Genomic DNA, 72,089 nt, shown 5'->3' on the forward strand with positions numbered 1-72,089 from the left:
TCGATTTCAAGCTTTTTTGCCTGTTCAATAGAGCAACTTGTTCTTTTAGGCCACTTTGGCCCCTATTAACCAGAACACGAGAACTACTCCAGTAAGCAAGTATTCCTACATGGCAGGTTAGGATGTTAAGAAATTCTAAGAACCCGTATCTTCTTAGCAGTTTAAAATCCCAAAACTGATTCACCATCTTAAGATACTTACTGGCGACATAATTATGCTACTTTAAATAAGCCAGTATCTTTATTTTTCACTGGAACACTTGCATTGGTAAAATATCAACATTCTTCTTTTTTTTCCTTTTTTTTTTTTTTTTTTACCAATTTTCATTGCAATTGAGAACAACAATTTCTTTCTTATGTTAAGAATAACACTATTCTCCCGCATGAAACATGTGACTATTTCGTACAGTATAATTTACACTTACAACCCAAACTTCTTTGGCCTCAAATAGGTAGAAGAGCCCTGCCGCAGACCTGGCATTGAGACTTGTTGCTGCTCCTTTTGCCTCTTTTCCCGCTCCTTCTCCTTGCTATCTCTCTCCGCTTCTGCTTGCACCTTCCTCAAATTCTCCATTTCCTCCTCCATGGCTGTTTTTTCTTCCTTCTGCCTCTTTTTATGCTCTAACATCGATGTATCTGACTCCTTAACAGAAAAGAACATTGGTCCCAGCTCAGCCAGCCACTGGGGTTCAACTGCTGTAGCACATTGCATATACTCCTTGCTTGTCAAAATCAACTCATGGTAGACCACATAATCTGGAGTGCAACCCATACCATAGAGAGCACTGCTCGGATGTAAATGGCAAGGCATCCCATTCCTGCAATTTACATACTCCCCCACACCCTTTAATCTTGCTGAGTTATGGAAATATGCAGAACAGATGGCTTTCCTCACGATGTCTGAATCAGGCCAACAAGTTGTCAAAGGGATTTTTAGTGTCTTGAGAATATCCAGCAACTGGGACCTCACTTCTCTAGCCTTCCGTAACCCTTTAACATGCAAAAAGTTGTCGTTACACCAGTCTCCACGATACTGGTGTTGTTTCCATTGATTGTAAACATTATAAAGCGTTAAGTGGTCAGACTCCGGCACGAAGAATCTTTCACATGCAGCATCACTCTCCTCTGCCCTATCTTTAGGCCGGAAGAATACCGACGGTACCGAAAGCATTGAAACAATTGTCAATACCTCATCTAAGCATCCTAGCTGTTCACCCATCAACAGCATCTTGGCAAGTGGGGGGTCCAACGGAAACTCCACCATTTTCCAGCCAAGACCAGTTAAGCTCCCGACATTGTTAAGAGCACCTAAGACCCACAACTGGTACATAGAATTAAGAATATTATCCTGTGGAGGTGGGTCCATGAAATCAAAATCCAGCAAGTTCTCAACATTAAGAGATTTGAGCAACAAAACCACATTGCCAAGGTTGGTCCTTTGGATCTCAGGCACAGGACTAGGCAACATTTCGTTTAGGTATGCGCTCTCAGTATATAGCCGATAACATGTCCCAGGCCCAGTTCTACCAGCACGTCCAGCACGTTGGTCAGCAGCAGCACGGCTGACAGGGAATACTTGGAGAGCATCCATACCCATCCTAGGGTTGTATACTTTCATCTTACCATAGCCTGTGTCAATGACATAAAAAATTCCATCTACAGTTAAAGATGTCTCAGCGATGTTAGTTGCCACAATGCATTTCCGGGCCCCATCTTCAGCTTTCTGGAATATCTTTGCTTGCAAGTCAGCAGGCAGCTGTGAATATATGGGGAGTATCATGAGTTTAGGAACAGCTTTCTTTGCAGAGGACATGAGCTGTTCCACACGCTCTGCAAGGGCATGACAGGCTGCCTCAATCTCATCTTGGCCAGTCATGAAAATGAGAATGTCACCTGGAGGGCTTGTGATGTGGATGGTCATGGCCTGCTTCACTGCACCTTCAACATAATCTTCACATGGAGTTTTACTGTACAGGGTATTAACAGGAAATGTCCTACCAGGGATGTGGAAAATTGGTACACTGCAACAAATATAGAAGTTGGTAATGTTGAACAAGTTGACAGAGAATACAATGGCATAGATGAGTTTTCATGTTATTGAAAAGGTTACCTTCCAAAGAAATTTGAAAATTTTTGTGCGTTCAAAGTTGCAGATGTCACTATAAGCTTAAAATCACGACGTTGAGCAACCACTTTTTTCAATATCCCAAACAGCACATCTGTGCTTAGTGACCTCTCGTGGGCTTCATCCATCACAATGACACTGCAACAGTTATAACCTTGACATTAGATAATTATGTTAGGATTGTAAATGAACAGATACATGTAAAGATGGACAATAAAGAAACAACTTCCCGTACCGATATTTTTCAAGATCAGAATCTTTGAGTGTTTCACGCAAGAGTACTCCATCCGTCATGTACTGTAAAATTGGAATAACACATTTAGCTCTATTCACATAAAACTTATGCCCTTTTAAAAGATATTGAATGAAAAAAAGAAAAAGAAGAAGAATAAGAAGAAGTAGAAGCAGAAGAGTTATTTCTAGTTTCAACAACCATCTGGAATAATAAGAGGTTGATTATTTTAAAAGGTCATCAACAATAAACGGCCCAAATGAGAAGTGTCTAAGGAAATTCAACAAGTTCCCTCTCAGAGACAAACAAAGGATCTCACCTTAATTATGGTGTTTGGCCCAGTCACATCCTCAAAACGAATGGCATAACCAACTTTGTCACCAAGTTCAGTCTCCATCTCTTCGCTAACTCTTTTTGCAACACTCATAGCAGCAACACGCCTTGGTTGGGTGCATCCCACTATACCATTTGTGGTGTAGCCATCTTCATGCAGATACTATCAACAAAATCCACATCAGATTCTGGTTGACAAGGTGCGTGCATGCGTGTGTGTGTGTGTGTGTGTAAATCTTATAAAGCTAACCTGTGTCAGTTGAGTTGTCTTTCCCGAACCAGTCTCTCCAACGACAATCACCACCTGATTTTCACGTATTACCTATCCAAAAAACATATAAACAGAATTAGGACACATGACAAGGTTTAATAAGTTTTTCAAGGGCATAGCCAAATGTAAACCAACGAAAATTCAAGGACTGAAAGACTCTTCATAAATTGAATTTTGAGCAAAGGATGGCACAAAATTAATTAAGAAAGAAACACTTTTTTTTTCTTTTTTGATTGTTGATTTATACAAACCCAGTGAGTTTTGAATATAGAACCACATCATCCATCCATTCCTGTGGGAGGAGGAGGTGTAATAAGACGTGCAGACTGCAGCATCGACATCAGACCAGCACTACAGACATATGACTTGACATCAAGCACGTCAATCTGAAATTCCTTTATGTCATATATTTCACCTCCCAATTTGTGCTAATTGACCATTTAAGCCTTAGGGAATAAGATTATATACCAATCATTTTGCAATCACCAAATCTTAGTTTTTATTTTATTTTATTATAATTCAGTAGTTACAATGGAGGAAGGGATTTGAACCCAGGACGTCTCATTGAAAACATCGGAAGGTCTCAAATGAGCTACAAGGCTCTTGGCACCAAATCCTAGATTTTGAAAAACAGAAGCCCATTCTTCAATTTCAAAAACAGATGTTGCTATACAACTTCAATTATGAGAAAGCAAGCAGATATCGGTCATTAAAAGTAAACAAACACGTATCAAAGGACTAACAGCAAACCTGCAATAAATCATCTCGCACTGAATATATTGGCAGATACTGTCGCTGCTGTGCTAAGGTTTTTGACTTTGCAAAATCACTTACTGCTTCCCCCTTCTTCAAATGCTGTGCAAACTTTGCATCTTCCTTAAAATCAACTTCACCATCTTCACCCACATCAGCAGTATCAGCATCAACCTAGCATTAAGATAAATACATAAGTTTTACATGTGCCTACTGTTTAGGCAACAACACCCCCCCCCCCCACCCCGCCAAAAAAAAAAAGACAGAAAGGAAGGGAGAGTTTAAATCACACAAATGGTAAAAGTCATATCTTCATTTAAAAGTACAATACCTGCTCTGCTGTTTTTTCAACACCAAGAATATCACCAAGTTTTGAGCCTGCAAGCTCCCAAAAACGTTGGCGTGACTTATTCATACTTTGTTTCTCATGGATTTCTCTAACCAGAGTAGATCCTTTGCGTGAAATTATAGCCATATCTGATGTTGGGTCTTTTATTGGCATTATTGGTTCTGCTTGTTTAGTAAAAACAACTCTCCCATCTAGGAAAGGAGGTTTTGTATCTGTAATAAGAAAAAAATAGGGAAATATAAGCTGAAGGAGGCAGACATCATATGTGCACGCACAGCAGGTGACATGTAACCCATCGATTAGTTAAGATTATAAAGTTTCATTACCATGTACAAGAAGAATAACTCTGCGTTCTTCCTCATCATCAAACTCGGTCTGCACCTCAGTCCCTCTAACAGCTCCAGATCTCAATAGTTGGCGGTCTTCCCACTGAGCATTATCAGCAGTGCGCTGAGACAACTTTTTGGTCTGAGCAAGTGTCATCTTTGTTCCATCTCTTCGCACCTGAATTGGAGATTCCAATTCTTAAAAGGAGTGACAGGAATGTGGATTGCCAGCATAATCTAACTAACTAAACAGTCTGCACTACCATCTTAAAACAGCTCACAAAATTTTTAAGGTACTCAACAAGACATGCATATTTCAGAAAGATAAAACTATAAAAGAGACAAATGCATGCACCTATTAATGTAATAATGGTCTCTACTTGTGCGCCAATGAGAAATGTTACAAACATATTTCCAAATAGTCATTTGACAGTTTAACATACTAGTCTTTTGGCCAATTCCGCTTCTTTCTTCTGGAAAGAAGAATCATCTCCAAAAAAAAATGATGAGCTGTCTGCATCAAACATTGTATTACCTTCTTCTCTGTCATACCTATAAAATAAAATTTGTATTAGTCAAAATAAATTGACAACTAAGTGGCACTAGTAAGATTTATAAAAAGAAATCCAAGAGGGAGTCTTCCACAACTAAAGTCTAATTCCTTCTTTTTTTGGGATAAGAACTATAGTCTGATTTCTAATGGAGATTTCTTTTTTTGCTGTGACAAATCATAAGAGGAGCCATTTTAAAGGATTGTGAATTTAATATTAAAATCATCAAATTAGAAGAATTAGAAGCAGTTTAAAGAAACCAAATTAAATTCTACCATCTATTACTGCTTGGTTGAAGATTCCAGAAATCGAACAGATGAAGTGAAAATTTAGAACAAAAGTCAGCCAAATGATGTTCACAGATTCATGTTGTTTAGCTAATATTCTTCTACGGGGATTAACAACTTCATGTGGTAATCCTTGGGCAGGAAATACATCGAAGTCAAATCTTATCAAAGAAGAATAACTAGCGCATTAATTGAATTACCATGCACGGTCAGAATTGTATTCCATCTCTAGGCGCATACTTTCAGTAATCTCATACTTGTGTTCTTCAGAAAAATCAGTTTTATCTGAGTCTCCACCCTGCACACATGACGTAATTAATGATAAATCTATTAGATCAACTAAATAGCATGTAATTAACCAAGAAAGGATCCACAATCATCACCATTATTCAATGTGAAAAAAGATGAAACCTATTTTCTAGAAACAGGGTTTACAATGTAGGACCCCCTTCCTCAAAATAAAAAGAGAAGGGGGAAAAAGATACTTAACCACAAGTATAATACCTCAAATGCTTCTGAATTTTCCCTAGAAAAAGAAAGTTGATGGGACTTCCCACCATGTCTAGAGTTTGAAGATCTATTGGAGGATCCAGCAGCACGAATTGGAACTGGAGAGGGAGAGACATGGTCCCAGGGAGAAGCAGCAGAAGCTGTATTTATTACAAATTTCGAGTCATTGTTATGCGCCCAAATCAACATAAACAGCAACAGATAGCCAGTTCCATTGGAAATAAAATAAAATAAAATTTGACATCCAAAGGGAAGATTCCACGTCTAAGTAAAATACCAGTAGAAGAAGGTGTATGGCCACCCAACCATGGGGAAACTAGTCGTGCATCGGGTGAAGCCCCAACAAACATTGGGGATGGTGAAGGTTGATGACGCCTATTGGTATGAGAGTGACTATCCCGGCGTGGTGTATCTTCCCATTCCCATCTCCCATCATCCCAGTCAGATCTGCCTGCAAAGATTTGCACAGTTTAGAAGTCATATGAGTAATATTCTTACTTTAAAAGATATGCAGAAGAATTTCATCAATGAACTAACACTAACTAACAACATTCTTTAGTTAATTTTTCTTTTTATCTGTAAAAGTGTATATCCAGAACTTTTTAGGTCAACAACAAAAGCCTTAGTCCCAAATTTTTGGGGGTCAGCAATGGAGATAATCAGGATTAGTCATTAGTTTCTGGAATTTCCGGGACCTCTCCTCCTCCTACATAGTACCATTGCTAGGAAGCATTAGTTGTTAAATTTCTCTCTATTTTGGATCTTTGGGTAATGACTAAGCCCTAGTACAGGGGTATATAAAAGGTGCACAAAATGAAATTTAAAAAACAAGAAGAAGAACAAGAACAAATCCTTAGTCCCAAATTTTTTTATTAAAAAAAACACCTAAGGTTTAAAATTACAAAGACATAAAATAAAATAAAAGGGACAAAGTTTTGATACAAGCTAGTTTGTAGCCAATGGCTACAACTCCCATTAAAAAAATTAACATGGTTGCATATTTTGAAAATCTAACAGTTGGATTGCATTTTTTTAAGTTTTTAACATGCATCAAATTTCATGCTAATTGGATGTTATTTATTGTTCGATCCATAAACTCATTTTTATGCATAATTTTATACTACAAAAACTTGAAATTTAAACATTTGATTGATGACATAGGTCACATAGCTACTAATCTTTGATCTTTTGAAAATTTTGCAAGCATTGAAGATATAAGAAGAAAATGTAATCTAATAGTGATTTTGTCAAAATTTACATCCAATATTGGGTGGAGTTGTAGCCAAAATTTGCCCATAAAAAATCAGTTTACATTCCTCCAAAAAACAATACACCAAACTGCACCACATCCCTTTTCCAGTTTTCTATACTTGGAAGAATGTAAATTTTAAGAAACAAATTTAGACAGAAGTATTACATACCAGGTGTCCTCCTTGAACCTTCATATCTACTTCGCTTTCTTCCATATTCCCCATCATAGTCTTGATCATATCGACCACGTGCTTCTCTTCTATAATAATTGTCTTTACTATCATCACTGTGTCTATGTCTCACCCTTCTGCTTTCACTTCTAGTGTCATCCTTCACATCTCTTCTTTCACTACTTCGGTCATCCCTATCATACCTAGGACTCCTAGACCAAACACTATGGTAACTTCTTGAGGGTGTATCTGGAACCTTGAATTGGACAAGTCAGTAGAATATCAGTAATATTTCACATCATCAAATGTACTAGGAGCACATATAATAAAACCAAAGCGAACAACTAGGTGAACGTGTTCAATGGTTATAGCATCAAGATGTAATCAGATTAACCAAAGTACAAGCATATCCAGTTTCCACTTGAATATCAATAACTACATCTATTATCTTATTAGATAAACCAAGTGAGCCACTAAAGCAAGTACATTGATAATAGCAGTTCATTTTTTAAAGACCCTTACAAAGAAACACTTGAAATAGCCATATTACTCTTACGCAAGATTAAGAACCATCAAAACCCCCAGCTACTCAAGTAAACAATGCTGTTGAAACCAATGTACATGATTTATATATATTATATATATATATATATATATATATATATATATATATATATATTAATAACTTCTTTGAAAGAAGAAGAAAAAATACAGAGGGAAAAAAAATCACACAGGCCGTGTGCTAGAAGCAACAGGGGAAAAAAACTAACTAACAATGAAAGAACAAAAATCAAGCATATCAAATGAAGAAATAAAAGCAAAAACACCTATAGCATTTGCCTGATCAAACAAAGTTAGAAAAAAGAGAAGCTGCAACTCATGAATCGATCTTTCATTCTTGTCAAAGGTACGTGTATTACTTTCCCTCCAAATGACCCACATAAGACAATAAGGGATCATTCTCCAAAGCACCTTAGATCTGAATCTGTTGAACTTGTTTGACCAACATGCCAAAAGTTCCACGACACTACACAGCATGACCCAATGAACCTCAAATAGTGAACGCACCATATTCCAAAGTTTGAAACCAATGTACATGATTGACTACATAGAATTGCAAAGACTTCCAAAAGGCACAAAAAAACAAATACACAAGGGCTTGCAGGATCAAGAGGCAAAGATGATGTTAATTTGAATCATCTAAGAGGTGTATCAATTTTGCTGTGACCCTAAGAAGTTCCAATGGTTCTAAGAATAGAATTTGAGACAAATACTTCCATATTTCAAACAATATGTTTTAAAAGGTTTCTTGAGCTTGCCTAGGTTGCTTTGCTATCACTCCTTTCCAACTTTTAGACAGGCCAATCATTCTTCTTTTTCTTTTTCTTTTTTAACAAGTGCAATCAAAATGATATCCATGTTTTCCCAAAATCAGTCATTAGAATGCTAGGAAAACCAAGTATTCAAGGGTCATGTCCCACATCCAGATGTTGTCCATTAATAATAACAACAGTAAAAACAATAGTAGCAATAGAGCAGCAAAAGGAATAACAAAGATATAAGATTGACTTACATCTGGATGTTCACTAGAGTGACGAGTACGAGATGTATCATTGACTTGTTCTTCTTGAGTCACAATACTTCCTACAATACAACGATTGCAGAATCTTTGGGTTACTAAACATAGAAAATGAAAACTAAAAAGAATATAAAGAGTATACACACTATAGAAAATGAACAAGTGAAATATGTATGCATCAATGAGGATAAATCAAAAGCACATCAAACAAGTTTAAAAGAAAGATGCAATCTTCATACTTATCATGATGCTAGAAACCTTGACATCAATCACTATCATTTTGGGTAAGAAGGAGGGCATTGACATTGAAGAAGAAGAAGAAGAAGAAATCAACATTCATATTCAAAACTCCAAAGGTAATACAAAGATGGCAAAAAAAAAAAAAAATTTATCCCAATATTTTGGTCCGATTTTCAATTTGGTCATCAAGTTTTCACAACTTTCATTTAGTCCTTATATTTTTAACTTGCTATCATTTTGGTCCCTACCATCATTTCACAATGGAAAACACCTAGGGGGCAAACAATAGTTAAGTTTATAATATTAGGCATTTTCCGTAAGTGATATGGCGACAGGGACCAAAACGACAAGAAGTTTAAAAATATAATGACCAAAATGAAAGTTGTGAACACTTGATGACCAAATTGAAAATAGGACCAGAAAGGTGCTTGTGCCTACAAAGATTAAGGAAGGATTTGATACAAAACCTTGATATTACTTTCCAAAATAAACTATCAAATGTAAACCAATCATGTTATTCTCTTTTGAAGTGAACTTCATCATAAATTTGAATATACCGAAGCACATACTAATGGGGTGACACATAGGAGATCTAGAATGCCTCAAGAGAATCCCACTGAACATAAACTACTGCCCAACCTTTAGGAGTCCTTGTTGTTTCTTCTTATCATTTCTACCAGATATCTTATCTTTATTTGAGTAGTCTTATTTATCTAGTTATCTTATCTCTATTTGAATGTTTAAATAGTTGCTAAATAAATCTCCAACTAGGAGATTGTGGTAAGTAAATGTTGATGGCATTAGGCCAGATACGGATGAATTTACTATTGCACTGTAGTTTGTCTTCCACCCAAAGGAAGTTTTTTATCAAATTCCATCTATGTACCTATCAACTTGGTATTAGTGCATGGCCACCAACAAGGACCGTATTATGAAGCACAGGTGCGTTTTCGGATTCGGGTGCAGGTGCGGGACTTGGCAATTTTTGAAAATATAGGGTGCAGGTGCAGCGATTAAAAAATTATTAAAAATGTTTTTATTTATATTTTTAATATATTGCTAAGCATCTTTTTCACATAATATAAACATATACCAAATTTAAGAGCAATAGTAGATAATATCTAAAACATGATGTTCATAAATTAAATACAACCCACTTAATACCCTTTTTCAAGACAAAATTTGATTAAATTAAACTAAATCCTTAATACCCCCCACTTAATAAAGCCACCTTCACGTGGGTTCTACCAAACTATAGACTAAAAAAAAATCTCCAAAATTGTGTCCCTTTATGCCTTATCCACGAACCTCTGGCCCTTCACGTGGGTTTGAAATTCTTTTTTTTTTCCCTTCTTGCCCTCAGTTATTTTTGTTTTGATAAACTTTTTGCCTTTAGTTAGCACACATAGAGACTTTCTTTTCTTCTCCGAGTCTCCGACTTTCTTTTCTTCTCCAACTTTCTTTCTTCTTCTCCTAATAATTCTATCATCTTTCCTCTCCATCTTCGCTGGCTCAAAAGACAGTCAGTCACAAGTTTTTATCCATTTTTTGTTTGTTTTCATTTTCTTGTTCGGTGCCGGTACGGTAGGCAATTTCGGCCGATTCGGCCCAAATCAGCGCGAGTCGGGCTGAGTCTGCGCCACATCGGCACTAGTCATGAAAAAAAAAAGCTGGAGGTGGCACCGGCACGCAGGCAGCTGCGTCCCTCGCGCATCGCCACATCGGGCCGCTTCGGACGCAGGTGCGGCGGGCGTTTTGCCGCATCTGTGCATCCCAGGGACCGTATCAAGAAATTAGAGGCAGAAATGCAAGAGCTGAAAGAAAGTGTGCAGAAGATGACAACTGAGTCTCAACCTCTTGGCTCATCCATGTGTGAAATTAAGGAAATATTTTGATAATCTTAGGACAAATCAGCCTCTCATTCACCCCAGAAACCAAAGGAGCATGGGTCTTCATCGCACAGTGGGGAGATACACTCTCCATTGGACAGATCCAAAGTTGCAAGACAAGATCGTCCTCATCCTACCAAGTTAGATTTTCCTTGGTACTACGGCGATGACCCAACAGTATGGCTCGATCACGCAATGCAATACTTTTCATTTGGAAGGGGAAACAAATCAATGGTGGCAATGGATGAAGACGGTGTATAGTGAGGATAAGATCAAAGTCACCTGAGCAAAATTTAAAAGGAAGCTGCTGGTCCAATTTGGGCCAACTGAGGTGGAGGATTTTGACAAGGCTTTGTCTCAAATATGTCAAAGTGGGACACTTAGGGAATACCAGTAGGAGTTTGAGAGACTTGCTAATCGGGTTTATGGTTGGCCTCAAAAGGCATTGGTGGGAGCATTCATGGGTGGACAGAAAGAAGACATTCCTTCAAAAATTCGGATGTTCAAACCCAAAACACTCACAGAGGCTATTGAGTTGGCTAGAATCAAGGACAAGAGTGTGGACAGACAACGACAATAAAACAAGGCAGACAAGCCACAAATAAATGTGGCAGCCTTGTCAATACAAAGTGCCAATCCAACCAACACACCTGGACCTGCAAGTCAAACAACTAGAACTAGAAGTACCAAAAAAATTACTTGGGGGGAAATGCAAAGGCGGAGGGAGAAGGGCCTATGCATCAGTTGCAATGAGAAGTTCACACCGGGACATCGCTGGGCAACTTCACAAGCCTTTCTCATTAAAGCTTGTCCACATTGAGAATTCTTAGAAGGCGGTGGCTATAACCAAAACAGAAGAAGTTTCAGAGGTATACAACAGCCATAAGGACAAAGCTCCGCTAATATCTCTTCATGCAATTGCAGGTTGCTCAGGACCCCAAACCATATGGGTCAAGGCTAAGATTGGGAGAAGAGAACTGGTCATTCTCATTGACAGTGGTTCAACTCACAATTTTTTGTGCACTGGAAACTTGCCCAATCACTTCACTTGGTTGTCACACCTATTACTGAGTTCAGGGTAATGGTCGCAAACAGAGAAAGCCTAGTCTATCAAGAGATGTAAGAGCAAGTTTCCATTACAATCCAGGGATTTACATTTTCCACTACTCTGTATTCCTTACCACTCAAGGGATCAGATTTGGTGTTGGATATACAATGGATGGAGTTGCTGGGACCAGTGGAGTGTGATTGGAAAAAAAAACGACTATAAAGTTTCTATTGAAAGATATCGCATATGTCATTAAAGAATTTGCTCAACCCAAAAACAGCAATGCCTTTAAATGGGATGAGTAAGGGACAAACTATGAAACAGTTTTTCTTTAACAAAATATTGAACATATTGGAAGCCTTAAATGCAATTAGCTATTTAAAACAATACCAAAAAAATAAAAAGTTACCTGTTGTTTCGCGATAACGCCTACTAGTATGATTGCGCGTACCACTATTTGCATTACTTCCTACTTCATCTAATCCAGAGGACTCAGAATTCTCTTCTTCCTCTATAGACGAAATAACAGAAGTAACTTTTTCTCTTGGGGCCTTGAACCCACCGTCAACCTTAGACTCGGCTCGTTTTGCAATTGCAAGGACATCTAGCCCTGTAACGTTGTAAATTTAAATTAACTATTCACATACTTATAAGTTATAAATGACAACCGCCATTGCAGAGAACATTATTATAGCACAGTTAGAAATTAAGCTCACCCAAAAGAGATTTCCTCTCCGGAGCTCTATACACCAGTCTATCCTTCCCAGGAACAATCAATCCTCCGAAGCTCGCCTTCTCAGGCTCCAATGTATCCATTGTCTTGTTCACATCTATAAATCCAACATCATCTCCGCGTTTCTAATCGCAACAAACAATAGCACCAACAAATTAAAACACAATGCTCAACCCTAAATGGAAACTAACTACAGACTATAAAGCTATAAATTCGGTGAATCTAATACTAACCTCCATTGTTAATCAGCTAAAAATTCTAACAATCAAACACCAAACAAACAAGTTCCACCTGCATATATTGCAAAAGATTAAATCAAACACCGACAGAGTAAAAAGAAAAAGTATCCCCAAAATTCACCAAATGGTATACTTCAAATTCAGACTACGATTAATAATTTCACAAACAACTTATTAGCTTCTGATAATTTGAATCGGAAAATGAAATTTTATGGATATCGAAATTACAGGGAGAGAAGTTTGGCGTACCTGTAAAAGTTTCTTAGGCTTGGTGAGATCGAGGTCCTTCAATTCGAGTGGTTTTTTTTCATTTTCTTTTTTCTTTAAAAAGAGTTGAAGAGGAAGAAGAGAAGTTTGGTGTTTTAGAAACGGCACTCGACCGACCTAGGACACTTGTTGGTGGCGGAGTGACTGCGATATCGTCTGTGAATCAAAGCGATTCGACACGAATCCGGGTATAGTCCGCTTGCCCCGATCTTTGAAATAGTTTTTTTTTTTTTTTTTTAAACTAATAAGTGTGAAATAGTTATTAAATATGTTTACTTTTTGCATATCAGGAAGGGTCGATATGTCCGAGTGGTTAAGGAGACAGACTTGAAATCTGTTGGGCTTCGCCCGCGCAGGTTCGAACCCTGCTGTCGACGTCATTCTAAATTTTTTTTTTCATTTTGATTTTTCCTCTAAAATTTTATATACCTATTGAAAATTTTAGAACTTTTTGTTTTCTTTTTCTTCTTCTATTGAATATGTCTTACTTTTTATCTTTTATAGTATGAGATGTTGCTGAAAATAGTAGTCAATTATTGGTATTTGTGTTTTTAGTATACATTATAGACTATAGTTTACGGGAAAAATCTTCAACTCTTGTTGTTTCTCTCCTTTTTAGGGTCTGTTTGGTTGGATAAGTGAAAAAGTGAGATGATATAAAATTAATGGAAGGATGAAAAAGTAAGAAGACAAAAAAGATTTAGTTTTCCTTCGTGTGTGTTTGGTTGGAGGGGTGGAAAAGTTGAAGAATGGAAAACTCTTATTTGATTAAAAAGAAAAGTGAGAAGACAGAAAATGTAGTTTATATAACTCTTATACCCTTGTTACATAATATGTAAGAAATAATTTATTTGTATGCATTAAATGATATAAAAATTAACACATCATGCATATAAATTTATATTATTTTTTTGTTATTATATATAATATAATCTAATATATATACTATATTATAATATTTTTCTTTTTAGGAACATATACTATATTTTAAAAATGTGGGCAACAAAACACTATTCAATTAGATTTTAATACATTCTTCGCTTGGGCAAAAAAATACTATTCAACTGGATTTTAATATATTCTTTACCTAAGCAATATAACATTATTCAACTAGATTTTAATGCATTCTTCACCTGGGCACCAAAACACACTATTCAACATTTATTTAAATTTTCTTCATCTAGGCAACAAAACACATTGTTCAACAAATATTTATACAATCTTCACCTATTTCAAAATATATTTATCAACAAACAATACATATACATTCTTCCACTAAGTAGTCAAAGCAATCATGTTGAATGTGGGGGGACGAGGATCCAAAAACAGGTAAACAGACAGTCAAGGTTATTTTCGGTGAGCTAAAATTCAAGAAATGATCTAGGGCGGTGATCTCACGATTTGAAAGGAGATTGGGTAACTTACTTTGTGAAGATTCAGAGGCCATACTTCAGACCTCAGAGGGACGAACACTAGTCGTATAAAGCGCATAGAGCTAAACCGCCAAAAAGGAAAGGAAACCAACTTGGCACAGAATGCGAGAAGGATGAAGAAATAAGGGTATAGAAGACATCCCCTCTGCATTAAATACAAGACAACCACTTATGTGACCACATTAATGAGGAAGTGACCACGAACAGTGGTGGCACAGCTAAGAGTTTAGTGTAAAGCTTGCTAGTATGCTCCAGATGGGACAAGAATTCTAGGAGTCTGATCCCAACCCTCCAAGTGTAAAATCTAGATGCATTTAAGCTGAATATGTAAAGCAAGAGAGAACATATGGAGAGGGGGACAGAAGATAGAGTGTAAAAAAGAAAGGAGAGTTCATCTATTTTGTAACATCTTCCTCGGAACAGACTCGAGGATCAACACTTGTATTTTTTCTAATCAACTTTCAAACTGAACATCAAAGAGATAAATACTATTTCTCTCTTAATTCCATGACATAAGCCTCCTTAATCTTTGTATTGGATATTCTAAAATAAACTTGACTTCCCATCTCTAAATAAATTAATTATAGCAAATAGCAAACTCATCATTTAAGACATAAAGTTGTTGTCTCGCTTTTTGCTCGCCACATTGAACATCAAATGATATTAATTATATTCATCTATAGCATAGTGCAAATCAAAATATTACATTATCTTCTACTGTTTTAACCAAAATATAATGTCATCAAACATTGCTAATTTTGTAATATTCTACATTCAGTCCATCAAAAGTCAGCAAAATGTTAAGTTGCATTTGTTTAGCATTATGCTACTTAGCTACTACCACACATCACTTTACACACCACTTCATCTATTAGCCTTGTACCCAAAGTCAATTGACAATTATCCATCCTCTAAGGTACTTTAGCATACATCACCTTTAATAATATTTGTCGGCGTAACTCACTAATTGGAACACCAAAAAATGCTCTCATTTGGATGGATCATTAATTAGGAATAGCATAGCATCAAGTTGCATGCCCAATGATATTCTTGCATTCACTAATTCAGAAAATACTTCCTCCTCAAATTAACAATGTGGACGTCCTCTCTCCATGATCGCAAGTCCCTCCTTAGCAATCTCATTTACTTGCCTTATACTTATTGCCATATTATCAATTCCAAATTGAAAAATATTCATTTGCTTTTCAAGCATTTCAACTATTTGAAGTGATTTCTTCGCCTTTTTGGATGATGTCTCACATGAGTAGGAATGAGAGACCATTAGAAAATATGATTCAACATTTGGCATGCTAAAATCATGAAAGCCATCAACATTTTCTTCCAAATTTATGCTATCATCTCTTCCTGTTATCATCGATGAGCTTTCTCCTTTGCACTTATACAACCTTCACCTTTTGCATATCCTTGGAAAACAAATCAAACAGCTTCTCATAATGTTGAATTTGAGTTTTTTTTTTTGTCCATTTTTTAGCATTTGGTTTTTCCTATAGGAATACAATACACACTTATTAGTAGTATTATTATTACAACAAAGTACCAATAAAATGTACTAACTTGTACTAAAAAAATCATTTCATGATATCAAAATAAATATAACTAAATTCTATTAAAGGTTCTCACACTTTAGCTTTAGCCTCAAAAATTCCAATAACTAAATTCCATGTAAATCCACTCAAGTTCTTTAAAAAGTGATGACATGATGGAAAGTACCTTTCAAAGTTTTGATGTGATTCTTCATATTACTTTTCTCAACTGCATAACAGAATGTTATATAACACTTTTTACTCATATTCAAGTAAGCATGAGAACTCCATATTTGATTGTGCCTATTTCTATTGTTTTGTTCCTCCAACATGACATTAAGTAAAAATTCATCAATGTCATCAGTCCATCTCATGTTATTCGCTTTAAGCTAACTATCAGTTGTTATCTTAAATATCTTAAACATCTTTAAAGACTGCATGTTAAACATATTATTCTTTTACAATATTATTACAAAGATTACATGCAACTACTACAAACAAACCAATAAAACAAAATGAGACATAGCATAATATTACTACAAATAAACTAGTAATTGAATATTCTTCTAAAAAATCTAATTATTGAATAAAACACTAATAAAGTTACGATGATAGTTGTACAAAAGTAACAAAGTTAAATGTTTCGCAACAGTGCATACAAGACAACTATTGCATAGAAAAAGATACACAAAAGCAAGTCAAATCCCATAACACAATGACTAAAATTATTGATCAAGCAATATATAATCATTCCACATTCTAGTTGCTATACTAGTTCGTAATTTTGCTCCTTTCTGGCATCTGCATCACTATCATTTGTACTATTTCTAGCTTCATTCTGTATGTCACCATTCGAGATCTCTTAATCAACTTCTATAATCAACCTTTCATCCGGATCCACTCCCATAAAATAGTTGGCAATATATAATAAGCCAAGATAATCTCAGTAACCGGATCAACTGAAGAAAAAAAAGTTCTGTCATTTCAAGTATAATAGGAAATCGTTTCTTTAACACACCAGATGTCCTTCAATGACATTGCGCAAAGACGACTGTCAAAGATTAAATATTTCCTCAATATTTTCTAGGTCACATACTGAATACTCTTTTAAATGATAATTACACTCTTATATAGCGTGATAGTCCACTTCTCAGCATAAACCCGCATCTACTCGATAATATTTGCCTATTAAGAAAATAAGTTATATAATTCACTACACACACACACACACACACACACACACACTCATATATATGTATATATAAAAGTTAGGGGTGGCAAAATCCGACACAACCCGTGAACCCGACACGGCTAACCTGTTTATAAATAGGTCATGGGTTGAGGCTAAACGGATTCGGGTCAAATTCGAGTTGACACGGCTGACCCGTTTATTAAACGGGTCGTGTTCGTGTTCAACCTATTGAACCTGTTTGACCTGATTAGCTTATTAAGGTTTTTTTACAATTTTACCCTTAAAACCTAGGTATATAAGCTTAGCTATGGTTTATTCTCCTGCTCAAAACCAAACCTCACGCATCTCTGGACCTTGGGTCTCTTTGTTAGAATGTGTGCCCTTAAATCCTATTGTATGATGCTATGTATGACATTATATTGTGGTTAATAAAGTTGTTTTATTATTACCTAAAATAATGGTAACATGAATATTATAATATTATCATATAGTACATGAGATGCATAGTATGTGATTTAGTCACAGAAGATATAAATCACAAGTTTTTTGTAAACTCAGAATTTTAGTTAGTAGTCAGTGATAAAATTAGGCATTTCATTTGCGAAGACTATAATATATCAACCAAGATGATTTGTCTTGATTATGAAAATTGAGATTTCTAGTTGGTATGCTGATATGTTTTAAGAGTTAAAACATATTGAACTGGACCGTTGTGAGATTTATTATTCTCCTAACGACTGTCAAATGAATAATATAATATACTCACAACTTCTATTTACATGAACTCTTAATCCTAAAAGAATAATAAACCTGATCATGAAGTGTAAGTTGCTTTGATATATCAAGAGTAAAGTCTAAAGTCACGATCAAAACCTCGTATGTTGAGCAACCACATTTAGTGTTGTTGGAACATATATTCTCAAGATGAAATTCATAATCTCTTAACGGAGATACAAAATATTCCTTTGAGATAAGTTTAATGGTTTTGGTTATTCGGAGTGTTACGCCTAACCACTTTAGTAATGAGTTACTAAAGTATATATTTATGGAATTGGATTTCATAAACATATGATGAATAACTTAAAGGATTAAGTCGGGTACTCAAGGAATTTGATGTAGTAATCTTCAAAGTGGCAGTCTATATTCATGACTTTGTATTACTACAAATATTTTATGAAGGGGTTGCATGTACAATAAAGTCTTGGGATATAATTTATAAATAAGGCCTAAAGTGAAACTATATTTATATAGTGGTATTAAATATAGTTAATGGTAACTTTAGATTTGTCAAGAGTTGACAGAAAAGCCCAAGGCCCATTGGAGCTAGTGTCTTATTGGTCCATTTTGCTCCCACTCCAAGCCACATACTTAAACCCAATTGGAAAGGCCCAAAAGACTAGCCCAATTAGATAATCAGTTAAATACAAAGGGAGAAACATACATAATTTTGTAGTAGTGAGACATCATTATGAAATGGTGTATGTGTGAGTATAAGCCACTCTCTCTAATTCTTCCTTGGAAAATTGATTGAGAGACCACACTTCTTGGGTGTTAGTAGAATTGGAGTGAAGATTAAAAGTGTTCCTAAGTGCTTCTAATCTTTGTTTTTTAAATTCACCACACCAAGGTACACTCTCATGTTCTTAAATTCTGAAACTTACATAGTGCATGTTATCAATTACAAATGAAGTAGATCTGTTAATTTTTCGTTACATATTTTTTATATGCGATACAAACATGTATTTCTCCATCACTCTTCATTTTCATCAACAATCAATACTCTGTCTCCTCCAACTCTTCTTCTTCTCCTCAAAACTCTAGCTAATCCTACAGATACAGATTCTACAATCTACACTATAAAATCAAAACCCTAGCCGCCTCATGTCTCTCAACCCTCTACTCTCTCTTCCCCTCAAATCCCTAGCCAACCCCTTTAATATCTCTTCCCCTCAAAACCGTGCCTGCCCTCTCTACTTTCTATTCTCCTTCACAACTTCACCAACTATTTTTCTTCAGCTTTCAACCATCAAATCCCATATCAAGGTATACATGTTATATATTTTTGTTTTGTTTTTCTTACTTATGAAATTTCCAGTAATTGTAGATTTTGTTTATTGTATTAACAGTTAATCATTATCAGTTTGTATTCTTTATGCACAAAGGCTAGGAAAGAGTCTTCAGAAATAAAAGCTTGAAGTTTGGTGCAGTGGACTCTCTGTCCTTGAAAATGTAGCAATTCCTTTCACCCCAAATGCACAAAGGCTGGCAAAGCTAAGGTATAAATTCGCAATTTTCTTTTGTTGCCATGAAAATTTTACATTTATTACTTTATCACTCTTAGATTTAAGATTATTGTAGTAAAGATTAAGTTATTGTAGATTTTTTTTATTGTGTTAACAGTTAATCATTATCAATAATTGTAGATTTTATTTCTAAAGACTCTTTATGAACATGGAGAGAGTGAAGGACTTCAATTAACAATTAATCATTGTCATGTTGATTGTTTAGTACCAATAGTAGACTTGTTTGTATTCTTTTTGTTGATTTTAAAATAACGAAGTCTTGCTCTATGATTTCTTTTCAAGTTTCTTTGTATCTGTCATCTTAAAATGATTGTAGATCCGTTCGTTTATTTTGTTAATCACTATCATGTTGATTTTTTTTTCTTTGGAGATAAAGGATAGAAATTTTATTAGATACTATATGATAAACAAAACATGTAACATCAAAATAGGGGAAAAACAGACCTATTTTGCAAAAAAATAAATACTGCATAAAACAAACACAACAGAAAAATAATACTATGCAGAAAACACTGCAGAAAAATAACATTGTGCAGAAAAACACCAATGTGCAGAAAAACTACACTGCAAAAAAATAAAATTGTGCAGAAAACACCACTGTGTAGAAAATCCATGTGTTTTTTGTGTATTGAATTTCATTGGGAATTAATAGAGTTTAAGTTCATTTTTATTTTCTGGAGGAATATGTGTTATTGGATGAATGGTTTTTGGTTCTATGTTGTGCTAGGAATGTACTAACCATATTTTGATGAAAGTAAAAGCAATTCAGCTTCTTATTTTGTTTGTTGCTTCGTTGTTTTCTTGATAGCCTAATTCTATGCTGAGATGAATGTTATTCTGTTCTTAATTTTTTTCTACTCTGAATGATAAGTTTTTAATGTTTCATTAAATTTTTTGATGTAGAACTTGCACAATCACAGTTGGAAGAGCTCATTGAAGATATAATGAACATGAATATCAATAAGGATGAGTACATGGAAAACACCTCTTCAATGGGACCTTCAATCTCTTCTAATCCAGTTTCTTAATTAGTGATGTCTTTTCCTTTTTGATGTGGCACTTGGATGGTTGGACTTGGATTTTGCCATCATGGAAATATTGATTTGCCATGTAATTATTTTGGTTTGTCTTTTAGTTTTTGATATGGCACTTGGATACCATGTGATAATCTTGGTTTTTTATTATGGAACTTTGACATATTATTAAATTTGATAGTATGAAGGTTGGAACCTTTTGGACTAGTTATTTTATTTTGAAGGAATGAAAGAATTATTTGCTATTGCTATTATTTGAATTTTCATTACTTGATTTATGGTTGAATTATAAATTTAGATATATGGGAGTTGATAGCAAGTTATTCGGGTTAAGTTTAATTAAACATGTTGTTTTTGTTGATCCTAACTTGACCTACTAATTAAACGGGTTAAACGTGTCGTGTCGGGGTTACCTGTTTAATAAATAAGTCGTGTTAGGGTTGAGGAATCCTGACCCGTTTACTCGAGTTGACCCATATAACATAATACTCACACCTCAACCCGACACGAACCCGACACGCAAACACGAATTGCCACCCCTAATAAAAGTATACTTTGTATATATAACTTAACATTACCTCTAGGAATTATAAGTTTTTCTTCCCTACTTAAAGCATTTTTTATCATCCTTGAGTTAGAGGCAATCCCTTCCCATCGAGATAAAACGTATGTAAATCTCATCTCAAAATCACATGCTATCAATTCATTTTAAGTTGTGTATTCTTTCCTCCCTCAATATCTAGGTGCATCTTTTGATGATACTTTTACACGAATATGTGTCCCATCAGTTTCCCTACACAATCCTGAAATTAAAGCAATTTATTAAATCAATCATTTTTTACTCATATTAGAAAAAATTTCCATGTAGTTGCTTGAAAATATGTTTACCTTAAAGTATGAGTAAAATCTTTGACTATTTCATATTTGTGGAGTAACCTCTGCCCCATTAGGTTGTAGAAGAAATTTTGATCTTCCAAGTAAATGAATGCTATCAACACATTATGAAAATAGAGGGTTATAGTCTCACTAGAATGATAAAAGAAAAAGGAAATTGTACGAATTCTCTCATTATGTGATAAAATGTAAAGAAACTCGGCTACTTGCTCTTCAACAAAAGAATCCCTAATGTCTTGAAGATGACCAGTTCCTCGAAGAATTTCACACAACTTAGCTGATGAGGACACAATTTACTGTTTAATTATTGTAATTTATTGTTTTTGGTATTTTTATGTAAAAACGTTATTTTAGGTTTAGGTGATTTAATTCCTTGTTTTTAGGTGCATTTAATGCTTTTTAGGTCAAATTTGATTCCAGATATGGTAAGGTATCAATTAGGAGTTATTTTAGCATATATTTTCTAGTCTGTCAAGTTTTATGGAGCCCTTAAATAGGCCTTATGCTTGTAAACGTTTTTCATAGAATATTATGGAATAAAAATCAGAAAAGGTGAGGCTTTGCTCTCTTTTGGTTCTTCAAGAACTATGAACTTATCAAGGATTCTTCCTTGTGGCGTTCAAACTTTATACCTTTGGTTCGTGATTCTTTATAATCATTGGGTCAAGGTCAACTTATACCTTTGGTTCGCGTTTCAATTATAAACGTTGGGTCAGGGTTTCTATCAAAAATCTAAATTTTAGCTTTCTTGGGCAAGTATTCCAATATTTTTGTTGGGTCTCAAAGCGTGTCGATTGAGGTTCGCATCATTTGGTATCAGAACACAGATTCTAAAATCAGTTTTCTATCCTTTTATCTTTTATTTCCTGTTATCATCCAAAAAAAAAAAAGTGAAAAAAAAGAAAAGAAAAAGAGATGGTAATTATTGAGAACATTGTGGAAGATTCAATTGAGGTTAATTATGAGGATGAGTCCACAACTCACAATCCTCTAGTCTCAATTGATTTGTTGAAGATGACTATTCAATTTGTTGATTTTCTTGGAGTAGAAAATTTTAATTTTATTATCAACCCTTTGTTGATTGATGTTGCAAATAAATTGAAAGTAGATGAGAAGAAATTTTCTGCTACACTTTATGAAGGATTCAAGTTTCATTACAGGATCAAGTCATTAAAGCATTCGAAGTATTTGTTTATTTGGAGTGGAAGATTTCAGATTTCAAAGATGAACTCGAGGACGAGTTTGTTTCAAGTGGAGGGGTCTGATGAGGACACAATTTACTGTTTAATTATTGTAATTTATTGTTTTTAGTATTTTTATGTAAAAACGTTATTTTAGGTTTAGGTGATTTAATTCCTTGTTTTTAGGTGCATTTAATGCTTTTTAGGTCAAATTTGATTCCAGATATGGTAAGGTATCAATTAGGAGTTATTTTAGCATATATTTTCTTGTCTATCAAGTTTTATGGAGCCCTTAAATAGGCCTTATGCTTGTAAACGTTGTTCATAGAATATTATGGAATAAAAATCAGAAAAGGTGAGGCTTTGCTCTCTTTTGGTTCTTCAAGAACTGTGAACTTATCAAGGATTCTTCCTTGTGGCGTTCAAATTTTATACCTTTGGTTCGTGATTCTTTATAATCATTGGGTCAAGGTCAACTTATACATTTGGTTCGCATTTCAATTATAAACGTTGGGTCAGGGTTTCTATCAAAAATCTGAATTTTAGCTTTCTTGGGCAAGTATTCCAATATTTTTGTTGGGTCTCAAAGCGTGTCGATTGAGGTTCGCATCATTTGGTATCAGAGCACAGATGGAATGCAACTTGATTCTGAGTCTTCTATCTGCATTTTCAATGGAAAATAAAAAAGAGCACAGAGTTTTATAAAAGGAAAAATAATATTAAAAAAATATGGGAAAAAAACTCAAGGAAGAGGAAAAAAAAGATATAACATTAGAAACAGAGAGAGTGACGACAAGAAAGGGGAAAAAAGGGGGTCAGAGTCATACCTCAGATTCTCAGCAGTAGAAGGAAAAAAAAAACAAAAACAAAGAAGATTAACAATTGAAAGAGAGAGTGACGATAAGCATGAGGAAAAAAAGAGAAGGTCATACCCGATTCTTGGCTGGAAAAGAAAACAAAGCAAAACAAAAAAACAAAAGAAAACAAAAAGCAAAGAAGATAATAAAAGTGAGAATGACGATAAGGAGGAGAGGGAAAAAAAGAGAGAGACTGTCATACCTGATTCTTGGATGGAAAAGAAGACAAAAGGCAAATAATAGATTAACAAAAGAGAGAATGACGAGGGAAAAAAAAAGGTCAATCATACTTGAATCTTGGCTAGGGAAGGAAAAACAAAAACAAAAACAAAAAAGATTAATACCATTAGAGTGACAAGAAGAAGGGGAAAAAAGAGAAGATAAGTTGAGTCTTTATTACCGTTGAGCTGTGAAGAGGCTGGAGTGAAGAGAAGAAGATTAATGAGAGCTCTGTGGGAAAGTGGGAATTAGCTAGATTTAGGTGAAAGCAAAAAACTGGAGGCACTTTTGTCTTTCATCAACAATAGGCGTTTTCTCTCCATTTTGGAGAGGCAGATTTTTTGTGGGCTTAGGTTGAAAATGGTTAGGCCCCACCCAAAAATTTTCTCTCCTTTCCTCCTTACCAAACAACCCCCACTCCTTTTTTTTCTCTCCTTTATTTTCCATCCACCTTGTTCCACCTCTAACCAAACATACCCTAAAAGATGGCATCAAACCTAACTTTAGGTAGATGTAATTCCAGTCCAACCTTATTGAAAGTGGTAAACAATAAACCACATGCTAACTGAACGAGAATAAAAATGATCATGACAAATCTACCTGGTTGATATGACGATGATGGTCCATACTTGACATGGCCAAGGAGGACGGATCCACAGTGGACGGACGAGTATGATGCAGGGATCATCCTTCCGGGATTATTTCCAAGAAACCTTAAATAAGGATTCACGCTATATAATTAGGGCTGATGTGGCCTTACTTGATCTCCACGTGAACATGCATAAAAAGAATTCTTGCATCGCACGTTTAGCCTTGATTGAAGGATTCCAATGAGGAAGAGAACTCTAGAAGGTATCCAAAAGGAAAGAGTTCTAATCCTAGAAGGAAAGGAGTTCATGATCAAGGAATGGATGCTAACCCTACACCACTATAAATACGCAAAAACCCTCATAAATCAAGGTACGCATTATTAACTCGACTCTAGCACTCTAGGGTTGTAAAAAGACTCTAATTTGACTTTCGGAGGGTTTTTGGCCGGCACCACACCGGTGCTCTCTGTTGGGTCTTCTCTTTTCTTTTTGCAGGTGTTGTTTCGATTCGGGAGTGCTTGCAGCTTACTGGTGATTTTTTCAGCATCATCACTACACATTATTTGGACCTCACTATTATTTGGTCATAGGAAAAAAAATCCCGAAATCATAGTTGTCACTATCTTTTGAAGGTTAATCCTTTACTACATGGTTCCATTTTATGTTATTTTTGTCTCTCTATAAATTTTATGCAACATACAACAACTTAGAATCGAGAATTACTCAAAAAGATTGAGATTTAAATGAGAAAATCATGCTATAAAATTGTGTTTCATATGTGCAAACTGGATGGAAAACTTATGGCATCTCTCTTTATATCCATCCAAATCACATGCCATTTACTCCTACGGAACCTTTGGGATAAGGTAAATCAGTTGATAGGTGGGGACATCGAAAACTTATCAAAAAGTCACTAGGAATGAGAGGAACCCAAATGTGTTGTGATCATGCTAAAACTTATAGCCCCCCTTCCAAAGGCCATCTATGGTTTTGAAAATTATGAAAAAAAAAAAAAAAAAAAACCTATGGCTACGATACCTATGAAGGAAAATCATATAGTATGGTCAAGCATCAATCTCATATAGTTTAGGCACCCTAGTTTTTCATTGAGATGTTGAGTGTTGATGACACTTGTTTATGTGACTATCACAAAATAAAATAAAATGAAAATGTTAGGCCTATCAAAATTCTAATTTCAAAAAAAGCAAAATATATGGACTAAGCTCGTGTACTTTTTCTAAGGGAAAATTTGGGACCCATGGATTGGAGAGTAAAAGAGATTTTTTCTCATCTATCTTGGTTTTAATGGAGAAACTTTGAAAATGGGCTTGGGGTATTTGCAACACCCATCAGTTCATGAATAGTTCATTGTGCATAAAAGCTAAATAAACGTAAAATCTCTTTACTTCTATTGGATATATTTCATTCTCGGCAACCTCAAAATCACCATAGATGGGATACTCATCACCATTTAATGTTATTTTCACAATCCCGCCGATTTAGCCAGTCTTTGGGGTTATGTTTCCCTTAAAGCCGTTAACCATATAGGGTTAAGCCAATTGAACTGCCCCAAACAACATAGGACCAAATCAATTAATCAACCCAACTTCTTATATCAAATAAACCCATCATTATTAAATGATGATTTTCCCTTAAAGGACGATACCATATGGGATTAAGACAACCAAATTACCTCAAACGGCACAAAGCCAGAACAACCTAACTTTTTATGAAATCCATTATTCAAGTCTCTAACTTCGCCAAATACTCATTGATCGAATGAGTCTTTCTCATGTGTGTGTAAGTGTGTTTGGGGGGGGGAGGGAGGGTCTTTGCAGTACCTCTAAATTGCTACAAAAATCCTAAAAAATCTCCAAAAATAAACATCATCACCTATCTCACAAATATCCCCAACTCTTCACGAGGTTCTGCACAAAAGTTTGTGTTCAATACATTCAACAGATACTAGGATACATTTTCTGTGTTTGAAAGCACAAACAAAAAGTTCCTTTCTCCTTCACCACATCATTCCAAGTTTATCAACTATTGTGATTCAAAAGTATATATCGTTGTACTTATTTCAAAATTCAATTTCCTTCTCTTTTGTAGGTTTGCTGGCTCAAGCATCATTCTAAGATGCACACTAGCCTTCTTCACTTTTTGTGTAGATGCGAGTAGCATCCCTCAAACCTATCTTAAGACATGTTTCAAGCAATTGATGAAATCTTAGTATTTCGTGTTTTGGTGAAATGATTATGGAAGCTTGTTTGATAAAGAATGATTTGGAGATGGAAAAATAGTTTTTTTTTCAACCTCTATTTGTGATCCATGCAAAAAGTAGGGTTTCACAAAAACAACCTGATTTCTCTATGCAAGATTCTCTCTCTCTCAAATTCTTTGAAAGCCTTTTTGATTTTTTTTTTTCTTGATTTTATAAAGAAAAATAGTGTAGGAAATTTAAATTTTCCTCTCATTCATCTTTCTCAAAGAGTTTGAACTCGTGTTTATCTTCTATGGTCATTTGGACAAGAGTTTGAATTGAAAAATGAAGCCAAAATTTAAAAATCTTGAGATTTTGAATTAAAATGTCGTTTGACATTTGGGTGTCTAGTACTCTAACTAAAATCCTAGTTTTTCTTAATATTTTAATAATACTTTGATTTTAACTTGATTTTCTAATCAATTTGAGGATTAGTACTAATTCCAAACCCTTTTGAAGCCACTTTTAGAACAGATTACTTCTAGAGGTAATCTGAGTTTTTAAATTTCAAACTCATAATTTTATATCAAAAATTAATTAATTAATTATTCAAAAACCATGATTATCTAGATGATTTACCTCATGCATTTTGTGTGTGTGTGTGTGTGTGTGTGTGTGTGTGTGTTTGTGTGTGTGTGTGTGTGAGAGAGAGAGAGAGAGAGAGAGAAACTAATATTTGAATAGAATAGTGATAGGGTATTGAGATCGATGTTGTCTATAAATAATAAATTAGTTAAACCTACCAAAAGTGGGTTCTTAAACTTAATTTGACTAAAAATACATGGAAGCTAATGTGAATTCTCTTAGGATTTTTTACCAGGGCCCACCTATTTTCTTCCATTTGAAAATAGATGAAAAGGAAAAGGGAAAATGCTCCTAATATATATACACACTCACATTAATGCAACATTAATAACAATTACAATTAATACTTATTTACATTTTATTTAATTAATAAGTCATCATAGTTTATTGGGATTTTTTTAATATCATTAGTATGTAATGAATTGTGTGCATTGTAAGTGCACAATTGCACCTGGCCCCAAGAACAGTTACGGGCTCAGGCCCAACGAGCCTTAAACAATGTAATTTGTAGAGTGTGGGCTTGAAACCCAGGTTAGAAGTGTTTGAGGATTAAATAGCAAGCTAAAGATTATAAACACTTAAAAACAACAAAGAATGCTATAAATCAATCTGCTCGGACGTAAGCCGAGAACTGTTCTTATATAATTTCTCTCTCTCTCTTTTTCTCTTTCTTTTAGGTTCCAAAAAGGGAGATCCCCACTTTCTGTCTTAGATTCCTCCTTAAATACTACTCTCTTCAATACCTTTTACACGTGTTGCTTTACCTCCCCTTTAACCTAGATATTTCTTTTCCCAGTACCTTTGAATAGTAACCAGAAGTTTCTCTTCCACTGTTCAGGTGTCACTTCCCCATCAATGCGGCCAGGGTGGTAGGTGCAGGGTCTTTAATGTGGAGGTAGCAGCCTTTATCTTTGACATTTCTTCAACACCAGTGCTTCTGTGGCATTCTAGGGTTTACCCCTTTTAACCATTGGTCTTAACTGTGTCATCCCCTAATCTTTATTGCGAAACCCCGAGTTCTTTGGTGTCCGTCCGAGGATAAGTTCACCCTCGGCTGGATCCTCGGACCCTCGGCGTATGGGCCGACCCATAGTACCAACAAATTCTAAACCCAGTAGCAGGTCGGCCTTCCTTAACACGGCCCAAAAGGCCCACGTTCTCATCAGGATCTTTTTGCCCCCCACATGCATCTATCCTAATATTAATTTGTGCTTGTGTGTGTACATAAATACATACATATCTATATATGAAGGCTCATAGTCTGTTGGGATTTTTAAAATATCATTAGCACATAATTATCAAAGTTATAAGAGTTTTTGACATCAAATTATCAGTTATTTTCTTTCATCTTTCTTCTTAAGCAAACAAAGAAAATATATATTATTATTTCACTTTTTCATCCTTTCTAACCAAACACACATAAAAGGAAAATATATATATATATATTCTTTCCTTCCACTTATCAATTATCCCTCCATTTTTCATCATTCCTACCAAACATACTCTAAATGTGAAATGTCCAACATTGTGAGGGCAACATGATTAATGAAATACTTCCATGAGAGAAAACTCTTTAATTGATGAAAATAAAAATTACAAGGGTTATTTTCTATTCACTTTACTCTTTAATTGAATGTAGTTTCACAATATGGTTTCTAGGGACAGACAACCACAGGTCCACAGTTACTTGCTACTGAACGGGCTATAGCGCCCCACCCAATCAATTTTAAAGTTCACTAAATTGGGCTCTCCACCACTTTTGAAAGGCCCACTCTTCTTGGAATCTAGTTGTTTTACTTCTACATAATTTCTTCTCCCTTGAGGACTGCCTTTTTTTTTTTTTATTGGCAAGACTATTTGTAAGTCTCTGCTTTGTTCCTGTCCTCTGTTTTGTGTACCAATTACTGTTGTGAGGCTATCTCTTATACTTTGACATTAGTATTTTTTTTTTATAAATAAAATAAAGCCCAAAACTTGACTAGATCGAAGTAAACAGGACAGCACTTTTGACATGGACGAGTTTGAAAATACATTTTACAACATGTAATTGCAATTTTAAAAAAATATATATGAGGAGAATATGAAAAACATTATTATTACAAGTCCATATTCTTGAGGAATATGGATAAATTTTAAATTACAAAATATAGCTACTTAATTGCCACAAAAAAAAAAAAACAAATGTATAACCAAATGGTGGTCCGAACAGCTGATCCACTTGCAAAAAGAATTCCTGGGCCTTGGTCCACAAAACGTTGGCTTTTCAAGTCTCTGTACTGTGGCCTAAACAAAATCCTGATTTCCAAAAATCACCAAGGGACAAAAGAATTGCCCAGAAGAAAATCTCGGTACAAAATGACCAAGATTTTTGCACAAGGTCATGATATCACTTTCTCACGTTCCAATCCTATCAATATTTTCTGAGACAGTTTTCATTCTAGGCCGAATCTCAGGGTCTGCCTCAGTGCAAGCAAGGGCCACATGAAACACTGCCAACACTTCTTTCTTGGCATGTACTTCTTGGAGCAACATAGGGTCTACCATATCTGACAATGGTTTTTCTTCTTCAAATCCCTTCCTAACCCACCTTACTAGGTCCGGAATTTCAATGGAGGTTGAAGTGGTTGGAGAAAGCTCTGGTGATTTCCCAGTTAGCATTTCAAGTAACACAACTCCAAAAGAATAGACATCCCATTTTTGTGTAGGTCTACTGCCAGTTACACGAGCCTCAGGGGCTTTGTAGTTGTTTGTTTTCTCAGTTTGGACTGACTTTAGGTAAGGTAGAGCTCCACCAATGAAGCCACCAGAGGAAGATGGGTTATTGCCTGTAATGCTAATGAGTCTGTTAAGGCCAAAATCAGAAATGTGAGCTTGGAATTCATTGTCAATGAGGATGTTTGATGGTTTAATGTCGCCATGGACAAATTTTCTTGGACTGCATTCGTGGAGGTAGGCCAAGCCTCTGGCTGCTCCCTTGGCAATTTTCAACCTGGTAGACCATGAGAGGTTTGAAGATGACTGACCACTTCTTCCTATAAGAATACATGTACTTTTATTTAGTACTGTTTCGCGTTAACTGTATCAAACTGAAGTTACAGAGCCCAAATGCATTGCAGGTAAATTAAAATTGTCAATAGTCAATAATTTATGTTCTCTTTTTCTTCAGGGTTTGGTAAGGTCTCCGAGCAATGTGGGTCAAGCAAGCGATGCATGAGATGACTTGAGAACACAGAAACAGCAAGAAGAGACCATAAGGTCCCACCTCGTCAACGGAGTGACTGTATATTTTACGTAAATTAAGGATCTTGTTATCAAATAATAAATATTTAATTATAGTAAACTATAATATATAATTTTCGAAAATAAAAATATATAATAATTAATTGTTTTTTAATTAAAAAATTTGTGATTATATGTAATTTTTTTTATTTGTGTACAATTCTATTTTATTTTATTTAAAAATGATAATAATTTTAGGGAGTATTCAATAGGCTTTAACAAAGACCAACCAAAAAAAGCCATTTTTATTTCCGCTACAAAAGTTAATCTTTTTTCTGAAGCCAAAGCAACCTAGTGGAAAAGTCACTTTGAGCAACCGCTCTCAAAAAAATAATCAAAAGCCTGTTTTGGACAATGTTCTCCAACAAGGATAAGGCTCCAGAATCCAGATATTAAAAAGAAAAAGTCAGATTATGAATGAGGTAAAGGATCTGCATGTGGCTACCCCAGCATTGAATTCATTGATTGAACTTATAATAATAGGAACTCATTGATTTTAATTATCCCAACCAACCATACTTCGACTAAGCCCGTCAAAGTACTCAAGCCCACATCAGTACATCAATGCCAGCCCATACCCAGCATATCATCCACGTGGTCCATAGATAGTAAATTTTTGTGCCAGAGTAGTAAGTAGGTATAATTATATTGGGTGTGACTTATGTCCAGTAGAAGTTTTCACTGGACAAGTGTCCACTCTTGGACACGTGTCCTAATCCGGACGTGTCCAATGAAAATTTTCACTCGACAGAAGCCTTACCCAATTATATTCACTTAATCAATAATTATACTTCTGCAGTTCATTGAATGAATGAATGTGCAGATCGTATAATTATGGTCGTAGAGTGTGACCCCATTCTATGTGCAAGAAACTATGATTAAATTGAGTGACCAAATGCAAAACTAGAGAGAAAGGTGCGGAAAAGGAAAGGAAGGGTAAACTGACCCATCATTTGGTGTCCAATATAATCAATGGTATTGGTAGGCCGAGCCCACCATGCGTGTTCGAAAACATCAATGTTTCACTACTTGGACGGCATTATAGCCGAAGTTAATCAATACCCTATTTCAACCTCTCAGTCCTAATCCTAAGCCCTATTCAAAAAATAGTTGTTAAGTTCTGTTTTCATGGGTGTATTGTTTTCAAGCTTTAAAAGAACTGAAAAGGTGAAAATAGAAAACATCCGACGAAATTGAAGTGATCCATCGTGAGTGATGGACACACCCATTTCAACCTCCCAGTCCTAATCCTATGCCCTTATCACAAAATATTTCTTAAATTCTGTTTTCGTGGGTGTTTTCAAGCTTTAAAAGAACTGAAAAGGTGAAAATAGAAAACATCCGACTAAATTAAAGGGATCCATCGTGAGTGATGGACACACCCAATTTCAATTCACAACATATTAAAGTCAATTCAAAAGGTATTAAAGTGATGAGGAATATCATGTATCTAATATTCTTACACCACTTTACAATAAATCCTAAATTACATGATGATATTAGTGGAAAAAAATAATTTTCGTATTAAATTTAAATTAGAACCAATTATAATTTATTATTAAAAATTTGTTAAGAAAATATTATAAAAATATTATAAACGTAATATTTAACGGTGAGAAGTGAACAATAACAATGAACAGAAATTTTAAGACCACATAAAATTCTGCAATTTTGATCACAATTATCCACTCATGATCATGGTAAAGAAAAAATAATGGGTCCATATAAAAGTGACTTGCAATCAATTAAAGTCTATAAAGTAGGATACTTATCACAAAAAGTTATGAAATTTTATGTGAGAATAGAATTATTCAACATTGGATCTATATAAAAATAAGAAATACTTTGTCCACAATATTTTCATTACAAATTTTAGGTGGTATGTGTCCAAATTAAAAATAATAATAACAACTTAGTACTTCTATAAAATAATGGGCAAATACCAAATAGTGTCTGTTATTGTTTTTCCAAAATAGTTCTTAAACTATGTTTTCAAAACTATTTTCAAGTTTTAAAATAAGTGACAGTGAGCAGAAAACATCTGTCCAAATTAAAAATTCATGTTATTGCTTTCAAACACATAACTGTGCTTGGCAGTTCCAAACAAAGCCAATTGTTTCGGTAGTTTCTAAGTACCCTCCAAAATTTTCCTGTCCATACTGCACAGGACATTATACCCATCTAAAAAAGAAATACCCAACATCCCTTTCCCAACACATCCCAAATCCAAAAACTACATTCTACATTCTACAGTCTAATCAAGCAAGCAAGCAAACAAAGTAAAAAACAACCAAACAAACAAACTAACTAACAACAGATCAAAAAAAGAAAAAGTAAAAGAGCAATAGAATTGGAAACCAGTACTCACCACGAAGAGCAGAAATAAGGTTGCCATTGGAAATGAAATCACTAATAAGCAGCTTCTCATCAGGAGCCCAATAATAAGCTCTCAACCTCACCACATTCGGATGCTTCACTCTCCCAATCGCCTGAACTTCCGCCGCAAACTCCTTATACCTCTGCTCTCCGCCCTCGCCCAGCCGCCGCACCGCCACCGGCACCCCATTTCCAAGCACCACCTTGTACACTATCCCCAGCCCACTCTTCCCCAACACATAAGCCGAAGCTCTCAGCAACTCGTCCAGTTCAAACGTAAACCCTTTGTCAATCGCCACCAGCTCCCCTTCCCCTTTCCCTGCTCTCTCAACTCTCTCACCTTCCTCCAATTCCGATTCTTCACTCTTGAACCCATTCACGCACAAGCAAGCACAGAATTGCGCTCTCTTTTGATTCCCACCACCCAGTTTGCTTTTCCCTGTGCAGCTACAGCCATTAGCGTTGTCTTTCTTTTTCCAGTATATGTAAACGACCACTAAGCCAATGATTGCTACAGCGGCAGCATCAGCAACTGAGATTAGTATAATCAAACCGGGACTCAGCCCTTTGTTACTATTACTATTTTCGCCATTAGAAGAAGAATCTGGACTTGGTGTTGAGTCTTGTTGAGATTTACGGCAAGTTTTTTGTAACGGAAATCCGCAGAGGTTTGGGTTGTTGAGAAAAGCGGTTGGTCCTTGGTTTGCAAACGACCCCGTTTGGGGGATTTCGCCGCTTAGGTTATTGTTTCGGAGATCGAAGCTCACTGTTACCGGTAAATTCCCGAGAGATTTCGGGAGTTTTCCCGATAAGTGGTTGTAGGAGAGATTGAGCGTGCCGGAGAGAGTGGAGAGCTGGCCGATATCGTCGGGGATTGTGCCGGAGAGATTGTTGGCGGAGAGGTCGAGTTGGAGGAGGTTTTCCAATTCCGGCCAAATTCCCGCCGGAATCTCGCCGGCGAACTTGTTTCTGGCGAGAATCAGGCGCTGCAACTGCTTGCAGTTTTTGAGGGACTCCGATATCGGTCCGGAGAGGGAATTGTTTGAGAGATCGAGGTTTTGGAGGCGAGGGAGAGTACACATCGAAGGAGGGAGAGAACCGGAGAGATTGTTACTGTAGAGGAAGATACTGTGTAGCGACGTGGCGTTGAAGAGCTGCGAAGGCAACGAGCCGTAGAAGTTGTTGCTGTGGAGGTTGAGTCGCCGGAGATAAGCCAAATTACCGAGCTCCGACGGAATATACCCCCGGAGATTCTTCCCGGCGACGGAGATTCCGACGACGCGCGGGTCCGGAAACCCCGTGATGTTCATGCACGAAATGCCGGTCCAACGACACGGGTTGGCGTCGTTTTCGTTCCAGTCGACGAAAGCCGTAGTAGAGCCGTCTTGATCGACGGCCGACTTTAAAGAGAGCAACGACAAGCCGTCTGGAGTGAGAGAAAGAGCGAGAGTGAACTGTAAGAAGATTGTGAATATAGAGAAGGGATTGTTCATTATTGGTGACGTGGCTGCCCCGGCTTTGAGTGTGAATGGTTTTAATGGGTTTTTGGTGTACTAAACAGAGTGAAGCAATTGTTTACAAAGTGAAGAGAAGAGAAGAGAAGAGAAGGGAAGATGGGATTTTTTTTTAGGGGGTGTGGGGGGAATGGAATGGGTATGGTTGGGAAGGGAGAAGGTATTTATGAGAAAGAGACTTTGGTTTTGGTGGGGCCACAATCCCGCCAAAAAGAGAGAGAAGTAGCTAACGGAAAGGAAAGAAGGGAAGTAGAAGAAAAGCAATTGCAATTGCAAAGGATAGAAAAGATGGTGTGTTATTGTTGGGTTGTATTATTGTCTTGAGTTATGATGGTGATTGGTGATATTATGTGTTTTGTTAAGAGTGGAGAGTTAAGGACATGTATTTGATGTTCATGAAATTTCGCTCATTTTTACTTGTGTTATACTCTTTGCACCTTGGAAGAGAATCTTCCCATTCGTGTTTCTGTTTTGTGATTGGTGCTTTAATTATATATAATTATGAAAGGATTTGAACCAAGTTACTACATGGGCATCATAATTAATACGGCATGTACATGATTTGAAAATAAATATAAAGTTTTGGTCGGCATAAATGGTGGTACTAAACATGGACTGCCACTTTCATTTGCAGATAAATTATTCTTATGGTCAATTTTTTGTTTTTTTGTTTTTTTTTTATACAAGATAGAATTCTACTCTAGCCTAATCTAAATGCATATGTGTGTGAAACTTCCTCCTGGAGACTTAAACCCCGGCTCTTACCCCCCACACCTCACAAACACTTATACTTGTGAAGTGACCATCGCACCAAGGGTGTGCGATGGTTATGATCAATTTTTTATTAAAAAAGTATTTTGTACATAACGATACTATATTATTTATATTAAAATTCAATGAATAAGAGATATGTGTACAAAAATAATTACTCATTAATACACGTTTTTCATTTATTAGTAAGATATTTTTTGCTGACGTGACTCATACTTATTGATACCAAATACTTTCTCCATTGGATTGGCAATTAAGTTCAGTTTGTGGTGTTTTTGAAAATAATAATAATAATTTTTAGGGTAAAATAGTGTTAGCATCTTAGGTTTGAGTTAATGTTAAACAAAGTTAGAATATTTCAAAACTAAGCAATTTGATCCCTAAACCATATGCTCGTGGAAATGAAATTGCCCTATTTAACATATGATTTTTTTTTTTCTTTTCTTTTTTTGGTCGGCCTAGGAAGTTTTTCCAAAGTGTTGGGGCTCGAACTTGGAATCTTTCATCTCCACTTGAGACAGTCATTTTGGAACTAAATGTCCAACGACTCAGCCAACCCCACTGGGTTTAGCATATGATTCATGGATCAAGTTTATTAGTTTTAAAATGTTTTGGATTTACTTGATATTAACCCAAATTTCAAAAATATTAACTATATTTTACCCTCATTTTCAATTTTTTTTAAAGGGAAAAGAAATGGCATTAAACCAAATAAGAAAGTCATACAGAGAAGCCTGCAAAGCAGGGCAGAAACCAAATTACATTATATCAGCTTGCAGAAACGAAGATACAATGGCAGGTGTGACTCCTTTCCAGAGATGTTGTATTCCATATCTTCTAGCATATTGGGCAAGCTCGTGGGCCACAGTGTTGAAGCTTCTGTTAACATGCTTGAAGAGGAAGTTTCAAAGGATTCGCAAACTTAAAGAATTCCCTGTATGAGGTACCCAAAGCTGCTTCCCGTGGCTCTATCATTGATAGATTGAATGGCATTTAAAGAATCTGACTCCACAATGATCTGAGGCAGCTAAAGCTCCTGGGCTAAAAGGACTCGTTGCTCTAAGGCAATGACCTCTGTCAGCTCTGTCGGGAAGCAAGCTTGAAGAGGTTTACAGTGAGCAGCCACAACTTGACCCTTGCAATCTCTAATGACAACTCCAACACAAGAAAAACTGTCAACCTCTGAAGATTCCCCATCAACGTTTATTTTATGGATTCCTGGAATAGGAGGAGGAACCCAACTGGATGGGGGGGGGGTTTCTAATATTTTTGAGGTCCCAGGTGGCAGAGCAAGCAAAGTCCTCAACACTAATTTTTGCCAATTGCCACACCTGAGTAGGAGGGAGTCCACAGTCCTTATGAACAATCTTGTTTCTGTTGAACCATATAGCCCAAGCAATAGCAAAGAAAAGCTCCAAGTCTTGAAGTGTTGCATGGGAGAGGATAAAAATTACAGAATCTAGGAAGGATTTTTTGATACCATGAGTACTCAGTGGGTTCTCAGACCAAAGGCACCAGACCAAGGATGAGAAAGCACAATTGAGGAGAGCATGATCTAAATTTTCTGCTTCACTACAACAAACACGACAAATCATGTTTTGAGAAATCCCTCCGCGGTTTATGATTTCTAGTTTAGGGAGTCCATTGACACAAGCTCTCCAAGCAAAGATTTTGATTTTTGCTGGGAGATTAAGGTGCTAGAGCTTTCTCCAAATCGACTTGCAAGGGTCTCCATTTGAGCATTCTTCCTTCTCATCTTTTTCCAGTAGATTATGGGCTATGTGGTAAGCACTTTTGAAGTGAATACACCGCGGCTGTTTCCCATCCAAATTATTTTGTCTTCTGGGAGGTTGTGGCTTAAAAGTATCTTCAGAATTGTATCAGTTTCAAAGGGAAGGAAGGTAGCCCTTATTGTGTTCACATTCCACAATTTTGTCATTGGGTCAATCAGAGAAGAGACCATTGGGAATTGGGGGGTTGCATTTGGAGGCGAGATGACCTTATATGTAGATGGGGTTGGCAGCCATTTGTCTTCCCATATATGGATTAATTTCCTATTTCCCACTCTCCACCGAGTTCCCAACCTTATTACTTCAAGGCTGCTGTGGATGCTTCTCCAAGAGTATGATGGGAAATTACCAAGTTTTACATTTAGAATATCCCCAGTAGGGAAGTATCTGGATTTGAGAACCCTTGCCAGAAGAGTGTTTGGGTTTTGGAGGATTCGCCATAGTTGCTTCGCAAGCATCGCTTTGTTGAAAGCTTGCAAATTCCTGAAACCCATACCTCCACAAGCTTTTTGCTTACACATTGTTTAACAACTAACCTAACACATTTTAGTTTCTTGCTGCCTTTGGCCCCACCAAAAGCTCTTCATCATACTTTCTATTTCATCGCATAAGTTTTGAGGAAGGAGGAAGCAACCCATGGTGCATGTAAGGATTGCTTGTGCTACCGCTTTAAAGAGGATTTCTTTCCCTCCCATAGATAGGAGCTTGCCCTTCTAGCCTACAAGCTTCTGCCCAATTCTCTCCTTTAGGATAGTAAACACTTGTTTCTTCGATCTACCAATAAAGGATGGGAGGCCCAGGTATCGTGTGTGTCTAGTATCTTGCATTGGGCCTAGGGTGGCAAAGATCTCATCCTTGGCTTTTTGAGTTGTGTTGGGATTGAAGAAAATTGAGGACTTGTCAGTGTTAATTTTCTGGCCCGAGGCTTCCTCATATTTTTGAAGGATATGCTTCAGCTCCCGGCCTTCCCCCACACTGGCTTTGCAGAAAAGAATACTATCATCCACAAAGAGAAGGTGGGTGACTCTTGGACAAACCCTACAAATAGAGATGCCTGTCAAAAGCTGGTTTCGGGCTGCCCTATGGATGAGTACAGAAAGCCCCTCAGTACAAATAAGGGAGAGAGCAAGGGGGAGGGGAACCCCTTGTTGAAATCCTCGTGTAGGTATAATGTTCCCACAAACAACCCCTTTTATGATAACTGAATATGAGACCGAAGAAATACACCTCATTACAAGATTTATTCACTTAGAACTGAACCCCAGTTTCTTCATGTCCCCTAGTATAAAGCACCACTCAACTTTGTCAAACGCCTTACTCATATCAAGCTTGGCAACCATATAACCATCCCTCCCTGCATTTTTATGATTTAGAAAGTGCATTAACTCAAAAGCCACAAGCACGTTATTAGTGATTAACCCATCAAGAGTGAAAGCACTTTGGTTTTCTAAAATGATGTGAGGGAGAAGATCCTTAAATCTATTGGCAATAGTTTTAGATATGAGTTTATATACTACATTACACAGACTTATGGGTCAAGTCAGTCATTTTTTTGGGGTTATTTACTTTGGGAATGAGGACAATGTTGGTTTTGTTAAGGCTTGCCATAAACATATTGCTATTAAGAACATTTAGAACCATATAAGTGATGCTACATCCCACAATGCTCCAATATTTTTGATAAAAAATAGCAGACATACTATCGGGGTCGGGGGCTTTAGTGGAGTGGATCTGTTTGAGAGCAGTAACAACTTCCTCACTGGTGAAATTCCTGTTTAGGTTTTCATTATTGTCTTCAGTCACCCGTGTAGGAATCGCAGCAATTACTTCATCTATCCCGATGGGGAAGTCATTGTGTAAATATTTTCAAGTAGTCAATGCAGCTTGGGCAATGCAATGTTAGGCTTTTACTAACTTCAAAGCTCAAATCATACGGGTTTTATGGAAGTACATAAAGGTGAATGTACAATCACAAGTCTTGTTCATAGTAAGTCCAATTATGACTTTTTCTTATAAATTTTTCGTGCTAAGGTAATGGCACCCAAACAAAGACTTGGGGTTTTTACTTTTTATAACCGTAATTTCCATTAATATATATATATATATATATATATATATATATATATATAAAATATTATCTACCGTAAATAACACTCACGACGTCAGTCCACTTATTGCAAGTAATTCCCGTAATAGCAAGCCTTGCATTGAATGCATACGATCCGAGGGCTCGGTGGCTGGGATGGTCCTACTCCTACTTTGAAGTGATGAAAAACATCAATGCCCTCGTTACCATTCCCATCAAATGCCAACTATTAACATGCATGTGCATATCATCATAAAAATAGAATCGACCTTCAATTTGTTAGGTAAGGGACTTCACATCGAATTACATAATCATTTATTGCCAAATTCAGAGAGTTATTATGCTTATTATTATCTTCCCATCTCAACAAATTCCCAGCAAAAGAGGGAACATAAAGCAAACTTTGACATCTGGGAGATAATTGTAGAGCTTAATTTATAGCACTGGTTAGACATTCAGCGCCAAATTTATGATACAAAACATTCTCTCAAAATAAATGGTAAGGACTGTTAGGTAGAGGAGTCTCTGTTACATAATCAAGTTATACGTATTTTAGAGCAATGTCTTCCCAGTCAAGTTCCATTATGTACAGAGAAAAACCGTACGTTTCGTTATGATTATCAATCTTTGTTATTATAGTGCCTTATATCATCTTGAGTGAACGAGGACAGAAAATTTCCTCTTAGAGCAATCCTTTTCACACAACCAACACCACTTTCTAGGGCGCACAATTTCTTTGACACTTCTATTTCACATTTTAATCCACTCCTAGCTTTTTTGTCCCACCCATATTTTCCAGCAGAGGTAGAGTTTCTTTATTTATGATCATTTTGCAACTGATGATGTAAACTAATTATTTAATTGCTGAGTGGAAAACCTGGTTGATGATTATATCTCCCTCTCAATCATGAAAACATGCTTAGAAGCTAACAAAGCTGGAAGAGAGAGAGGACATGTCCTTTCCACCTTGTACTACTGTTTTTGTTTTGTTTTGTTTTTGGGTAAGTATTTTACCATTATTTTGTTATCCTTTGTGTCTTGGTTATAAGTTGTGAGTGGGATCTATAAATTAATTAATCTGTCTAAATGATATATAGCATGTGATTATGGGAGAGTTGCATGTGCTCATTACCCTCATTTGGCTTATGTTAAAAACGGTATTTGGTGATGTCTCTCATGTCACTATTACATCTCACAAGTATACTTTTTCTTAGTTCATCTTTGTTTTTTTGAAAAAGTTAACAAATATTCTAAAAGTAATGGTTTATGAAATTTTAAAAAAAAAAAATTGTAAAGAGAAAAAAGAAATTATTTTTTTTACAAATTTTTTATATTTTTCATAAAAATAATATCAAAACTTTTTAAAGATCTATTAACAAATGCTGCAATAACACCTGTCAATTGAACATTTAAAAAAAAATTTAGAGGGGACAGTATCAAAAATGAAATACCAGCACGTAATGATCACTAATATTTTCTATTCGGAAGCAATATTCCTGGACAAAAGGATTGAAAAGAGTTTGGAGTAGAAAAGAGTTGTTTGCTTTGTACTAAAGGGATCTAAATGGATGTAGCATGAATTGAACTCTAATCCAAAATCAAACTTCATTTGTTCAACTAGATTATGAAACTATGGGTCCCATATATGTAGATAATATTAGCGATCTCAACAAAAACATTCCATTGGTCTCAACTAAACCTACTGTCATTAGCAGTGTCTCCACTAAAAACACCTCTCCAACCTGGATTAACTTTTCTCTCTCCTTCTCCTCCATCACCTTCTAGGTGTCTTGCTTATCTCTTCTGACAGAGATTTGTAGAGATGTTCAGTATGCCAGAAGGCTGCAGAGCAGAGCTCATGATGAGTGCCTCATTTGTGACCTGTCGTTTAAGCACAAATCTGTTTAGTGGAATAGATAAAAGAGAAATTATATGCCACGACATTTTTACAATACCGTTATTTTTTAAATTGTTTTTAATTGTGACAATACTATTGTTTTTGATTGTGATGGTCCTAATATAATGTTTTATCATTTTATTCGGACCTATAAAGGAACCGACAACATCTCAAAACTCAACTGTTGTGAAAATGTTACAACTCTAGATATATATAATAGAGAAATGCTATATTTACAACACTTTCACAATAAATACTATGTGACAAGTTATTATTGATAGATAAAAAAGTAATTTCAATTGTGAATTTAAATTAAAACTAATAACAATTTGTCACCTAAAATTTATTGTAAAAGTGTTGATGCGGCCTAAAATTTATTATAAAGGTGTTGAAATCTACCAATTCTTTAAATAATATATCTGATTTGAATGCACGTGGACTTTCAAAAGATATAAGCCACCTGGTGGCCCATTCTAAATAGTGTATTAGCATAAACCTTGGGTACAACTACAAGTCTACTATTAAGGACTCTCGTTTTCTTTTCTTTTTTTGAGAGAGAGAGAGAGAGAGAGAGAGAGAGAGAGAGAGAGAGAGAGAGAGAGAGAGAGAGAGAGAGAGAGAGAGAGAGAGAGAGAAGGGGCGGTGGGGGAGAGGTGGGGGTGGTTAGGTGGAATTACAAAAATTAATCCCTGACCTACCCTAAACCATCCGGGGCTCCCTAGTTTAAACAATGTTAGAGCATCTCCAATAGGCTCTCTAAAACCAATTTTAGAGATTAAACACATGAAAAACAACTTCCAACAGCCTCTCTAACTCTAAATTTATTTTTAGAGTTGCTACAGTAGCTCTCTTGAAGATGAGAGCAATGTAACAATTACTGTAACAACTCTAAACATTATTATCCCTTAAAATAATCACCCAATTGAATAAAAAATTATTTTTTCCTCTTTCCTCCATTTCTCTTTCTTCCTCACTCTCTTTCTCTTTTCTATATCTCAACGGCTACAAAACACAGAACACAATCCAAACACAAACAATTTTTCTCATAAACCAAATGAAATCAGAAAAATAAAAGGAAAAGAGGAAAAAAAGAAAAGAGAGAGACCCATATGGTTTTTGTTCTCCACTGGCTCTCTCTCTCTCTCTCAAATGAGATTTTTCATATTTACGAACTTTGGTTTGTGATGGTCCATGGAGTTATAAAATTATGCAAGAGGTATGTGGTGAGAAATTAACTATGTACTGTCACGAGTACAAGAAGTAGAAAAACAAGAACAAAAGTGAAAGAGAGAGGAGAAAGAGAAAGAGAAAGAGAGAGCTACTAGGTGTTCTGGAGTGAAGTAGAAAAGCAAAAACAAAAGTGAAAAAGTTGAAGATAAAGAGGAGAGTGAGTGTAAGTGCACAATTTGTACCCAATCCAATTCCTAGATGGACTCAGACCCAAAGAGTCTTATACAATGAAATTTGTAGAGTATGGGTTTGAAACCTAAGTTAGGGATATTGGAGAGTTAATAAACAGGCTCGAATGCTACGATCTATGCAAATAATAGATAAATATGACAAAAAACTCTCCTCGGACGTAAGCCGAGGACCACTTATATTGTCTTTCTTTCTTTAAGCAAAATATTACAATTTTAGTTTCAAAAAAGGTCCCCCCCTCTTCATACCTCTCTCGTCTTCTTATATCCCTCTTCTTCTTCCACGTGTAATACAGATTTTCCAAATAGATACTTGTCCCATCAACCACCTTCTTGAAGTCTTCAAATAATAGTTGAAAGGCTGAATATTACTGTTCAGAGGTCATTCCTCCATTAATGCAGCCAGGAAGGTAGGTGCAGGGTCTTTAATGCAGTGGTAGCAGTTTTTTTCTCTTTTGATATTTCTCACACGTTCTTCCTTCTAACCACTATGTGGATCACGTCTTTACCCAATAAATCTTCCGAAAATCTGTCTCTAAATCCCTTGGTACATCCCATGACCTTTACTAGGCCCGTCCGAGGAGGTACACTTCCTCGGACGACTCCTTCACCTCTCGTAGTGTGAACTGGTCTGTGGGCCTCAAAGATTCTGCTTTGACGGACTTACACCAACAAACCAGGCCCAAGGCCCAAATACGCATTTTATTTATTTTACCCCCACAGTGGGTATACGTGTGTGAGGAGAAAAAGATAAGAAAAAGAAAAGAAGAAGAAAAAACGTATAGATGAAAAAAATAAAGAGAAAAAGGAAAATAAAATGAAAAATAAGAAATCAAAATTGAGAAATGTTATCACAATATTTTCTCAATAAATTATAAGTGATGGGCCGTTATTAGCTAATATTGATAAGTAAAAAAATAATTTCAGTGGTGGGTTCAAATTAAAATTAGTAACAACTTACCACATTTAATTTTTTTGTGAAATTATTGCAAAAATGTTGTAAACGTGACACTTCTCATTAAAATTAGATGATCTTATATCTTAGCAAGTGCTCAATGATATTTGTTAAAAAAACATTATTGGAAAATTTAAAAATATTTCCATTGAAAGATTAAAAAATATAGATGTTGAGAATTTGAAATATATATCTATTATGAACGGATGAAGGAAGATTAAAAAAAGAATAAAGAAATAATGAAGAAATAATATTTTAATGGAATAGAAAAAAGATAGAATCTTTTGAAAAGTGTATTTAAAAAAGTAAGTAGATAAAAGTTACTGTACATACTCCAAAGAGTACAAAAATTTGGAGAGATGGCTGGAGATGCTCTTATTGCACCTCTTAAGTTTCTAGTTACTAACCCTCTCTCATTCAGCCGAAAGAAGGGTTAGTAACCTCTCAAATCAAAGGAGGTCCCTCAGCACCGGTCCCCCACCATAGTCATTGACCCAATAAGTCAATCCTCACCAATGCGGCAATGCCCCACAAGAGCTATTGCAAGAGTTTTATTATGTATTTCCATGAACACAGAGATAAGTAGATAACTAAAATCAGAGGGAGAGAGAGAGAGAGAGAGAGATTAATATAGTAAAATCAATTAGAGTTTGATTAAAATTTGTGAACATCAGCAACAACAAACTGCCCAACAAAACTATATAGCCATGAATAATGGGGCTCCGATAACCTTAAAGACTAGTCTATCCATAAATTGTTTCAAAGACCAACAGATCATACATGTGCTTGAAGGATTTTCTGGCTAGGAAGCATGTCTAGGAATCTACAGTAGGGTCCAAGTACAGAAGGAACCTTATGCCCCAGCTACTCCAACCATTTCCTGTTCCACTGTACTTGGCATAACCGGATAGTATTTGTAATGAAGTTCTCCAACATCATCACCAGAAAGCTTCTTCCATCCACTGGGCCCCACATAATAAACTGATAAAAAGAACAAGCTTAAATCATATTGTGATCATGGATGTGTGGTGTTCACAGAGAGAGAGAGAGAGAGTACCGCTAGCAACTCCACCACTGGCTCCATCATGGAATGTTGCATGATAAATAGACCTTCTAGCCAACTCTGCAACTTCTTCAATTGACATATCACAGTGAATCAGTGATAGCTGGTGTAAGCAGCAGCACACCATAGAAAACAAATCTATATATATATATATATATATATATATGTATGTATGTATGTATAAGAATACATTTGACTCAAATAAATTTGGCACAAAATGCAAGATAATGGAACAGAAAAAATATAAATTATTTCGTTAAAAAATAATACTAAAGAAAGAAAAGAAGGGCTCAAATTAACATAAAAGGTGTGGAATAAGGAAAAGCAGTATAAGGCAGCATGCTCCTATGCTTATGCAAGTCATACAAGTTTGTTCTACAAATTGAAAAACTTTAAACAATATGAACACGGCTGGCCTGTTTGGCCAAGTTCCTAGATAGTGGCATCCTGTATACACCTCAATTCTCAAGCATCTTGTACATTGTATGCTATATAAATTGATCAAGTGCAGAATTGCAAAAAACAAAGCACCTATATTATTGCCTGCAATTACAACATTCTAGTAGTTGTTTCAATATTTAGTCCACAGTCCAGTCCTCCCATACATCCATAAACCTTGACAAAAAGCAGGGAGGAGTTGGGTGGAAGCAGCATATCGGTGCCCAAAAGCAAAATTCAAGCCCAAAAGTAAAAAAATTTCAGAGTCCTTTGTTTTTATTTTATATTGGTAAGTTACACACATGCCCAGTGGGTCTTGAACCCACAATTTTATCCTACACCTAGCACTTATAAGGGGAGGAGGTGCCAGGTGAGCTAGAGCTCAGTGGCTAGATTTTTCTTTCCTTAATATATGTTTTAATTTTTTGCTCTTGTATCTGATATTTCAAGGAAAATAATACCACCTACTTCCAATCAATTTCACAAAATACTGTCAATAATGCAACATTATTGTTTCCTACAACAAATTTCAAGTACATTACTAGGCAAGATAGAATAATGGGGAAGGCACACACCCATTATCCAGGACACCATAAGCATAGGGTGAACCAGATCCAACCGAAAATCACGTTCCTTTGAGCCTTCCTCCTTCACTGTCCACATAATATAGTCCAGGACCCTATAATCCCATAGAAAATACATATTATAAGAGACTGATTAAGAGAAAATGTGAAAACATGATATAATACATTCATATGTTTTTACCGTTTCATCCCATCCAGCAATCATGGTCCCAACAGACAGAACCATTCCACGGTAAGAGTACAGAATGTTTGCCAACAACTTTGATGCCCCGGTAACTGAAATTCTGCGCTTGTTTGCCGATTCATGCAGTTGGCACTAAATAATGCCAAGAAAGCGTCAATTAGGATGTGACAAAAGAACAAAAACATAAAAATATTGGGTTTCAAAGGTTCCATAAGAATATGGAACTCCCTGTGTCATATTCACACCAGGTCATGCCCAGGAGACCAAACCTTTTTCTCTGGCTAGGCTATGGTCTCTTCATTGGGCCATGGCAATTGGCAAGCCACCACTTAAATAATTAAGATAATTAAGAAACATGCCTATCTCACTTCACATAAACAGTCAAATTAGAGGTGAATCTTTAACCAATCATATTCATTTTCCTTATTGGGAGAGATTATTATTATTTCTACCATTTCCAAGATTCATCATTGAAAAGAAGTAAGGAATAAGTGTCATGATGAAAACACATGTAATTTTTTTTATTTAAAAAAGGAAAAAGGAAAAAGAAAAAAAGGTCAAGATAACCCAGTATGTAGAAACCACCACCATTACACTTTCTAACCAACGATACTCTCAGCCATTGAATGAATATTGAAATCCATTATTGTTTTTTTTGTATAAACAAAGCATTAAACTTCACTATACTAAAAAAGTTCGCTGAACACCTTCAACTTTGCTTGACAACATCAGCGCCACAAAGTAGACAGCAAAGAGTTAAAGATACTAATCTATCATAATAGATATATATATATATATATATATATATATATATATATATATGGACAAAGTTTAGCTACAATGTTAGTTGTAGCTTAAGGCTACAAACTTACCCAATATCTTTTTATTGGAAGTGAATTTTGAGAAATCTACCATTGGATTACATCTTCTTATTATATCGTCCATGCTTGCAAAATTTCTAAAAAATTAAAAATTAATAGTTATGTCATCAATAAATTGTTTAAATTGCAAGTTTTTGTAGTTTAAAATTATGCATAATATATAAACATATAGATTATATAGTAAATAATATCCGATTGACACAAAATTTGGCATGTGTAATAAAAGCATGTAAAACATGCAATTCAATGGTTAGATTTTCAAAATATGTAGTAACGTTTATTTTATTGAGTAAAGTTGTAGCCTTAGGCTACAATAAATTTTGTAGCTAAACTTTGTCCTATATATATTCACTGACTCAAAATTGTTTGTACCCAACATGCCATAGATTACAATCACTGATTCACTGACTCAAAATTATTTGTAGCCAACATGCCTGAAACTATATACTATAAATTTGGGGGGAAAAAAAAACATAAAATATTTAAATACATTTCCTTAATGCACAGATTTCTGTTGCAAAACTGACAATCAGCAGCTCCTCCAGCCATAGTGCCAAGCATGTAAGGATTGATTTCGATGCAGCATGGCTTTCACATCCAAAAACAACACAATCAAACACTACAATTAATGTTACTTGCAACATTATTTGGTCAACTATCTCAAACAGGAACACATACAGGCTATGCTTTTTAAACTAAAAAAGGAAATTGTTAAGACCAAGCAAGTGTGAGCATGTTTGTGTGACCAACCCTTGGGTTTGTCTAGTAGTTCCCAAGGCCTCGTGAGAATAGTCAGGTGCTCAAATTGAGTAAGTCTAGTGCTACAAACTTTTCCACAACTTTTCTGTATGGCAAATTGTGAGTGGTGAAAATAAAATAGTGGGTGCATGATTTCACTACTCACGAGTTGCCACATAACAAAATTGTGGAAAAGTTTGTGGCACTAGATTTATTTGCTCAAATTCTAGACGCCCACATTACAACAATAACAAAACCTTAATCCCAAATTCTAGACACCCAAGATAGGGGAAAAAAAGAAGAGGAAGGATGGTCATCAACAAGTCTAGTTTCTACAATGAAACGCGATAGGTACAAAAATCAGCATCCAAAACCTATTATTTAAAAGATCAAAAAAGAATGAACAGAAATATAACATACAGATATAGCCGCCCATGCTAGCTCGAGAATCAGCAGCAACCATAACACCCTCTTTGAATATGAATGCAAGTGTAGTTGTTCCCTTTGCTGGCTTCACCATTTGTATAGCCTCTTTCTGAAATCCATCAAACTGAAACAACAAAAGGGTTAAACAAACTAAGTTCATATAATATTTCAGCCAATAAAAGATTCTACTTTCTTTTCCCTCATGTGAAAATGAAATTAGACAAAATACTAAACACATTCAAACTCACATCGATAGTACTAGGAGGAAGCTCAAAGGATGGGGTGGCTGAAAACCCATCAAGAAATTCACTGCTCGAGCTCGACCCAAAGTGCGGTGGTTGTGCAGTTGATCCAAGACCACCAAAATCAAGCTTCATGCTTTTATAATAAACTGTAACAAGTAATGGGTTTCAGTCTACAAATCATTACACAAAAATAAACATAAAATCAAAGCTTTAACAAGCTATTTCCACAACCTTCGGGAATTGGGTAAACATGGATTGGGTTTTGTTTAGTATACAAAGTCGTTTATCCAAGCCCATATTGAATGGTATCAGAAATGGGTAAGCATTTGTTTGGGTTGACTTCATTAGCAGTAGGCTAAAAGAAAAGCGTTTTCAAGGGCTTTTGGGCCTTCAACAGCCCCTTTTATTTTTTTGGTGGTTTTGATAATTAAGACAAGGTTGGGTAGTGAGTGTGGTATCTCAAAAAGTTTTATCTCCCAACCAATTTTGGAGGAAAATTCATTTAACTTACTTTGTGTCGATTGTGATTAAAGTGATAAAACCATCCACACATTCTTTTAGTCACATGATTTAATGACTTACTGATGACTTAAATAATATGTGTGAATAGTTTTATAAGATGCTACGTAATGAGTTGAAATAAATTCCTTCAAATTGGCTCAAATGAAAACTCTATTCCTTATGTAATAAGTCACGAGCATGTGGGGTTCACGTTTGCAAATGTAACATATTAGAAGAGTGTTGTAAATACATAGGGGTGGTAATGTATGTCATAATTTGCAAATACGACACAGTTATTTGTGGGTTAGTGTTTAGTATAAATGGATTTATGACAAAGTGAGTCGACATGCTTTAACGTGATTAATATATTGGTCAATTATGTGTTAACCTACTTAACCCACAAATAACCGGAGTCCGAAAATGACCCTGATTCATATGAAAAATGTCATTTTTATCCAATATAAATATAATAAAGTAAGTAAAATAATTTTAATGGTTATATTGGCAAATTCTTCATTGAAACTAATGTTCTCTACCCTTTTACAAAAAACAAAGAAAAAATAAAATCTTTTTTTTTTTACTTTTTTTTTCTTAGATTGTATATTAAATAGGTTGAAATGAGTTGTATTTGCTTAATAAACGAGTTGTGTCGAGGTTAAGGGATTTTGACACAATTATTAAATGGATTACATTAGGGTTGGATTATATGTATTGTAATACTCTTACCATAGGTCCATAACACAACAAACACAAACAAATTGTCAACTATATACACTTGTTGCACAATGCGATTTTAGCCAGCGTGCGTTTTATGAGTATTGAGGGGCTCAATTCATAAATCTCTTGTTATCAAATAAAGACACTTCAATCTTCCGTATATCATGAAAAGGAAAGGGGTTTATAGGAAATGGAAAATGTTACCGTCAGTTGTACAGTCCGTGAAACCCAATATGTCTGCAATGAACCCAAAAAATGTTGCTTTCGACTCCTGTCCTCAGCCGAAAAAAAGGAGTTTTAACTCATCAACTATCATAGATGCTTTTGGAAAGGTGCGGTGGGGTTAAGGAATTGAGCCATATCACAAGAGGAGGACAACAAAAAAATTTACTTCAAGTACGCAACAAATACTTCAAACCATACCGTAGGGAAATAGTAATCTTGATTAGCTCAGATATGAGTAGAAAACATCTATTATCAAAAACAAAGAGTAGAAAACATCTGGCAATCGTAGTTCTTCCAATGAAACTTGCGAAATTTTCCAACTTCTCTAGTTGGGCTCCTTTATTAGGCACAGCCCAACTAGAGCATGATATTAACACTGGGTTTGGAGTCTTTGGACCATTGTTTCTTAATATGGATCTGCCTGACAATTGCCCAAAACTTAGAAAACAAAATAAACGTTTTGTGCAAAAGTGCTGGCTATGGGGTTCGAACCCATGCGCACTTATGTGCAGAAGATCTTAAGTCTTCCCCCTTAACCTCTCGGGCAAACCAGCTTGTACATTGAGTCATATCATTGTTGAGGAACCAATGGCAAATCTCTAAGTGCAAAGATAGGTGTACAATTAAAATTTCTGACCAATTACAAGTTGCCGAATTATTTCATCAAATTCATGTAGCATGTTTAAAGTGGCAAATAATAAGATACAATATCTACTACAAAAATTCAGAAACCAAAGGAAAATTTTCTGAGTGCCACTCAATAAAAATTAGAAAGAATAACTAAAATACAATCACAAGTCAACACACGTTGATATTTTAATTTAAAATTGATAGGTGTTTGAATTAAGTTTAGTTTGTCCATGGTAGTCGTCCATGACCAGATTGCGTTTAGAGCATTTTGTAAAGAACGAAGCCCAACAAAAGCACCACAAACGTGAACAAGGTCCGTCCAACAAAAGCTAATATTCCAAATAAGAATGGTCATCCATGGCACAAGGACATGGATGACCAAACAACACTTAGATAATTTCAAAGGAAACTTTTTATGGATCAATCTTCAATGCAATCAGACCACGATATGTAATTCCAAAACGTGGGGACGATTCCCCGAAATCCGTTCCATATTCTCCATTAACTCCACACATCCTCTATGATGATAGTCGATCAGAACAAGTAGACCCACTCCTAACTCTTTATAAAATGATTAAGTCTCATTCAACCAAGGTAAGTTCTACTATTCTCTAATTCATCATTCTTGTGTTCAAAAGAGAAAATTAACTTAACCATCAAAGGATCATTGGTCAGTTCACACCGATCACCCCTGACAGTCTTTCTCTTTCTCTTCAGGTCATCAAGTCATCACCGTAACTCAAAGCATTCAACCTACTAAATTTTGAGCATCATCAAAGATAACATAAATAGTCTAATTGAATGATGTCATGTGTTATTTAAATTAAGACACTTTGGCTAATCACACAATGTCACAAGTTTCTTGTAGAACAAGACATAAAGTCCATTCATTTAAATTTACACGTGTCACCAATGAGAGTCAACCATGTGTCTTTAAATCTCTTCAAAACTCCTATAAATAGAGGTCATCCTTAGTCAAATGGAAACACATTTAGAAGTCTCGAAACTCTGCCATGATCAAGCTCTAAAGCATCCAAAGATCTTCAAGAACCTCCCTCATAAATCTTCAAAAACAAAGAACATTCATCCAATCATCCTTCCAAGTTTGAGAGTTCTATTGGAATTAAATTTCAAAGCCTCCAGAAACTTCAAAGACTTTAATCCATTGACCCTTCATCAAATTCAAGTTCTAAAGCCCCTAATAACTTCCACCACAAATCTTCAAAAATCAAAATCATTAGAAAAACACACAAAGAACATGAAGAACGAGAAATCTCTATTAAGTGCATAGCCAAAGATTAATTGCAATTCCATCATAAAGATCTCCAAGCCGTCTTCCATCCAAAGTGGAAGACATTTGTGTTTGAATCAATATTGTATTGGCATAATATTTGAATAAAATATTTTTCTAAGAAGATCCAATTAGAAGATTATTCTGTTGTAATATAATTTAAATATAAAGAATATATTACACCCACAAAATCATTGAATAATAAATTACATTTGCTAAATATTTTCGACTGTTTATTTTCTAAACTTAAGATTTTTTTTAGGATTTTTTTTTAATAACTATAAAAACCAAACTATATTATTAGTTAGTCAAGGTTTGAAACAAATTTGGTATCTAACAAATCGAGTCCAATGGACTCGATTTTGGAATGCTAAATCGAGTGAACTAAACTCGATTTCATCGTCGTTCGTAGCTGATGTGGACAAAATGTCCACGTCGGCATAGAACTCGAGTCCACAGGACTCGAGTTCTGTCAAATAAAAATCGAGCCCTATGGACTCGATTTAGTACCACACCCAGAGATCAAAACCCAGAGATCAGCAAAACCAAAAGAAGCAACGACGATTTAGTACCACACCCAGAAATCAAAACCCAGAGATTAGCAAAAACCCAAAGAAGCAATGATGCAAAACCTAGCGCCGAATCCGACCAAACCCAGCAACTTAAGCGCCGATTCTCGCCGCCGCTCCAGTGGAGGAGAAGAACTCGTACCCAGCAAAGCAACGACGATTTAGTACCACACCCAGAAATCAAAACCCAGAGATCAACAAAACCCAAAGAAATGATGCAAAACCTGGCGCCGATTCAGACCAAACCCAGCAACCCAGGCACCGATTCTCACCGCCGCTCCAGTGGAGGAGAAGAACATATACCCAGCAACCCAGGCGCCGATTCCGACTAAACCCAAGCGGCGAAAATTTCAAGCGATGGAAATCGGCATAAGTGGAAAGTAGCGATGGAAACTTCAGGCGAAAACTTCAGGAGAATGGGTTTGATTTATTTTGGATTTGATTAGTTCATAGGTTTTTGGGGCTTGGTTGAAAGAAGTAAAAAAGGGAAAGGAAGAATCGGTTGCTGAAAGAGTTTGAGTGCTGAAACAAAAAGAAATCGAGTCCATAGGACTCAATTTCTATGCCAACGTGGACCAAATGTCCACATCAGCTAACACGTTGTTGAAATCGACTTCAGCGCACTCGATTTAACATTTCAAAATCAAGCCCCAAATACTCGATTTGTTAGATACCAAATTTATTTCAAACATTGGCTAACTAATAATATTGTTTGGTTTTTATACTTATTTTTTAAAAAAATCCTTTTTTTTTATGTTTAAAGTGGGGTTAAGGTCCTTGAAGGATTTGATTCATATCACGAGTCACGACACGAGTGGAGGACCCCAAAAAAAACCTTTATGGAACAAATACTTCAAGCTATACTGTAGGGTAATAATCAGCTTTGCTGATATGAGCAAAAAACATCTGGCAATCGTAGTTGTTGTCTAGTTGGGCTCCTTTATTCGGCAGAACCCAAGGAGCAATGATATGATTTGACACTGGATTTGGACCATTTTGTTAAAATGGAGCTGCCTGAAAAATACCCAAAACTTAGGAAACAATATAAATGTTTTTTGTGCAAAAGTGCTGGCTATGGGGTTCGAACCCATGCGCACTTATGTGCAGAAGATCTTAAGTCTTCCCCCTTAACCTCTCGGGCAAACCAGCTAGTACATCAATGAAACGCAAAAATATCAATCATAATATATACTTAGAAAAATTAAATAATGTCTCGACCCCATCATGGACAGCTGCTTGTAATTGCAATTAGGAACACAGCCCATCAAACTTTTGGAGTCACATCATCGCATGCATTAGTTGAATTAGTTTTCATGCGAAGAACGTGGACATGCACTTGCGACAAATGATCACAGGCAATCTATGACCCCGACCCTCCAACTGTATCTCTGCTTACAGTTCTGAATAATAATACTACTACAATCTCACGTTCATTTTTTGTTGACTAGACATAGACTTTACGCCTACTATCACGTTTGTTCAATGCTACACAATTGACAATACACTACGTTCACAATTGGGGTACAAGTTGATATCTTGTTTTGAATACGTACTTCTTCTTTTTTCCTTTTTTAGATTTACAAATATATTCTATTTTCCAAAAACTAAAAATATAAAAAGTTGTACAAAATGATTGCTAAATATTCAATATGCAAAGAGTAATCACTTACCGGCGTGCATTTATGTATGTCTCTTTTGTTTTCACTGGTTTTTTATTATTATTATTTAAGATGAGAAAAAAAATGGGAGCTTGCGTGTGTAATCATTACCTCATACTCCAATATACAGGTTGGGTAAGCTCAATAATACCACCAACGCACAACCGAGCATAACACTATTCGTCGCCATGTTTTATACCATCAAGCCAATTTAGGCTAAATGTCGAGCATTCGCAGCCCAACAAATTTAGAGGCTTAAGGCGATATATTTAAATGGAGCATTTTTGTCATCACTTAAGTAATATCTAACTAGTATCTAATATCATAATTTTTTTTATAACATGAATCTATTTCTTTTATTTTGTAATATGCTTTTGGAGGGGGGAGGGTGAATGCTAAAGGTATAACAAATTTTACTACAAAAAACTTACAAACGATAGCAATGATGTGATTAGTGATACTTCAAGAAGATAATAAATAAGTATGTAAATGAATGATGTTAGAAATACAATAAATTTTACAACACGAGACTTACAAAAATGTATCACCAATAACGAAAAGTAATTCAAAAATGTATTTAATAAGTTGGTAACGTACACAAATCATATTAATTGTCACATTAATTTGTAAAGGTTTTGAACTAAAACATATAGTATTTTTAGCATTTTTCTATCTAAATTATTTATTGTAATTACTAACACATATATTTGTACCACCGCGCACTCTTAGTGCGATAGTCACTCTACAAGTATAAATGCTTGTGGAGTGTGGGGGTGAAGAAGGGCAGGGGTTCAAGTCTCCAAGAGTGAGTTTCACACATATATACACTTAGATTAGGCTAGAGTTGAAATTTTAACTTGTATAAAAAAAAAAAAAAAAACACATATTTGTAAGACTCATGTATTTAAAGTTATATTATTTCTAGTATTACTCAATTATTTGTAATTTCTTAAAAGTAGAAAATAAAAATGTAAAACTATTTTTTCCTAGATCTCCATACAAATTATTTTCTAAAAAATATATATTAATTTTTGCCTCAAACTTTGAGAGTTTTTATCTAGTAGGGGGCTTTAGATGATGGTCTAAGTAACTTAGGCCTAAGGCCGGCTATGATGCCGAAGCAACCCACAACACAAAGTTGCAAGAGGCGGGGCTAAATTGGTTTTGAGCAAATGGGACTTTTCGAGGTTTTCATGGTTTTTTATTTTTTATTTTATAAATTTTATCAGAGGGTTTCATGGTTTAATTGCTTGCGAGAAGATTAAAAACAAAATTACTATTCCGGACATAAACATTCAAGAAGGCCAATCGACAACTTTTTTTTTCTTTTGAAAATAAAGTGAACATGGTCAACGCGCTCAACACATACAGGAGGGTTTAGGTTGGCCCAACCTAATGATGTTGTACTAGAAATGTGTGTGGCTGTGATGGAAACGTGTTTGTGGTGATTTACGTGTCTTCACACCACTCTAAAAGCTAAATGATATGAGTACTTTATGGTTGAAAAAGCTTGGAATCCAAATTCTAATAGAAATAATAATAATAATGATGATATATAGCTTCATATGCCCATTGAAGAGATTTGAAAAATCCCAGCGGATAAAATTTTCAAATCTTCTCAAATAAACAAGTCCAATGACATGAAATTAATATATAGTGTTTCACTATTCTGTTTCTTAATTCGAGAAAGTTGTGGGGCAAATAAAAACATCGATCAGTAATTTTTGATTAAATACCATAGCATTTACCAATTTTTAATTAAATACCATAGCATTTACCAATTTTGGCTTTTGGGCTGCTTGCAAAAATAGTAATAATAATATTCATCGACACACACATGATATTTATATTATTTATAAGAGAATTTTTTTTTTTTGAATTGGATTTCTACGTGTTTTAGAAATGCTCTTAAACTTTAAGCTTAATAGAGAAAAAACTCAAACACAATTTAGTAAAAATATATCTCCAACTCCACTTAAAATGTCCACAAAATAAAATATTCTCCTACTAATCCATATCCTCAAAATTAAAACTTATTCAAAAAAAATTAAAAAAAATTATAACACTAAAATTATAAAATTATAAGGTTTATAAGTGTTTTATCCACTTATAGATAGGATTTTATAAGTGTTTTATATATGCTATTCATTTACCCACCTCCGAAAGGGGTCCCTCCTTTTCAATTAACCAGAGGTGAAATTTTGAATGGAAGACAAAGATATTTGAATTTTGAAGGCTTTAACCCTGAGAGACATCCATTATGAAAAGGATATAATTGTTCTAAGTTCTACACTTGATCTCTAGTCTCTATTCTTAGAGATAGTCGTTTTTCACTGAATTAGTTAGATTTGACACTTGACACTGTAAGTGATGGATGATCATTATCTTTGTGACAAAATAGTCTTAATGAAATTCTTATAAGTTTGGTCAAAGGTTGAGGAAAGCTATGTTTAATCAACTTCTCCTTTCTTTAATCGAACTACGAATCAGCATGTTAAATGCATGATCCCAAATTCCACTTAGACTCATTGACGTGACTCTTTTGGTTCTAGTACTCAATGGGACCAAGACCACAATTCCAGTTTCCGGAAATATATTTAGTCTTGGATTCTTTGCCGTATAATAAAAGATACGAGATTTAATTAGGGACGGAACAACCCTTGGACTAGGGGCTTGACAATGCCCTTTAAATTTTAAAAATATATATATTATTATATGTGTGTATTAATTTTAGTAATTTTGTTTTATAAAATTACATTTTGTTTCCCTTTAACAATATTATTGATTCTTTTAAGAATAGTGTTATACTCACAAACTTTTTCATAATATTTTTACAAATTATTTTGGTAGCAAATTTTTATTAGTTTGCATATGGGTACAACACTTACATAATTTTTTTACTTGCTAATAATCACGTATCACATCAGTAATTTATAAAATTAAAAAAAAAATTGTAGCTCTTCCTCATTTTAGTGACCATAAAAAAATTTATAGATCTAAAATTTAAAACAAAATATATAAGCCAAAAAAAAAAAAAGCTCAACAACAAAAATTACTAGTAAAACTAAAAATAAAATTAAGCTCAATTAACTAATTTTATCCAAAATAAATAGCCCTTCCCTTTAAAAAATTCTAAACAAAAATAATTTTTTTCTTACCCACAAAAAAAAAATTAGCAGCTAAGTAGCAGAATTGGAGGTTGAAACTGCCGCGCACAGGCAACAATAAAACTGTCCCCCCTAACTCAAAGTTTTGGCTCTATCCCTGGATTTAATCCCTAATTATACTAAAAATTGATTAGTATATTAGTTAATTATAAAGAGTAATAATCATGAAGCGAATATTATATATATATATATATATATATATATTTTTTTTTAAGAAACAAACACACACATACAAGAGAGAGTGAAATTAGTTCTAATACAAAGGCATACCACAATCATAAAACAAACGTTATAGATTGAAATTATATCGTATCTAAATTATTGATATGTTAATATTCTTCCCCAAAGCCCCAATCACATCATATTATTGTAATAAAGTCTTAGTATGATTAGAACCTAAATTGATTCATTCTAAATGAAGTTTTAGTTTTGATTAAAAAATATAAATTTAAATTCAAATTTGTTTTTAATTATTGTCTAATTTTACATTATGTGTTCAATTTTTTTTTTATAATTTTTTGTGACAAGTGATCAATTCATAATATTTAGTGTGAACATCATCTAGATAAGACCATCTTATCATCATCATCTACGTAAGCACAAGTTACAACCTCGTTAGCATACGATCTAATTTAACTTTTTTTTTTGTGCTAAACACGATATAATATAACTTGTTCCAGTGGATAAGTCTGGCTTTGATAGGGGGGGTAAATTTTCAATTTCAACTTAAATCTTGCCCTTAAATCAAGTGTTTTAGACCGTTAGAGCATCCGCAGTGGCCCGAGGTAGATGGTATATGTTGAGGAATTTACAATTCAAAGCAAAAAACAAGCCAACATCAAGTATTGTATATGTCTTGTATCCTAAAAAAAAGGAGAATTGTGTTACAATACCATCACAAATTTGTGATGGTACTGTAGCACAATTGTAAAGAGAAATAATATTTTTTTATTCAATCCTTTTTCCTCCCACTCTCTCTCCCGTCTCAATCTCTGTCTCTCTCTTCGTGCTGGCTTTTATTTATGTTTTAAAATATATTATTTTATTATGTAAATATATAATTTTAATGTGTTATATTGTAAAATAAAAGTTGAGATGTTAGGAGGATTGTAAAATGATATGGTATAATTAATAAAGTAATTTTTTAAAATGGTAAAATAAAATAAGATAGTATTCATAATTGTGAATGCTCTTAGAAGTGAGCTTCTTTAGTATACTAATGGGATTTTTTTACTATAGCATGCCTCAAGCAGTCGGTAAGGGACAATTTCAATCACATTAAATGCAATTGATGGTGGATGAGTCGTAATAAACCCCAATATGTAATAGGTTTGTCAGTGTCTCATATAGCTTTCCTTTCCAGGAGATATGCCTTGCCTGGTCATCAAACTCATTGGAATTCTGATCCTAGACTAGCATTGTCAATTAAAGGATGGATCAGTATGGGAGACCACCAGGGGCATACGGGGTAGACCTCCACTAGCCTCCTCCTTGTGTGGTTCCACTAGTCATCTTTAATTTACTTCCTCACATTTTTATTTCAAATACCTGTTGAACTCGAGTTTATTAACAAATTATATTATATGTTCCAACTTTATTTATTTTTTGTCAAAAAAACTCGATTTTGTTTACAAGCTACATAATTAACTCTTTTTCTTCATATATTGTAAACATCACGACTAAATTTTTTACCCCTTCACAAATCTATATTAATAATTAATAAATAAATTATATTTGAAATCAAATTATTTCAATTAATCATATAGAATGATTTTCGTTTATAAACTTATAAGGATTAATAAATTCACAAACCTTGTATTGTTAAAAATTATATATAATTTTCATTGAGAACTTGAATATCTATATTATCAATAAATTAAACTAATACTTTTATATCATATAATCTTATTTACAAACTTACACAATTTAATATCAATTCCAAGTAAGTATGTTTTTCTACATTTATACATATAAACACATAATGGTATATGTACTAAAATTTAGTTTCCTACTCACAGGCTTATTCACAAACACATTAATATGTTAGAACCTAACTTATTCAATAGTTGAGTCTAAAATGGGTTTGTGTTTGACCAGTTTGTTAAATAAACTAATATGAACAAGTTATTTTCCTTGAGTCAAGTCCAATTTATTAAAAAATGACTCCAATTTATATCCAACTCTAAAATAATGAGTGGGGTAGGTATTAAATTTCAACTGTGGGGGTGATGGTACAACATTTGTTCAACTAAAGGATTATTGCTGGTGGAATGTGGATCTCCCATTTGGATTGCAAAATTGGACCTGTCTAGACTCCTTAAAATATTGATTTTCTTTGGTGAGTTGGAGTTTACTGTGGCTTCAAAATAATCAACCCCTTGTGATTTTTATTCATAAACAAAAACCTCTTTTTTGGATTTTTCAAAAGACAACATAAATGATATAATAAAACAATCCACATTGCTAACAAGGTAAATTACCACCTTAGACTACATGTTCATCCAATACATCTGTTCTTGAAGTTTTCAATTGCTACAACTATTAATGTTTGTTATAAAATCATGAATTACAACTAGATCATTAATTTGTAAGCACATTCAAATTTGGTTTGGTTTTCTCCCCACCCCCCCAAATGGGGGAGAGGATCCATGCATGTCGTTGTCAACATTATTCGCGTCAAGTCCATGTGTACAAAACAATATGTTAAACCTTATAAGCATAAAAAACAGTTCCATAGTAATTTAATTTATCTTTGTTTAGTGGGGGTGGCGGGAAGAGACAATTGGATAATTGAACCTTATAACAATATTATTTGAATCCATGACACATAATAATTGATTGATAAGCCAATTTAAAACTCTAACAATTATGTTTTAAGCTTAAAAATAGTGATGGTGTACTTTCTGATTTTTCATTAATGGAATTACACATATAAATTGCAAGACTGTGTTCATGACATGTTCACCACCCCACTCATTGTAAAAATTAAAATTAAAAAAAAAAAGAAAAAAAAGCATACCCACCAACCACCTATACCTAATTTCAAAAGGCAAGCTTAAGCTAATCAATGTAAAGTATATATACTATTTTTTTTATTTTTTATTTTTATAAAGTTTCTACTTACGACATCCACTTCTAATGATTGTATTTTTTATCATCAAATCAAGATACACTAATTAATTTTTGGTGTAGGCGAGAAATGAATCTGAAATATTTTATTTAATCATCAAAGACTTTACTAGTTAAATTAATCAAAACTCACTAATGTGTGCGTGTGTGTGTGTGTGTGTGTGTGTGTTAGACCATACACTATTATATGGACTAAAATTTTAGTAGAATTGGAATTAGGAATTATAGTGACTGATCAAGGTGTGTCAATTAACTAGCCACTTAGGGGTTGTTTGGTAAGAGTATTTAAATTTTTTTTTTTTTGTTTTACAATCCATAAAATGGTGGGTCCTATACTTGAATTTATTGTTTAGCTAATATTTTCTAAATATAGTTTTCAAAAAACTTTTCTTGATTTAAAATAGGATTTTGAAAACGGCTTAAGGGGTGTTTTTAGGATACATAAAATGTTTTTAATGATATAGTTATAAATAAATTGAAAACAGTGGATCCCACATGTTTGTCCAAACTCTTTTATCTTTTAAATTTTTGAGTTTATCTTTATCACAAAAAGAATTCTCACATTTCAAATTTCAAATTTATCATTAAAAATAAAATAAAATAAAAAACAAGATGAATTTTATTCTCTTATCATTATCCGAAAAAAGAAGAAGTAATCTACAAATTCTACACATTACTTTTTGTAAATATATTATTTTTAAATCTCAAAAATATAAATAATCTCCCAAAAAATTATTTTTGTTTTTAATATTTTAAAAATTATTCTTAAAAGTAGGAGCAAAATACGTAAAACATAAAAATTATAATTTTGAAAACTAGTTTCAAATTCAATTTTTAAAAAACTGTTTTTATACTTTTTTTTGAAAACAAAAACAAAATCGTATTTCTGGAAATGTACCGAACGCAGGGATGGAACTGTCTGTCGGAATTAAAAGCCTACCACATTTCCTACAATCACTCCTTAAGTTAGCAATTAGACTGTCCACCAAACAAAGGCCACGTGTATCCTTGCAGGAGATGTTTACACGTGGCTGTCACTGTTTGCAACCTTACATTTGATGCAGAAATGTAAAACTCGAAAAGCCAATTATTGATAATCAATACATCTTGATCATAACGAGCGCGTGTAAAGAATGCACTAGTACTCTAGTATATACTTGTAATCTATACAATATTAGTGATATTATTAGTGATATTAAAGATATTATAAATTTTATTATATAAATTTAGTATTTTTTTAATTAATAAACTTTGTAATTTTATTTTTTTATTAATTACAAAAATAATTTAAGATTTCATATATTATGTTATTTGAAATCCACTAGCTTTGATTTGTTATTAATCACAAAAAAGTAATTTAAAATATTATTTATCATGTTATATTGTAAACCTCATGCATAGTAAAATTTGTGGTAGGTCTAGCATTTTTCAAAACTTATGTACAATTATTTAGATGTCATATCAATTTGTAAGCTTTATGGAGTAAATTTGTAATAGTTTTATTGTTGTAGATTAAGTTTTTCAATTAAAAATAAGCATGTAGTTGGACTGAACGATGAACTACATGGTTAAATTCAATTGTCGTTGAAAAAGACAATTATTTTTCTACTTTCGTACAACCATGTGATTGAAATCAATTGGAGATATAAGTTTTTCCTATATGGAAATGTGCAAACTCCCATTTGGTCTACTTATGATAATAACATTTTAAAAAATAATATAGAAACTACTTTAAGGTGCCATCCAAATTTTTTTTTTAAAGCCTTATGCTATGTTATTTCAGCCATAATGTTTTATAGAAAATGGTTCATTTTCCAAAAAATATTTTCTATAAAATTATCTCATTTTCTTATATTTGGTAGAAATTTTAAATGAGTTGAAAAAAAAATCTCATAACTTCCCTTATTTAGCTTGCTGTGAGATATAACTGTTTTCTAAAAAATTTTAGTAAAAAACAATTTCTAAAAATAAATTATAATTTTTTTTGTTGATCAAAATAGTTTTCCTTTAACTCATTTTTGTTAATTAGTTGTAAATAAACCCTAAGAGCATGCTCTAACAGCATGCTCTAATAGCATGCTCTAATATGATTGTATTGTCATTTATCAAATATTTTGTTAAAGTTGGCAATGACATATTAGGCAAAGGAATTACTTGTTATGTTTTATACAAAGCTCATGGGGATTTTTTTTTTCTATAGAACTTAAAATAACATTGTTGTTTCTTTATAACTCTGGAATAATTTTTCAATTAAAATGGTATATTAAAATATTGAAGACCATAATCTAAAACACATTTTTATAGTTTTTTTTAATCAATTCAACAATTACAAAGAGGAAAGAGATTTAAACCTTAGATATCTCCATTAAAAATATTAAGATACGTCAGTTGAGTTTCAAGAATCATAGACACACTTTAATGTGACGTTTGGTACGGGGAATCCACATTACTCCTGGTATCTAGATTCCCAGGAATGTGATTCCTAGGAATCACATTCCTAGGAATGTAGCTATTCCTATGTTTGGTTTCATTGGGAGATTCCCAAGAATATGAGATGATAATGTTTGGTGTATTCCTAAGAATCTTAAATGAATTATTTGTTTTTCCCATTTTGTTCTTAAATTTGAATGTGAAGTACCAAGCCCATTAAAAAAAAAAATCTTCCTTTAAATAAATAATGAAAAAATATATATAAACTATTAATTAGTCCTTTAAAAAAATATCTTACTCTAAATAGATAGATAAAAAACATTATATAAACTATCAATTAGCAACACATTCATTAAAACTGTGATCTAACATTTCAAAATGACAAGAATAATACAAAAATAACTATTAGCAGAGTTATTTATCCTGTTTATGTTGTTTTGGCGGGAAAAGATAAAGACAAGAGAGAAGATATTGATAATTTGTTTTATAATTTATCTTAATTGCTTAAATGATAAGGAAAAAATGTTAAAATTGTCAATTTATAAAAAATACAATTTCTTTTAAGTTTGGGAATCTGGATTCCCACCTGTTTTAAAGGGAATCCACATTCCTACTGAGAGGGGTTTAAGGATTCCCTTGGCATCTGATTCCCTAACGTAATTTGCAACCAAACATAGGAATCTTTAAACATTCCTGAGAATCCTAAAACATTACCCTGTACCAAACGCCACCTAATTTGCAACCAAACATAGGAATCTTTAAACATTCCTGAGAATCCTAAAACATTACCCTGTACCAAACGCCACCTAATAGTATTACTATGAATTTTTTGGTGCTTTTTTTTTATAGCAATTTTAAAGTTCATAAATGCAAAGCTAAATATGTTTTAATAAGAAAAAAAAATTTGTTTGAAATGTAGTGTTAATAAGAAAATTTAATTTTAGAATTTCAACCAATCAACGAATGCACACATGGAATGAGAGGGACAAACTAATTCAAGCACAATACATAAAAACATATGCATGTTACTCCTTTTAAAAAAAAAAAATGTGTGGAGTGAGGTGGTGAAATAGCGCGTGTGAACTGTTTTAAGTAATTAAGTCATTACAGTAGGAGATAAGAACTCGTGTTTTCTAGCCCTGATTGGGGAAAAAAACTACTGTAGCTGATCCCGTGAAACAAGGATCTATCGGATGAGTTACCATTGGTCGGTAAAGAGTCGGTTAAAAATGGTGGTGAGAAACACAACCACGTGGAGTGGGGGGGAGCCCACCCTTTCATTTTATTTTATAATCAGACAGAATTTGGGATTCCTATTCCCGTACTCCTGCATGGAGACATCCGCTGCCAATTTAATCATTTTTATTCAGCTTTTTAAACTGTCCAAACTACCCCTCCACACACTTTTCTAATTACTATGTGCTTTTTTTTTTTTCTTTTTTTGGGGAGGCTTGACTAGCATTGACCAAACTCATAGAACATGCATCTATTCCATGTAAAAACTTATCATTAAGATTTAAGCATTAAGCTTTTGATCACATTATAGGTAAATTAGTGGCTTTCTCATTGGTTGGTACAAATTTCCTATATTTTTGTTGAAGGAATAATAATCATTCGTTTCAGTTTTTTTTTAACTTTCGTTTCATTACAAATGTTTCTTTTATACTAAACTTATTGCAATATATCATATGTGGAGGGTATCCCCAAATCCGGCCCAAGGACTAAATCCCGAGAGGTAAATTTGAGGAGTGGACTCGGCCTAGAGTCCGTTGAGAGACAAAAAAAGTCTTCTGGTGAAGAGAGGGCATTTGGACCCATAACTGAAGTAACCCATAATACCAACCTTTCCCAATGATCATTACTGAGATAATCCCTTAAACTAATTTCCTAAAATCAGAAAGATTAATGCTCATGGAGTAACTTCCTCCTTTGGTCGGGACCACCCATCACCCACACTTACACTTCCTCTGAGGAACACAACGCAGGAAATGTAGAGTCTAATATAACAGTCACCTTCGCATTAATGAAATCCCACACCTAAAGTCAATCACATTAAATGTTGTATGACTGACCTGCATAGTAGAAACACCCCCAAAAATCTTCCTTCATGATCAAGAAATAGTAGGGCAAGAAGGTGATGAGACAAATATCTCTTAAATCCAACTAAGAGTAGGACAGCTGAGGATGAGGGAAAATGACTATAAAAGGAGGGGGAGGAACCAAGAAAAAAAAAGAATAAATTTTCTTTTGTATCTTCACCCTAGAATCCCCTTTTTGCACAACTGGAACAACGTTTCTTCATATATATAACACATAATTAAACTTTTTTCAGTCTTTGATTAATTGCTTGATCTTCCTATTGTAGATTCTTCTTCCCCACTTTTAAGAAATTAGTTGTGTTGATTAAGAATTCTTTTTTAGGAATTTTATGTAGTGTTTTTGATCCCTACACCATATTTTAATTTTTTACTAAAAATTATTTTTTGTTAAAAAAATAAACACATACTATAATTAATGGTTAATGAAATATATAGTCGAATACTCTTCAAAGTCGACCGTAAGATTTTTATTCTTATATATTATTTAGTGAGGTATGAGTATGTGAGAAATGATGACTTCCATTGCCATTAGCTACCGAGAATCAATTTTCCTATATAAAGGCATATAATACTACTTTTAGCAAAAAACACTACTTCTATTTTTTTTTTTTTTTGGGGTACACAACAAGTACATGATGCCTTTTGCTGAATGCTTTTGAATAAAGCATATTTATTACTTTAGGTATCTATAAATCAAGTACAATATACACATAAAATATATTTTTGAACCGAACACATGTCCTTCTTTCGGCATATGAATTATGAAGTACTATGATGACTAATTGTTTTATTAGTTCTTTCATTTATTCTAGTATAAGCCTTATGGGATTCTTAAATCTTAACAAAGTCTGTCTTACATTGTCAAATGCTTTTTGTTTTTGGTTGTAAGATTCCCTTATATTCATTATACTAACCGACATTAGTTGAATTTATTTGAGTTAACAAATTCTTTTTTGTTGTAATACAAAAGACTTTTACTTGAGTTAAATGTGTAACTTTATAGTTTATACACAATCAAAGGAAACATTTGTAGATTTTTCAACCTCACTCTACAGCTTCTTAATAAAATCCAAACGTTATAGGATAATGTGAGGATAAAAGGCCCAAGGCATATTTTTGGGCCATGAGCTTGATTTGAGGATACTTACCTGTCCGAGGATAGATTGATGGTAGTGAGGATATCAAGCTTAAAAGCCCATGAGCAGATTATTGTGAAATAAGTTTGCAGAAGTAGTCCGAAAAAAGGTATCTCATCGGCTAAGTAAAGTGAAGATCAGATGGTACGTCATGTTGACTAGAATGATATTTTGGAAGGTCTTGTAGATGAAGATATGCTTCACAAGAGAGCAGAGAAGAAGAACGGATAGGAAATATCTTGAAGAAAGCTGTTACCATCGTATTGAATAATCTGTACCAAGTCTCTGGCCGTATTAATGAGGAAGTGATATCTGAACAGTGATAGTAAGCCTTACAACTATTATCTAAAAACCACAGGGAGGTGCGAATGAGACAAGTATTCAAGGGAGCTGCCTAGAGCTACACGTGGAGAGCGAGAATGAAGGGGGAGGGGATGTATAAGAAGGAGGGAGGTCCCGAAAAAAGGGGATCGAGAAGAGATGAGATAAAAAGGGACGGTAGACATTAAGATCAATAATTGTAATCTGTCTTTGAGAAGAGTGAAATATAAGACCCAGTATCCTCGGCTTGAGTCTGAGGACAATTTCTGATATATAAACTATCCCATGTGTATGGTGTTGCAATCTAGCTCATCATATTTGTTATCTAAAATCACTAGAACCTAGATTTTAAACCCATTATCTACAAATTCATTGTATTGGGTTTTTTGGGCCTACCCCAATCTTATCTTTGGGTTTGGGTGCAAATCGTGGCTTTAAAGATAATATTAGCAAAGCAATTATGATAAATTTTCTTTCAAATCAGGTTAAAATAATATTTTCCAATCATTAAAATTATTATATGGCGATTTATAAAGCAACTTATATGATAAGTCCCATAATTTATTAAATAGATTATGCGACTAAAATTAGACCAATAATCATTTAAATCTTGATATTTTGAAGGAATCTCCATGTAATAATTTGAAAGATTTTCCTTCGACCTAATCTATTATGGGACGATTCATAAAATAATTCACATATGTTAAATCACAGGACTCATTAAATATTTGAATAAGTCGCATAATTTATTAAATAGATCATGCGACAAAAAAATAGCCTAATAATTAGTAGATATAGTGGCGGAATAGTTTGAAAGAAGTTACCTTCCGAAATAACTATGTCAAAGCAATTTTAAACCACAAAACCTCACAAATTCAAAGCATATGATAGATAGGATCGATCCTATAAAAAAGAGACTTCTCCTGCAAACCAGGTAAAAAAAAACAAAACAAAAAACACAAAATCAATAAAAAGGACAAAATGGTCAATCAGATTCATTTATGACAGATCTGTTTACCGACAAACGAGGAGGTCGGCAACTGTCGGCCGGTGACCCGGGGAGACAAAAGCGGCGAAAATTCCAATTCCCTCCTCCCTATCTTATTTTTCTATTTTATTTTATTTTTTAAAAACACACTAACAAAACAATTAAAAAAAAAAAATAGTCCCACTGACACAGTTGGAGTATTTTATTTCCGCGTAAAAATATTTATATATTAGCCGGTATAATTATAAATATACAAAACGCCTTAAAAGTTTTTTTATAATTCCATTTCCATTATTCTTAACCAATACCGTCTAAAGTCTTAAGCCCTCGTAGAATATCCAAAACCCAAAAGCCTAATTTCTCTCTCTCTTTCTTTCTCTCTCTCTCTCTCTCTCAGAAATTCTCACTTGGATACGAGCCCTTGAAGACCTGAAAACTGTAATGAGATGGAAATTCACAGATCATCGAAACCCTAAATTCCTGTGGTTTTCTTGTAAATGTACTTGTATGAAGCCTCCTTAGCTGATTCCAATTTTCCTGGTACAGATTTCGCTTTCCATGAAAATTTTCTAACACTATTTTGAGCTCTTTGATTTTGTTTTTATGAAATTAAAAAAAATTAATGTTTTTATTAAGCAATTCGCGTTTTTTATTTTTATTTTTAGTTAGGTAGGCCTGGCTTTTTTTGGTCTAAGTGGTTCCTATAATTTTGGATTTCTATTTTTTTATAAAATTTAATTTTTTGGTTTATTTGGAATTTTATTAGCTGATGTTGATTTTCGAGTCTCGCTTCGTCAAAGCTGAAGGATCTTGGTTGAGGTCATTTTCGATTTTTAATTTAAAAAAAAATTTAATTTTGGAATTCTGAATTTCAGGTGTTTGATGAAATGTCCAAATCAATTCTTTTGTTTATAATTCTTGTGTGAACCTTAGTTTCTGTTTGGGTTTTTGAGTTTCGAAATGTAATTGTTTGAATGAAATGTCAAAATCAAATAGTGTTTTTTCCCCCTATTTTTTCTAAATATTCATTACAATTGTACTATAGAGAATTTGCGTTTTATAGAATGCTGTAATCAAATTTTAGTTTACTGTTCTAAGTTATGTATTTATTTAAATGAATTTCCATGTTCTAAGTCTCATATTTCTTCTTGTTTATTATCCAAAGCTCTGTTTGGTTGCTGGGAAAATTTTGGACAAACAAAAGTTATTGTCTTTTTAATATTTTTTACCTAATAGAGTAATTGGCTTTGTTGGGTCATGCTTTTTCACTTCAAGTAATGGATTAAAAAGGAAAGGTGTAATAGGTAATGTTAGTTCTCTTTTTTTTTTTTTTTAAATTTTTTTTGTATATTCTTTTGAATCAGTTTTCAGAACAAACAAACACTAACAGTGAAATTGTAACTTTTATTTTATTTTATTTTTCTTTTTGGGTTTGCCATGTTGTTGATTCCATCTTATTTTATTAACATGTATGGGTGTGGGTTTATTAGCAAATAAAGTAGTTAACGCAACCAAAGGATCTTTAGCTGTAGCAGTTTCGACTTGTCACTGCTTTTTTTTCTTGAGCTAATCAGAGAGGCTCCTATTACCTTTACTGACTTTTTGTGATTTTGTTTTTAAATGCAGATGAATTAAGCTTTTCTCTAGTCTTTCGCGGTAAATTTAATAATGGACATTATAGAGGTTGAAGAAAATTTATTTGCAGCAAGTGATGCCAAGGTATCGATGCAATGTCTGGATTGAAATCAGACTATTGTTAAATTTTAATTTAGGATAGCTGCAAGCCCATCTACACGGGACTGGCTAACTTTTTATTCAGTAGTTCTAAATATGTCTGGTCTTATCCCTAAAGAAAATAAAAAATCTATATATTTCTGGGGCATATACATATGCATGTACGTATGCATTTGCCTTTTTTTTGGGGTCATATGGGGCTTTTTTATAAAGGAATATACGTAATTTATGCTTTGAATGCTTCTATTATTTTATTTTAGAAAAAGGCTAGTTGACAATTGGTGTATCTGATGATTGATATTTGGAGTTGGGTTTCATATGGAGGCATCTACAGGGCATGTGACAGTTTCTTTTCTTTAGGTGGTGGGGGGCACGTGACAGTTTCTTTTCTTTAGGTGGTGATAGTCGTATAAAACAATTTTGCTTTGGGTTTCCCTGGTAGATAATGAATTCTACTTTCACAAACAAATTCACTAGCAAGTTGAAGATATATTGGTTATATGAGTTTGGCAAGAATTTGGTCATCTAGTTTCCGAGTAAAAGTTATTTGTTTTTCCAAAAGGCTTTCCTTATTTTAGACAGTGGTCAATAGAATTCTTTTATTTGGCATAAACTCTTTGAAGTTTTCACTTTAAGTCTTTAAATGAGGTTCCATAAATTTGGGTACTTAGCTCTTAACATTTTTCCTTATGCAGTTACATGGAGAAATGTGCAAGACACTCTCTGCAATTTATTGCAAAGTATTATCAATTTTCCCATCCTTGGAAGCAGCACGGCCTAGGAGCAAATCTGGAATTCAGGCATTATGTTCATTACATGTAGCGCTTGAGAAGGCCAAGAATGTTCTTCAACACTGCTCAGAATGCAGTAAACTTTACTTGGTATGCTTGTTTTATTGCATTAATATTTTAATAGTGAGAATATGAGTCACAAAATCATAGAGTGAGCTAATTTCCTTTTAATACTAAATTAATTAGGTAGAGGAATAAGTTGTCCATTATCTCTCGCTCTCTCTCTCTCTCTCTCTGGTTTTGGGGGAAGGGGAGGTCTCTGTTTAAGAATGTTTTACCATTGGATTTTTTTTCTTATCATGCAGGCTATAACTGGGGATTCTGTTCTTTTAAAGTTTGAGAAGGCAAGATGTGCACTTGAAGATAGTCTCAAGCGTGTTGACGATATTGTTCCGCAATCAATTGGTTGTCAGGTGATTATATTTTAGTTCTATCATCTTTTTATTTGCTATTTATGTATGAAGTGTAAGATTTTAAGATCTTATGCTTTCATGATGACCCTCTTCTACTCATTGAATGACCTGTAACTTATATACAATCTTGTCATTCCTTATGTGTGTCACATCAGATCAGTGAATCTATTTGCAAAATTTTAAGTGTCTTAGGAAGCTTTGTCCATGTGTATATGTGATAACTGATGAGATGTGTGGAGGGAATTTCACTTCTTTTTGAGAAATGAAACTTCAACCAGGACTCTTCTGCAGTGATGGAAATCCCAAATTGATTACCTTAGACATTGGTGAATATATTATATCCTGGTCAAGAAGGCAAAGCTATTATAGGAGTGCTCTTGTGGTTGTGCTAGAAGCTTATTCCTTTATTCAGCATGGCTTTGGCAGTCTTGCTAGAGGCTTTTTCCTCTATTCTTGTTGATGCTGAGATGCATCTTTATACATGCCCCGTTTCATGACATTGGATGCCACAGGCACCTGTACAATCTATAAGTTCCGATAGTATGTACGGGTCAAAGTTGATGAGGTGATGTGAGTAAACAAATTTGAAGACAAGTAACTTGAAAATTTTATAGACACGTATACTTGACTTCAAGTGAGTTTAAGCCTAGCATTTTGGTTTTGAAACCAATATTAAGGCTTCATGTTCATAATGATGTGTTGCATGTCCATGGGGAGGGATCCACTCTAAAATTAATTTAAAGAGAGCTTGTAAGTGTTAATTTCTTAGGATTTCTTTTAATCTTTCTCCCTTTTGGCTTGTATGGGCTAATGCTGTTCCTTCCAAAGAAATAAGAGAAGAAAATAATGTACTTTTAAATATTTGATCTGGCCTTCCATCACATGGCTTTGGATAATCCTTGTCTTAGTAACCAAATTGGTATTTGAAACAGATAGTGATTTGTGTGGAGGATTTAAGAAATGGGATTGGGGTTCGTATTTTCCCTATCATCATAATAATAAGAAAATTTTCCTATTGCCTGGAAGGGACAAAAGAAACATTTTCTGATCAAATTCCCATCCTCCTCAGTCACATATTTACAGATTGTTTCAAATAGTTCAGCATCAGTCACATGCTGGATGGTCCTCTAGATGACTTTGTCGCATCTTGACACTTCCTTAGCAGGTTTTGGCCTGATATTAACAAGACATACCTCTTTACCTGAGGGGATCATATTCTAATAGATTCATATCTAATTGTATAAGGCTAACCATAAAATTATCTTTCTAAATGGTATTTTCTTGTGGTCTTTTGTTGCTAATACATTTGTCTACATTACTTTTGAAGTATTTTAACTGCTTTTGTAATTGAACCTCCTTTTAGATTAAGCATATTGGGAGGGAACTCGAGGATACTGTGTTCGCGCTCAATCCGTTAGAGAAGCAAGTTGGTGATGAAATTATTGCATTGCTCCAGCAGGGCAAAAAATTCAACAACAGTAATGACACTAATGAGCTAGAGTGTTTTCACCAGGCTGCTACAAAACTTGGCATAACCTCTTCTAGAGCAGCTCTTACAGAGAGAAGAGCTCTCAAGAAACTCATAGAAAGAGCTCGTGCAGAGGAAGATAAGAGGAAGGAATCAATTGTGGCTTATCTTTTACATCTCATGAGAAAGTACTCCAAATTATTTAGAAGTGAGATATTTGATGACAATGATTCACAGGGTTCCACACCTTGTTCTCCTACTGTTCAGGGTTCTGTTGAGGATGGTGGACCTGGTGGCAATTGTCATGCCTTTGAACGGCATCTGTCAAAACATAGCTCTTTTAATTTCAAGCCAAATAATAAAAGATCAGGGCAGATGATTCATCCGCCTGAAGAATTAAGGTGTCCAATATCGTTGCAACTTATGTATGATCCAGTCATCATTGCGTCCGGGCAAACATATGAAAGGATATGCATTGAGAAATGGTTCAGTGATGGGCATAGCACCTGCCCAAAGACTCAACAGAAACTCTCTCATCTCTCGTTGACTCCTAATTACTGTGTAAAGGGCCTAATTGCTTCTTGGTGTGAACAGAATGGAGTCTCTGTTCCTGATGGCCCCCCAGAGTCTCTTGACCTCAACTATTGGAGGCTGGCATTGTCTGAGTCTGAGTCTGCAAATTCAAGATCTATGGACAGTGTTGGTTCTTGCAAATTGAAGGGAGTTAAGGTTGTTCCTTTAGAAGAGAGCATTATCATAGAAGAGACTGGTATCACAGAGGAAGCTGAAGAAAATGAAACAGAAGATTTGTCTTGTAAACCAGAAGAGTCTGAGCTTGGTGTTTTGGACAGTTATCAGAATTTTCTGTCTGTCTTGAATGAGGGAGGAGATTTGAGGAGAAAGTGCAAAGTGGTGGAACAAATAAGGTTGTTG

The 72,089-nt window shown here is 34.5% G+C and overlaps 5 protein-coding genes and 3 non-coding genes across 10 annotated transcripts in view; 2 read left to right on the plus strand and 6 right to left on the minus strand.

The window, feature by feature from the left end:
- Positions 1–264: 264 nt before the first annotated feature.
- Positions 265–13,338, minus strand: LOC142628071 (pre-mRNA-splicing factor ATP-dependent RNA helicase DEAH7). The gene is made up of 18 exons (XM_075802028.1): positions 13,135–13,338; positions 12,880–12,937; positions 12,630–12,771; positions 12,323–12,523; positions 8,731–8,801; positions 7,158–7,413; positions 6,014–6,187; positions 5,731–5,876; positions 5,427–5,524; positions 4,832–4,940; positions 4,389–4,566; positions 4,045–4,274; positions 3,711–3,887; positions 2,940–3,011; positions 2,676–2,852; positions 2,360–2,421; positions 2,110–2,262; positions 265–2,020 (listed from the first exon to the last, which is right to left on the minus strand). Exons 2-18 carry the CDS (start codon positions 12,883–12,885, stop codon positions 421–423), a joined length of 3,852 nt encoding a protein of 1,283 aa, XP_075658143.1. The 5' UTR covers positions 12,886–12,937; positions 13,135–13,338; the 3' UTR covers positions 265–420.
- Positions 13,339–13,447: 109 nt separating this feature from the next.
- Positions 13,448–13,529, plus strand: TRNAS-UGA (transfer RNA serine (anticodon UGA)). Its single transcript has one exon. It is a non-coding gene; the product is annotated as a tRNA-Ser (tRNA).
- A 15,769-nt stretch (positions 13,530–29,298) lies between these two features.
- LOC142629320 (receptor protein kinase-like protein ZAR1) lies at positions 29,299–34,615 on the minus strand. 2 transcript variants are annotated; one of them, XM_075803282.1, is made up of 2 exons: positions 32,892–34,615; positions 29,299–30,276 (listed from the first exon to the last, which is right to left on the minus strand). In XM_075803282.1, the coding sequence occupies exons 1-2, from the start codon at positions 34,390–34,392 to the stop codon at positions 29,639–29,641; spliced, it is 2,139 nt and encodes a 712-aa protein (XP_075659397.1). In that variant the 5' UTR covers positions 34,393–34,615; the 3' UTR covers positions 29,299–29,638. The 2 variants fall into 2 exon arrangements, with proteins under 2 accessions (XP_075659397.1, XP_075659396.1); XM_075803281.1 differs by having other exon boundaries at positions 29,299–30,272; positions 32,888–34,613.
- Positions 34,616–43,951: 9,336 nt separating this feature from the next.
- Positions 43,952–46,107, minus strand: LOC142629322 (proteasome subunit beta type-5-like). The gene is made up of 4 exons (XM_075803285.1): positions 45,597–46,107; positions 45,407–45,510; positions 44,388–44,462; positions 43,952–44,311 (listed from the first exon to the last, which is right to left on the minus strand). Exons 1-4 carry the CDS (start codon positions 45,602–45,604, stop codon positions 44,184–44,186), a joined length of 315 nt encoding a protein of 104 aa, XP_075659400.1. The 5' UTR covers positions 45,605–46,107; the 3' UTR covers positions 43,952–44,183.
- Positions 46,108–46,134: 27 nt separating this feature from the next.
- Positions 46,135–48,044, minus strand: LOC142629321 (proteasome subunit beta type-5-B-like). Its single transcript, XM_075803284.1, has 3 exons — positions 47,893–48,044; positions 47,639–47,768; positions 46,135–47,068 (listed from the first exon to the last, which is right to left on the minus strand). The coding sequence occupies exons 1-3, from the start codon at positions 48,019–48,021 to the stop codon at positions 47,010–47,012; spliced, it is 318 nt and encodes a 105-aa protein (XP_075659399.1). The 5' UTR covers positions 48,022–48,044; the 3' UTR covers positions 46,135–47,009.
- A 1,759-nt stretch (positions 48,045–49,803) lies between these two features.
- On the minus strand, positions 49,804–49,886 carry TRNAL-UAA (transfer RNA leucine (anticodon UAA)). The gene has a single exon. It is a non-coding gene; the product is annotated as a tRNA-Leu (tRNA).
- A 3,002-nt stretch (positions 49,887–52,888) lies between these two features.
- TRNAL-UAA (transfer RNA leucine (anticodon UAA)) lies at positions 52,889–52,971 on the minus strand. Its single transcript has one exon. It is a non-coding gene; the product is annotated as a tRNA-Leu (tRNA).
- Positions 52,972–67,039: 14,068 nt separating this feature from the next.
- LOC142627444 (U-box domain-containing protein 6) overlaps positions 67,040–72,089 on the plus strand; it is an 8,176-nt gene continuing 3,126 nt past the window's right edge. The window contains exons 1-5 of one of the 2 annotated variants that reach the window (XM_075801307.1): positions 67,040–67,290; positions 68,377–68,469; positions 69,180–69,365; positions 69,581–69,688; positions 71,052–72,089. The exon at positions 71,052–72,089 is cut by the window's right edge and continues 155 nt beyond it. In XM_075801307.1, coding sequence (XP_075657422.1) covers positions 68,419–68,469; positions 69,180–69,365; positions 69,581–69,688; positions 71,052–72,089 — 1,383 coding nt within the window. In that variant the 5' untranslated portion in view covers positions 67,040–67,290; positions 68,377–68,418. The remainder of the gene's footprint in view (positions 67,291–68,376; positions 68,470–69,179; positions 69,366–69,580; positions 69,689–71,051) is intronic. The other variant, XM_075801308.1, reaches the window with a different exon arrangement.

This window comes from Castanea sativa, chromosome 3, assembly GCF_040712315.1.
Source record: "Castanea sativa cultivar Marrone di Chiusa Pesio chromosome 3, ASM4071231v1".
Classification (NCBI taxonomy): Eukaryota; Viridiplantae; Streptophyta; class Magnoliopsida; order Fagales; family Fagaceae; genus Castanea; species Castanea sativa.

Bases quoted from the DNA above. Each gene is read 5' to 3' on its own strand.
- LOC142628071 (XM_075802028.1), bottom strand. The intron at 7,414-8,730 runs GTAAGTCAATCT...GTCCAATTCAAG, and splicing joins ACTCTAGTGAACATCCAGAT to GTTCCAGATACACCCTCAAG. The intron at 2,853-2,939 runs GTTAGCTTTATA...TTTTGTTGATAG, and splicing joins AGACAACTCAACTGACACAG to TATCTGCATGAAGATGGCTA.
- LOC142629321 (XM_075803284.1), bottom strand. From the start codon at position 48,021: ATGAAGCTTGATTTTGGTGGTCTTGGATCAACTGCACAACCACCGCAC. The intron at 47,769-47,892 runs GTGAGTTTGAAT...TTGTTGTTTCAG, and splicing joins TTCCTCCTAGTACTATCGAT to TTTGATGGATTTCAGAAAGA. The intron at 47,069-47,638 runs GTATGTTATATT...TGGATGTGAAAG, and splicing joins TAGCATGGGCGGCTATATCT to CCATGCTGCATCGAAATCAA.
- LOC142629322 (XM_075803285.1), bottom strand. The intron at 44,463-45,406 runs GTGTGTGCCTTC...TGTCAATTGAAG, and splicing joins TATGGTGTCCTGGATAATGG to AAGTTGCAGAGTTGGCTAGA. The intron at 44,312-44,387 runs GTACTCTCTCTC...TCTTTTTATCAG, and splicing joins CAGTGGTGGAGTTGCTAGCG to TTTATTATGTGGGGCCCAGT.
- LOC142629320 (XM_075803282.1), bottom strand. From the start codon at position 34,392: ATGAACAATCCCTTCTCTATATTCACAATCTTCTTACAGTTCACTCTC. The intron at 30,277-32,891 runs GTGAGTACTGGT...GTATTCTTATAG, and splicing joins CCTTATTTCTGCTCTTCGTG to GAAGAAGTGGTCAGTCATCT.